Consider the following 72,089-nt stretch of genomic DNA (forward strand, 5'->3'; position numbering starts at 1 on the left):
TCTATTGCTCAACGGATCTAACTGATAAGATCCAACGACTACCCGAAGAAGGCTCAAGTGCATCCAACGAAGGAGATTCGAAGGTACACTCTATATAAACCTCACTACCATACAAGGTAAGGGGATGGAAAAAAGAATACTATCTGAGACTCAGGTTCAGATACATACTGATAGACCTAAACTATCAGCGATCTGCTATCTAGGTCACCCTTCCCAGTTCTTCATTCCTTAAGCTCTGCGCTTCTAGCAGAGCCGTTTGTGATTAAGTTCATCAACTGACTTAGCCTTCGGAGGTGGACTCCCGACCCCAGCGGTCGGGCCACATCTGACGCTTTCGTTTTGCAGGACATCACGAGGAGATCTAAGGGCTGAGCAGATTTTGGATGCATCATGCACGCATGGAGGTAGTTGAGTTTGAGTGGAGTTCTTAAAGCCTTGCACACATGGAGTGGTGGCGGCAGGGTTACCTATGGTTTTCCTGTTTTGCCCTCATATTGCAAAAAACTAGAATTTTATCTTAACAATAAACATTTCTATTTTATGTATGAAAATTTCTTCTCTCTGCCTTTAAGTTCTTTTTGCAAACAATCGAAAAGTATGAATGATGGGATTTTTTTAGCCTATCATTAATTTCTACCAAAAAAAGAATCCCAATCATTAATACTGTTTCGAATGGTTGCAACTTTGATTCTCTTTGGGCTATAGTTATGTCTGCAAAGTACCTTAATATTAATGGTAGATTTCTGTTAGAAGTGCACTCATATAAATTGTTTTTGGGGGATAGAGGAGTGTGTTGACTGGGACGGAAGTAATAAGCCAGGGACTTCTAAGACAAGTGGGAATGGGTTACGTACGAGATATGCAAAGATTCCTGGCTATCATCTATCCCATTCAGGTGTATAAATAGTCCTCTCCATCCCCATGGTCCTCAAGTTGGCGAATCAACTTATAGAATGGCAAAGCATGACTGTAACAAATCATTTTTATATTCTATATTTTCACCTATGGAAGCGGAGGCTATTTTAATTTTACCTATATCATGCCCTACAATGGTGACTCATGAGTTTGGTGTAAATCAAAGCATGGAAACTTCATAATAAGATCAACATATTATCTACGTTTATCCATGGTTAATACTTAAGGTAATATCTCGTCGTCTTCTACACATTCCTTTTGTCAGAGAAAAATTTAGAAAACCCCCTACATTGCCAAAGATAAAACAATTTTTGTGGAAAACATCATGTGAAGCTCTTGCAATATGTACATCTCTTTTTAATAGAAGAGGCACTTTTTTTCCTCCATTATGTAATATGTGGGTAGGGTATTGAAGATGTGGGGCAAGCATAATTTTTATTTGTTATTATTATTATTTTTGTGAAGATGCAAAAGAATGTTGGAGACTATCTCCACTTCGTATAGACACATCTATATTTAATGGAGAATCCTTACATGATTGGATGAGTTTTTTATCGACTAGATTCAAGGGTTATGATTATATGGACCATGTGGAACAAATACGAAGCACAATCATTTGGTGCATTTGAAAAACCAGGAATGCAACAATCTATAGAGGGCTTTCTCCTTCTATCACTTATACTCTTAACGCATTTGATGCTCTGTGTGCAGAAATATAGCAGTACCTTTTGGATGTTCCCATGGTTGAAGGAAATCAAGCACCTCTCATCTACATGGCCAAGGAAGAAAGAAATTTTTTTCATCGATATGTGGATGGCTTCTGAGACAAACAATCTCTTTCGAGTGGCCGTGGATGCATTTTGTGGGATTTAAATGAAAATTTTTGTAGCAACTCAAAGCATATGATGTGAAGGTTCATCGGTAGCTATAATGGAACTTGAGGCGATTTGGATGGGCTGGTGCTATAGCAGTCACTAGGAGTAGAAGAAGTACGAGTTAATTCAGACTCTTTGGTTGCAGCCCAATTGCAAGCTCTCCATGGTTTCAATACGTCCTTAGAGTGGATGAGTAGGAGTTTAGTTACTGAGATTTTTAAACTTGTTTCAGGTTTTAGTTGTGTTGTTTTTAGGTCAAACAACTCTTTTGCGGACTTTCTTGCTAGGGGTGGGGGGTGCTAGGTGTTTAAAGCTTGTTAGGTGCTGGTGGGGGTATTCCACCAGTGTTTATTATTAGTCCCTCCTCATTGTCAAACATGTCTGTAGATTTGGAATGCTTTATTTGAATGAATGAATGAATCCAATTGTTGATTCTTGACCCAAAAAAAATGACGGGATCTTGAGACTTGCTTTGAGCTACAAGCCTACACCACCATAATGCAGATAGAAAACCTAAAAACCTAAATGGATATTGATGTTGGCCTGTTGGGCCCCCTGTCAAGCTTAATTGGGCTTCAAAACCTCTTCAAAAGGAAACGCAACTTTGGTATTTGCTCATCTGAGCTTGGTTCATGGCCCGAGAGATTTTCAACAAAAGATTCATAAAATTTCAGCTACTTTCGTTTTTTACAACCTGAAACTGTTGTGGATGTGCTTTTGCCGCAATGCTGTTAGCCTCCATGTAGAGATACTGAGATAGAGAGCCCAAAAGGTCTTGTGTTCTTCACCTTCTTCTCCCCCCCCCCCCCTCTTTCTACCCTTCCCATCTTTTAGTTCTATAGACCCCGAGTCTTTTTAAATAGTTTGTTGATGACCAAAAAATAGACCCTGAAACTGTTCTTAACAACACCAATATTTTCGATTGGTTGCAAGGAAAATCAAAGAAAGGGAAGTGAAATTTTCAATTTAAATCGAGCAACTTTTGTAGCCATTACGTGACATGAAAGCTTTGGGTGGGTGAGATCCAGCTTTATTGAAGTTTGAAGCCAGGCATATTCTAGCTGTACTTTCACAATGGCAGCTTAAGCCTAAATTTCTTTGATCAGTAGTTCTTTGGATTGGGCTGATACCCAATATATCAGAATTGTGATTACGCTACCAATTGCAATTTTCGGTTTCCTTTCTTATTGTTTTCTTGATAAGAAAAGTGGTTTGAAGAATGACTTTTGGAGAATATGCAAGACATGTTCTATCAATGAACAAGAACTTGATAAAATGGTCTTGGTAGTAATAGTCTCTCAAGGCCACCTGTGAAATCCCCCATGATCCAAACCCGAAAACCCATATTGTAGGACTGAGAATCCAAAAAACGAGTAAAAGATAGATGTGGGCCATCCAAATAGAGATCATTGGATTGGAACCTGAACCAATGAAAGTGGGTGGTGAAGATGATAAATCTGGAGCTTTGTTGAAATTTAGAAAAACATCCAACTCGAGTGTTGACAAGCTGGGAAAGTGGATTAAGAGTTCTATGTCAGCACTTTTGGAAAGTTCCAAAGATTAGGTATATACAACCCCCATATTTCTAACCCGGGATCTGTATTGCAAATCTCAGTACCCAAAGGTCCAACTGGAATAAGTTGTGGACAATCTGAATTGAAGTCCATGATCCATACCTTGAGTCCATAAATTTGGATTTTGCTGATGAAGAACCTGCCATTTTGGGAACTCGAAGGAGATCTAGTGGAAACCTTGATGGATTGGGAAAGTGGATCACTAACCAGAGTCTGTGGAATTTGAAGATGTCTGGGACTAAGGTAACAATACCCCTACATGTTGGTTAGGGTTAGGTTTGTGTTGGGGATCAGCCGGTTGAGCAAAAAACCCAAGTATTGAAAAGTACTAGGGGGTTGTTGCTTAAGGCGGTTGATTGATCAACCAACCACCCCAAGTGACCAACCAAGTTTGCTTGTGGAAATTGAAACCCTATTTTGCTCCATTCCACTATATATAGGCAATCTCGACTTATTCTTTTATTATTATATTCGGGATTGCTGTTGTGGACGATTAGGAGGCAGTGAACACGTGTTGGAAGGTGAAGGACGCTTGATTTGCGAGGAAGATCCAATCCTTCGTCAATTTAGCGAATCAATCGGAGATAAGTTGATCTCACACTCTCTATACCTATTCCTCTTCTCTTAGAATAATGTGAATCCTTCTTCCATGGTTATGTAGTTAGTTTTTTGTGATGGTTCTATTCTTCCACGGATCATGTTTGAAAAATGGATCCTTAAGTCCGAATAAAGGATTGATCTGATTGAAGGAGATGATGTGGTTACTGAATTATTAAATTTCTAGGGTCTTGGTTTGTTCTTATATTGTTGGCTCTTTATAGATAAAATTCGGATTTAGATCATCCCAAAATCAGATTAAAATTGGGAGATCAAAAGTCAGAATTTTGGACTTGAGTTGCTGTCTATAATGGGGGTGGTCGCTCAGGGTGGTTTATTGGCCCAACCAACCACCATAAGCGACTGACTATGTCACAAAAGCCCAATCAGTCTACGCTCTGTTTTGACTCTCATTCATAATGTAACTTTGTAACCCTATGTTAGTTGATTTTTGAAGCTCTTTGGAATTGTTGTGGGTGAGGTCTAATTACACTTTAGTAATATTTTACACTTTTACAGGTAAGGATACATTCTTGTATATATGTTGTGACATGATCTATGACGAACTGCCTGTTATTTGTATGCATCGTTGTTCTTATAACTTGTTGTAATAGGATGTTTCAATGATTAATGGTTAGTATATGCTATGAATAATGATTTGAATGTACTTCAGTTACTGTATGATGATGAATGAATGACTGACTTTGTAATAACGAGTGATGATGTGTTGTAACTATGATGGAGGGTATCTTGATGGGTATCCATTGCTTGGGATATCAGGGGCTATGGTATGGGACATCGACATCGATTCCCCCAACACTATCATGGTTGTTGGATGACATACCTAGGAGGTCTAGAATGCATGGCTAGGTACCCATACATATTACTACCCTTTCGGTAGGGGAATTGAAGCCAAATGACCCATGATGGCAGTGACGTGACTTTGTTTCATCCTACAGTGGTAGCCAGTCCGTGCAGAGACTCAATGGTCCACTGTTGATCATGTATTGGTAGGGTTGCATATGTTAGGGTTGGGCTCATGGACATCCAAGGAGCGGCCGGGAGTCATGAGGGGACATGAGAACATCCGCCCCAACAATATGTGGATGACCATAGGGTTAGGGAATTGAGTCCAACAGAGGTAGCCAGTCCATGAGGATTCTCATTCCTAGGTAGGGAAGGGTACTGAACCGAGTTGGTTGGTGCCATAGGGGAAGTATCTGGACTACATGTAGTATGTCACTGTATGACCTTGCATTGGATTGGAAACTCTGACATGCGCTAGTACTCATTCTAATGGTCATGGTGAGAGAGTGTGGACCTAAACCCCAACCATGGTTGATTCATGATGATTGAACCCCTTGCCCGGGATTCCAAGAGAGGTAACCAGTCCGTGAGGGATTAGAGTGACTAGACCTTCCCAGCGGAGGGCTGGTGTTATATCTTAAAGCATGTCTACCATACTAGAGACTTGCATAGTTAGATTTTAGCTACATCCATACATTACATACCATACTTTATATATGTTGTCTATCATGATATTGTGTTGACTTGTATGTGAGATGTGTTTCCTTACTAAGTTCGTTAGAACTCAATCCTTTTGTGTATTGTATTATATTATACAAATGGGTATATTGGATCAAGAGAACTTCCGCAAGACTGGAATGACTCTTGTGAAGAAGCTTTGAAGGTGCCAGTGAGAGATAGCGCTGCACAACATGAGGCCACCTGCGGTTGCCTAGAGTGCACTTATTGCTCCTATTGACAACAGGAGAATTCAAGCGACCCATCATTTTGATAAGATAATGAAGGAAGGCTGGATGATTCCATTTATTGAGAAATTTGAGGAGAAATATATCATCTATGAAAGAGAACAAAAAAAAAAAGCTGAAACTTTGAATATCCATTTTTGCTTCCACTGAGATTCCTTTTGGACATGATTATTTTATTCTTTTTCATTGATTCCTTCTTTTTGGGTATTGGACTAATGTAATCCCTTTTATTTAATTATTTGGATTATTCTTGCTCTTGATTAGTACTTTGTTTATTTATTAAACTGTGGATCTTGTGACTGTGGATTGCACCCACAGGTTGTTGAGCGGGGTGTGTATGACAAGGTAAGACCCTTTATTGTGTGGGTTTAGTGTCGAAGTAGAGCCACGAGGCAATTGTGAAATCCCACCTAACGCTAACCTTGCTACTGTACCAGATGCTAAAAGGTTGGCAGGAACTCCTCATATCTGACTGATGGAGAGTTTTCTGAAACTGCAAATTCCAAGTTTTACTAGAGAGACAGAAGATACTTTCTTCCCTAATAAGTGGTTGAGGGAATTAGAGAAAGCTTTTAGAAACTTGCAGTGCTCTGAAGCGCAGAAGATCCTGTTCGCCGAGTAGAAGCTCCAACACGAAGCTGATGCATGGTGGAACTTGACCCGTCCTATACTTGAAGCCTTGCATGCTGATGGTATCTCTTGGGAAATATTTAAGGAAGCATTTTGTAAGAATTATTTCCCTGAGTCTGTGAAGGATGCGTAGGAGGAGGAGTTCATGGCTCTTACGCAAAGTCCCTTTTCTGTACTTGAGTATCAACAAAAATTTGAGGAATTGTTTTTCTTCGCTTTGGAATCCTTGAGGCAGATAGAGCTAAAGAGAAGAAGTTCTTCAAAGGACTGAGACCCTCAATCAAAGCATATCTCACCATTTTTCCGATTGAGAGCTATGCTCAGATAGTGCAGAATTCAAAGAAGGTTGAAGAAGCCGAAAGAGAGAAGTTTAGTCACCTGAGATCCCTGCCAAGTAGAAGTTCCAGTTATGTTGAGAGGACCGACAAGTAGTTCATTAGACTTGCACTGTATCCCACCTCATTTCAGCCCCGGATTGTGGGACAAGGTGTTGGAAATGCAAACCTTGGGCAAATCTATGCAAACCCGAGGCCAGTGAATCAAAGACCTTCAGCGCCAGTGCAACCTATAGGACAGAGAGAGCTTGTCTGTTATTTTTGCCAATAGATAGGACATCCCGCTCATCTTTGCCCTCCTAAATTAGGTTGTCAAGCTGCTTTAGTTGTGAAGCCAGTTCGAGCCCCTCCTGCCGGTGAAGTGTTTAGCATTGTTGGAAGCGAGATAGACCCGAATCAAAATGTCGTGACCAGAACGTTGCTCTTAGCTTTATTCACTGCTGTTAATCTCATCCTTACATGTGCATTGCATACATACTATATGCATTGTTTTGATTTATTCTCTGCCGTATGAGTTTGCCTTGTTTCGTTGGGAAGAAGTTGTGGGACAAAAGTTTACCCCCGAAGGAAATTTGTGGAGGAAGGAAGTCAAGATATAAGTGAAGTATTCCCATCTCTTTGGAAGCCAAGTACTCTCCCAATTTCGAGGATGAAATTCTTTTAAGGGGGGGGGGGGAAGAATGTGAAATCCAACCCAAACCCTAACCTAGACACCCTATCTGTTTTGGATGAAGAAGGGCTTGTTTGTTGTTTGACCTTGAAATAGGACCTTGAGTGCAGTGTTGATATCTTTGGAAGGTCCTAGGAAGTCAAGTCAGACCTCTCCCTTAGTGTAGATCTGAAGTCCTGAAGTGAAGGAAGAAGACTTTGTGGGCCATCTCAGTGGAAGGCATGGTGTTTGAATCGAAACCCATGGAGATTGATGATGAAGTTCCTTTTTTGGAAACCTTATTTGTTTTGGAGAAGAAACTGCACATTGATGAAGAAGAACTTGGTTGATGGACCTAAAGCCTAGTTGGACATGGGTTGAAGGCATCCCTCCATGCTAGGTGAGTTGTTTGATGAGTTGTGAGAAGCCCATTCAAAAATGATGAGGTTTGGACCTTGATTTCCCTGACCTGGGCTTGCTGTCAGCTTGGGTCTATTGATAGGTCTACTAGGCTAATCGACTAAGCAATCGACCCATAGTGACAGGGTCAGGGACAATTGTGTAAAACTCTGTTTTTAGGGTTTTTATTGTTCTATTTAAAGGGGGACTCCTTGTTTTTCACTCACAATCAATTCTAAAGCCTATGGAGAATGTGGGAAGAACCTTAGAACCTCCTCTTTGAAACCAAGGAAGATCCCCAAGCGTCCGTTGGAGTTTCTCCGTTGAATCTTCTTTTTTGCAAAGGTTAGTAATTGATCTGTTTCTTCTCCAATCTATTCTCTCTTCTATTTCTTCTGATTGTTTGATTATGAGGAAGGTATTACACTACTGTAATGGCCTATGACTTAAAGCGTGTTTGCCAAAAGAGACTAGCATACATATATAGAGTTAGAAGCATACTTGCATATATTGTTTCATATCATTGCATTTATGTTTGCCTTGAATTGTGTGTGAAGATGTTTATTGTGATTGGATTACTTGCTAAGTTCTTTTTGAGCTTACCCTTCGAGGGACTTGTTTTTACATGACCTTGCAGGTTTGGAAGAGAACCCGTGCTACGGTACGGAGGACCCTTCCTTATATGATGCAGCTCCGGAAGTCTCTGGAGAAGTTTATGACCAGTGGGGCAGCCAGCTCACAGGTTTGGACTACTTTGATGGCTCCTATTGATGGCAGCCGGCATCGTCTTGTTCACCGATGGGATCGTGAGTTAGATGCTGACCTGAAGCTACAAGAGCATGACCCGATGGTGAAGAAGATGAAGATTGAAGAAGAAGAAGAGCCGACAGAAGATGTTGATTTGATTTCTCTTGTTTCTTCTAGACCTTTACTTTTATTTGTATTAGCCTAGAACTTGCTTTAGATTTCGATCTACCTTCCACGTATTGTTGTGGGGTATAGTTCCGCTATACTCTACAGTTGTCTTTTATTTGGTATCGTTATTTCTGCTCTCTGATATTCTTTTGTGATCCTTCTGAATCCTTTCTTGACTTTTATTATTAGATTACTTGAATACAATGATTGTTTTTGCTTTTGATTATGTTATTGTGCTAAGTGGATATGATCGTTCCTAAACTTGATCTTCGGGGCTGTGGATCACACACTCGGGTATTCTAGATAGGCTATCGGCTGGGTGGATGTGATAGAATGGTATCAGACTGGACAAACCCTTCCCAATTCCTTTCTTGATTTTGAAATACTAATCTTTATTTCCTTAGAGTGAATCCTTATTCTCTCTAGCCTCTCCCTAGAATCCACAGACTGCTTTCTCTGAAAACCCTAGTTTGAATCAAATTAGGACTCTATCTTTTTTTACCATGTTTGATGCTTAGACCTTCCTATATAGTCTTAGTATGTTTTTGGGGAACTCCCCTTCGAATTTCAGTGTAATTGGACTTCAAACGAAGAAGTTATGACCGATTTAGGGTTTGCTGTCGCACACTATTCACTAGGTCGATTGGGCCAGTAGACCTAGCAATCAACCCATTGAGTCAGCAACTCCAATTTTGCTTTGTTTTGACTCCCATCTCTTGAATTTACTTCTTATGACCTATACATGTTTTCTCAAGCTTGTTTAGGTGATTTTGGAAGTGATCTCTGATCTCTTACTTGAAGATTATAATTTCGGAATATGAGGTAAGTAATCCAATCACAATAAACATCTTCACACACAATCCAAGGCAAACATAAATGCAATGATATGAAACAATATTTGCAAGTATGCTTCTAACTCTATATATGTATGCTGGTCTCTATTGGCAGACACACTTTAAGTCATAGCACCATACTCCTCTGGGTGGGTCTCAAATCACTCTCACTCAGCCTTCCCGGCATCTTGGGTTCTCCGTTTGGTAAATGAGTCCTGAAACCTTCCCAGACATACCTTGGCTGGGGTTTAGGTCAACACTCTATCACATCATTGTTTGGCCTGAGTATTGGCGCGTGTACAGGGTTAATCTTAGCCCAATGCAAGTCATTTACAGAGTCACGTCTACTTAGGGTTAGATACATCCATTCCTTGCTTCCCGCAATCATTTCTGGTACTTTTCCCACTAGAGTCACTGTTTCCTTCCCAACTACGTAGACTCTTAACCCTATTGGTCATCCACATATAGTAAATGGGAAGCTCTCGTGTCCTCTCATGCTTACCGCAATCTCGAGTGCCCATGAGCCAAAGTCTACTACATACAACCCTACCAATGAATGGCCCCCACAATGTGATTCATGTCCTCTCACGGGTTGGTTACCAGTCTTGAGCGCCCACAAATCCCCATTGCTGCCATGGGTCACTCAATCTCAATTCCCCTTTCGATGGGGTCAGATATGACAAGGGTTTCCTAGCCAAACACTTCTAGACCAATCCTAGGTATGTCAACTAGTAGTCAGGGAAAGCGCCAAAGGGCACCATAGGAAAGCGTCCCATACCACCTCCACTGGTGTCCAAAGATAGAAACGCCAAAAGGGCATTCGCATTCCACAACTACAACCTAGGCATTCACATCATATCATGATTCCATACATATCACATTCACATTCATATTCACAGAATCGTCCAAATCACATTCACATTACTCCATAATAAATTCTAATATGTAAATCTCAATATGAACATGCTAGTGTAGTTACAGAAGTAATATAATGTAAATAAAACAAGACAACAGTAGCTAGATCATATATTCATGTCCTATCACAACAAGGTATGTAAATATGCAAATTGTGAGTGGAATACTCACCTCGTATTTCGAAATTATAACCTTCAAGTAAGAGACTAGAGATCATTTCCAAAGTCACCTAAAAAAGCTTGAGAAAACATGTATAGGTTATAAGAAGTAAATCCAAGAGATAGGAGTCAAAATAGAGAAAAATTGGAGTTTCTGACTTAGTGGGTTGATTGCTGGGTCTACTGGCCCAGTTGACCCACCAGTTGACCCAGTGAACAATACACAATAGCAAACCCTAAATCGGTCATAACTTCTTTGTTTGAAGTTCGATTATTCCAAAATTTGAAGGGGGAGTTCCCCAAAAACATACTAAGACTATATAGGAAGGTATAAGCATCAAACATGGTCAAAAAGGTAGAGTCCTAATGTGATTCAAACTAGGGTTTTCAGAGAAAATAGTCTGTGGATTCTATGAAGAGGCTAGAGAGAATGAGGATTCACTCTAAGGAAATAAAGATTAGTATTTCAAAATCAAGAAAGGAATTTGGAAGGGTCTAAGAATAAGAGCAAACAATGTTTTCAATTGGATACCCTTTCTTGAAGGTTATCCTAAAATTTCCTTCAAAATAAACCCAGGGTAGATTCATAAAGAGCAAAGGAAAAAGCGATTCACCCACAAATTATGGGGATAGAAGGAAAGGTTATAACAATGGTGTGAGTCCTTTCCACAATCATAAAGATAGGTAGAAAATTGAGGAGAGGGTAACTCACGATCTCATGCCAGATCAAATACATGGAACATCACCATATGGCTTCAAGAAACATAGAGTGAATGGGGATACACTCTAAGACTAAGATGATCAGAGAATAGGTCATTACAGTAGTGTAATACCTTCCTCATAATCAAACAATCAGAAGAAATAGAAGAGAGAGTAGATTGGAGAAGAAACAGATCGATTACTAACCTTTGCAAAAGAAGATTCGATAGAGAAACTCAAACGAATGCTTGGGATCTTCCTTGGCTTCGAAGAGGAGGTTCTAAGGTTCTTCCCACATTCTCTAGAGGCTTTAGAATTGATAGTGAGCGAAAAACACAGAGTCCCCCTTTAAATAGAACAATAAAAACCCTAAAAATAGAGTTTTACACAATTGTCCCTGACCCTATCACTGTGGGTGTCACATCCACCTAGCTGGAACCCTATCTAGAATACCCGAGTGTGTGATCCATAGTCCTGAAGATCCAATATTCGAGGGAATCATCCTCCCACATTTACAATAATATAATCAAGAACAAAATTAAATCAAAGTTAACTATATTAATCAAAAGATCCAGATAAGGTTCAAGAATACAATCAGAGTGCGAAAAATGATACCAATAGAATAAATCGAAATGTAGAGTGTAAAACCCAGCCCTAACCTTGACCCGGAAACCTTGTTATTTGTAGGTCCAGTGACCCGAAGTAAAGTAAGAAGTCAGCTTTGGGCCATCCCAGTGGAGGACTTGGTGTCTGGCTTTGAATCCATGAGAGTTGATGATGAAGTTCTATTTATGGAAACTGAATCTTGATGAAGATCGGATTAGTTGATGGACTTGGAGTGCTCTCTATCATGGTTTGAAGGCATTTCTACCTATTAGGTAAGTCACTTGATATGTGTGCAAAACCCCTTTAGGATTGGATTTGATCTGGGTCTTCAATTCCCTGTTTTGGAATTCTGCTGCATTGGTCGACTGATTGGTCGACTGGACCAGTCGACCAATCCACTCAACCAATGGGTGCTGTCTTTGGCAATTAGGTCTTGCTTGCTCTATTTAAGTCCAATCTCGAGTCTACTTCGTATTTTCTGCCTCCAAACTCTTTGGAACGAACCAAAGACCTCTGCAAGTCATCTCCCTTGCATCCTTGGTGATTTTCTTGACGGATCTTCGTCAAAACTCTTCCTTTTGCATCAAAGGTATGTCTACACTCTCTTCTTCTCCTCCATCTCTGTTTTTCTTTCCTTTTTGAGTTGAGACAGTAGAGGAGATGCTGCATTCTCTGTTGCAAACATCTCTGGACTTGTCTCTCATGATCAAACCATGATCTAGTCTTTGTTTAACTTCTGATTTGAATTCTGATCTCCTTGGATCTTCTATATTGATCATGTTAGTAGTCAATTGCTGTGTTTTCTTTTCATGATCCATGATCTATCAATCTCTAGTTGTTTCTCTTCTACCATACCATGTTTTCTTCATGAATCATGATAGTTACATATATGGTAGGTTTTGTTTCCTTATTTAGATTTATGCTTTTAAGCCTATTTCCTTGAAGATCTAAGTATGCTTTTCATGATACCTTTACCCGAATCAATGATTCATTCTCCTATTGTTCTTGTCTTTGATTTCTATCTTGAATTCTTAAAGATCCATGGTTGATCTAATTATGGTAACTTTTTGTTTCCTAATTTGGATTTTGATGGCTTGATTCGATTAGTGTTTTGAGGTCCCCTATATGTTAGGATACTACTGATGTAGTTTACCCCTTGATTAGTACCCTTTTGAACCACCAAATTCGGATTTTATATCTTAAATCTCTGTTTTTTTTAGACTCTGTATCGCATTGGTTGACTGATTGGTCGCTGGACCAGTCGACCAATCCACTCGACCAATGAGTACAAGAACTCGAGCATTGGTCTGTGTTGGATGTTTTGGTAACTTTTCTGTTAGGGATCTTTCCTAATATGTTGTATACACTTGTTTAGGACCTTCTTCTCAAGTTTGCCAAGATCTTACTTGATTTCTTAGGATTCCTTTGCGAGTTATAAAAGGTAAGGATGGTTACTTCTTTAACAACATAGATAGCATGAATCTAGTTTCTATATTTGAATATCATTGATTTGTTTCCTTAATTAGATTCTTACAATGATATATTACTGTTGCATAATCTTGATAACAGTAGCATTACTTATTCATATTGAATTGACTCATGTATGATTTACTTACCAATTATATACAAAGTGATTGTAATTATTGATTTCATTCCATATATGAAGTTACCATATATGTGATGATATGAATTGATGCATGTGTATGCTTAAGTATGGTTTGGAAAGGAGAGGTGTCCTTTTGACACTTCTGTCCTTGGACTACTACGGGAATATTATGGGATGTTTCCGGCGATGCCCTCTGGACACCTTCCTAAACTGTTGGATGACATATCTAGGACTGTCTAGTAGTGTTTGGCTAGGATGTCCCGTTATGTCAGACCCTAATCGGATGGGTATTGGGACCGAACGACCCGTGGTAGCAATGGGGATTCATGGGCGCTCAAGACCGGTAACCAACCCGTGAGAGGACAGGAATCACATTGTGGGGGCCATTTATTGGTAGGGTTGCATATGGATAGACTTGGGCTCACGGGCGTTCAAGACCGGTAACCAACCCGTGAGAGGACGTGAGAGCTTCCCGTTTACCATATGTGGATGATCAATAGGGTTGATGAGTCCGTAGTCAGGGACTATGAGGACTCTAGTGGGGGGTGAAGGATACCGGGAAAGGATCGTCGGGGGGACGAGGAATGGACGATATCTGGATCTGACTTGATGTAACTAAGTAGAAGACTTGCATTTGGCTAGGCTTTACCCTGACATGCGCCGGTACTTAGACCAATGGTGATGTGAGAGAGTGGTGACTTAACCCCCAGCCATGGAATGTCCCGAGGGATGCCGGACCCATTACCAACTGATGATGAGTGATTGAGACCTTCCTAAAGAAGTACGGTGCTATGACTTAAAGCATGTCTGCCAATAGAGACCAACATATGTAGAGTTAGATTCATTCATTCATTGCTTGTCTCATACCATATTGCATTTATGTTTGTTCGAAATCCCGCCATTTATGTTATTATAGATTTAATCGCCTTACCGAGTTTCTTTGAAACTCATTCCTTTATTGTACAATGTTTGTTAGACTATTCTGCAGTACTCGAATATTATGACGGCCCCTATGAAGAAGCGCAAGGAGAAGAGGCATATCTCCGGGGAAGGTGATTGCGGTTACAACAATTACATGAAGATCCCACGAGTGGTTATGCTCCGTACGATGCTTAGTCCGACCATTGAGTGGAAGCGCCCTTGTGCTGTTTATGAGATTTATACTTATAGGGATGTTGTCTATAAAGTTGAGAACAATTTAGTTACCCATTGTACTTGCTACTGGGATTAGATTTTGTCTTGCTTATTCTCTTTTAGAACTACTTTTCCGCTGGTTGTAGAGTGGGATTTTGCCTCACTTTACTTATCTGTTTTAGACACTCTGATTATATCTAGTACTCTGATTTATATATGATTCATTCTTTCCTTATTTGGATCTATGGTTTATCTTCCGCACTTTTATTATTATTGTTCATGATTATGTTATTGTTTATGTGGGAGGTTGATTACTCGATACCTGATCTTCGGGCTGTGGATCACACTCTCGGGTATGCCAGATAGGGTACCGGCTGGGAGGATGTGACATAGAGTGAGGTGGAAAATCACTCCACAATAGCAACGAAAAAGTAGATCAAAAGCAAAAGAAAGATTACAACCGGTTCCTAAAATGAAAGGGGAACAACAACTAAGGTCTCAACAACTCTAATAAAGATAAAAAAAAGAAAGAGAAGAGATGATGTCCCATCATTGGCACACATGTGCTAGAGTCGAACTAATCCTGGTAAGCATCAGTCTCGTATTGGTAGTCTTCACCGATCTAGTCACCGTAGCCAGTACCTTGAGTACCATAAGAATCATCAACTTGCTCTTCATCGTATTGATCATCATAATCTTCAGTTCATGCAGATAAGTCTAACAAAAGATGTTGCAAAAAGGAGTGAGTTCAGAAGAACTTAGTAAGGTAGATCATTCCATAATAACATAATAACACATGATAGAAAATCATACAGAATGCAATATGATATGAAACAGACAATGCAAATATGCTTCTAACTCTATGTATGCTGGTCTCTATTGGCAGACATGCTTTAAGTCATACTACCCAAAATCACTTTCCCTCAACCAGCTCGGTATCTTGGGTTCTCCGGTTGGCAATGGGTCCTGAAACCTTCTCGAACAACCTTGGTTGGGGTTTAGGTCAACACCTCCCCTCTCACCCCTCCCACACCCCCCCTTGGGGCTCTGGCGCATGTTAGGGTTAAGCCTAACTAAATGCAAGTCTTATACTTAGTTATATCAACTTAGATCCAGATACTTCCATTCCTCCCCTCTCGGGATCCTTTCTAGTATCCTTCACCCTAGAGTCAGCGTATCCTATGGCTCCAACCAACTCGGACTACGGACTCATAAACCCTATTGGTCATCCACATCTAGTTAACAGGTAGTTCCCATGGATCCACACGGTTGGATACTGATTATGAGCTTCCATGGGCCCACGTTCCACTATTGCAATCATACCAATTGAATGGCCCTCACAATGTGACCTATGTCCTCTCACAGATATAACTCACTGGTCTTGAGCGCCCACAAATCCCCATTGCTACCACGGGTTGCTCGGTCTCAATTCCCTTCTGATTGGGTCTGACATAATAGGGACATCCTAGCCAAACACTTCTAGACATGCCCTAAGTATGTCAACCACTAAATAGGGAAAGTGCCAAGGGGCACCATAGGAAAATGTCCCATACCACCTCCACTGGTGTCCAAAGGCAGAAATGCTGAAAGGAAATTCCCCATTCCCTAATCACAACTTAGGCAATCACATTCCCAAATCAGTCATTCACAAGCACAACTGATAATACAAATCATAAGTAAGTAAGCATTCATAACTGAAATAATAATTGAATCACATAAACAAGTACTACTGTAGTTGAGAAACTACAGTAGCAATATAATTATAAGAAAGCTACTAAAATAGTTGTGAAATCCAGCCCAAACCTAGCTAGGGCACCCTATCTGTTTTGGGTAAAGAAGGGTTAGTTTAAATGTTACACCTTAAAGTTGGACCTTGATTTCAGTGTTACTACTCTTTGAAAGCCTTAGGAAGTCATACAGGACCTTTCCCTTAGGGTAGATCTGTAATGTCCAGCCTTATCCTAACCTTGACCCGGCCTGAAATCTATTATGTTTGTAGGTCCGAAGACCCAAAATGGGGGAATAAGATACTTTTAGATCCTTTTGGTTGATGATTTGGTGTCGGAACCCAAGCCCATGGACATTGTTGATGATGCCCCTCACTTGAGAGCATTGTCAGTGTTAGTTTTGAATCTGCGCACCGAAGAGGGGTGAATTAGTTGAAATAACTAATGAACTATTGTGCTCAATCCAAAGGTATTTCCCAAGACTAGACTTCTTGATGGACTTTTAGGAGAAAACCCCACTCAATTTGACCTCATATAGCCCTCCAAATCACTGTCCGAATTTGCTGAACTATGTCTGGCAAATCCTGCTTGCGCATCGAAGAAGGTGAGCTTATTTGGTGGATCTAATGAACTCCCATGCTTTATCTGAAAGTATTTCTGGAAACTATACTTCTTGATTGACTCATAGAAGAAAACCTCACTCAATTTGACCCTGTATAGCCCTCCGAATCCCTGTTTGAACCTTGCTGTCCTGATTGGTCGACTCATTGGTCGACTGGACCAGTAGACCAATCCAATCGACCAATGAGTTCTGTTTTTGATAATTAGGTCGTGGCTTCTCTATTTAAGTCCAAATCTAGGGATTACTTCGCCTCCTATGCCTCCTAAGCCTCTGGAATGAGTTAGAACCCTAATCTAATCAATTCCCTTGCATTCCTTGGTGATCTCTCACAAGACTTGAAGAAATCTTCATCCTCTTGCAGCAAAGGTATGTGTACACTCACTCTTTCTTCTATCTCTGATTTTCTTTCTTTAATTCTGTTCTTAGATGAGATCAGGAAGAAGATGATGCACTCTTGCAACCATCCATTCCATGATCTCATCTTGTTCTTTGAGATCTATGATCATCATCATGATCTTAACCCTAGCCAAATAAATTCCTTGAAACCTTAACCCTTGTATGATCTTTCTGGAAACCTTTGTAACCTCCCATGTGAGGGAAACCTCATGGGTCATATTTATGTTAATCTAAATTTGACCTTCTATGATTTTCTTGTTTTAATTGGCCAATCATTAATTCCCTTACATTCTGTGATCTCAACCTTTTCCTGCGAGCCAAAAAGGGTGAAACCCTAACTTCTTGGATATATGTTATTGACCCTGTTAATAGCCAATCAATGTGCTTTCTCTACTAAATTATAACCTATCATCATCTAAATTCCTTATCCTTGATCACCTATATTTTCTTGTTTTATTGGCTAGCAATTTACTTCCCTCTCTTTCCGTGATCATAACCATATTATGGGAACCATAAGGTTGAAACCCCAGTTTCTTGGGTTAAATCAAGAACCCATCTTTTTACCATGACTTGATGATTTTATCTTCCCATAATGTTTCTATTAACCTAAACAAGATTTTCTTATTATGTTCTTGATTGCAACCATTCCCTTTCTTCTTGTGATCATAACCTTTTCCTGAAAGCCATAAAGGTTGAAACCCTAGTTTCTTGGGTTAGATCAAGAACCCATCCTTTGACCATGACTTGATGATTTAATCTTCCCATAATGTTTCTATTAACCTAAACCAGAATTTCTATGATTTCTTGTTATTTTCTTGATAACAATCATTCCCTCTCTTTCCGTGATCATAACCTTTTCATGAGAGCCATAAAGGTTGAAACCCTAGTTTCTTGGGTCAAATCAAGAACCCATATTTTTACCATGACTTGATGATTTTATCTTCCCATATGATTCTAATACATCCTAGGGAGTTCCCCTTCGAATTTCGGATCAATCTGACTTCAAATGAAGAAGTTATGGGCAAAACAGTTTTCACTATTCCGTACTGACTCGATTGGTCGACTGGGCCAGTAGACCAAGGCACTTGACCAATGAAGTCAGTAGCTTCAATTTTCGCTCAGTTTGATTCGTTTGCTCTCTGATCTTTTAGGCATCTTTCCTAATGTTATATCTATGATTGTTAGGGGTTTATTTGCTAAGTTTGGAGCCTCTCTCTTTGATCTTTGGATTATCTTCGGCGATAATCAAGGTAAGGACAGTTATTTCCTTAACTGCATAGATTACTTGTTCTCTGGTTTCTACTTTGTGAAACTATGAGATTACCTACTATTGTTGTACTTTAATTTTGATCTCCTACTGTGAGAACAGTAGCACTTGTTTATATCATCTTTTTCATTATTCATGTTATATGAATTACTTATTACTGCTTAATCTGATTTTGCTTTTACATTCTCTTTTATATGATGAACTACTGGTTGTGTATGTCATGACTGATCTGAGATTGTGTTTGATTAAGTTTGGTTTGGGATTGGGAGGTGTCCTTTTGACACTTCTGTCCTTGGACATTATCGAAAATAGTATGGGATGTTTCTGGGGTTGCCCATCGACGCTTTCCCGAATCATTGGTTGTCATACCTAGGGATGTCTAGCAGTGTTTGGCTAGGTTATACCCCTGTTATATCAAACCCGATTCGGAAGGGTATTGAGACCGAATGACCCGTGGTAGCAATGGGGATTCACGGGCACTCAAGACCGGTGAGTTATATCCGTGAGAGGACGGGAATCACATTGTGGGGGCCATTTATTGGAGGGTTGCATATGGCTGGACTTGGGCTCATGGGCGCTCGAGACCGGTGAGTTATATCCGTGAGAGGACGTGAGAGCTTCCTGTTTACCATATGTGGATAACCAATAGGGTTGATGAGTCCGGTGAGTAATATCCGTGACTCTAGTGGAAAGGATACCGGAAAGGATCCCGAGAGGGGAGGAATGGAAGTATCTGGACTTGACTTGATGTAACTAACTAGATGACTTGCATTGGGCTAGGCTTTTCCCTGACATGTGCCGGTACTTATGGCAAATGGTTGTGAGAGAGTGTGTTGACTTAACCCCCTACCATGGTTTATCCGAGAGGGATGCTCGGACCCACTACCAACAGGAGCCGTATGCGTGACCTACCCAAAGAAGTACGGTGCTATGACTTAAAGCATGTCTGCCATAGAGACCAGCATACATAGAGTTTAGATGCATACATACATTACTTGTTTCATATTGCATTGCATCTTGTTATGTTCTGCCGCATGTTATTTATGTTGTTATGGATTCACTTGCCTTACTGAGTTTCTTTCGAAACTCATTCCTTTTTTGTACAATCTGTTGTTAGACTTCTCTACAGGTTCGGATTTCTTTGACGGTATGTATGAGGAAGCACAAGGTGAAGAAAATGAAGACTGAAGAGCAAGAAGAGTTGACTGAAGATGTGGATTAGATTTCTTTTGTTTCTTCTAGACTTATCTTTTACTTTACTTGTATTAGCTTAGAGCTTTATTTAGATTTCGATCTACCTTTCGCATGTGTTTGTAGGGTATATTTCCGCTATACTCTACAGCTGTCTTTTGATTTGGTATCTTGTTATTCCGCACTCTGATATTCTATAGTGATCCTTCTGAGATCCTTTCTTGACTTTTATTAAAAAAAAAAAACTTGAACATTATGAATTGTTCTTGCTTTTGATTATGTTATTGTGCGAAATGGATATGATCGTTCCTAAACTTGATCTTTAGGGCTGTGGATCACACTCTCGGGTATGCCAGTTAGGGGACCGGCTGGGAGGATGTGACAGAATGGTATCAGAGCCTAAGTTTTCGGACAATCATAACCATAGAACACAGTAATGAAAGCATCCTTGAGTCATAGATCCAGAAGTGACTCAAACTTTCTTAGAAGTGAATAATAGAAAACTTGGATTAGAAACTTGAACAAACAAAGCATAATATACCAAGTTTGAATAATGCACAATAATTAAAGTTTATGACTTGTACTTGGGTTGTAGTCATGGTTAGAGTTAAGTTGTCGGTTTTTAGTTATTGGGTATGTGCGTTGAGTTGTGAGTTGAGTCTTGCTTTGAAAGTTGTCGTGGTGAGTTGTTTTTGTGAGTAAGTTGTCATTGTGAGGTGTTGTCGTCATGAGTTGTCGTATGAGTCTGTGTCATGTTGTAGTCATGTGTTGTCATATGAGTCTGAGTCAGGAGTTGTCGTTGGGAGTAATGGTCGTGAGTAGTCGTTATGAGTTATAAGTCATAACTAAACATTAACAACTACTAATGCAACAAAAGAGACGCATAATGTAAAATAACACAAGTGATACAATTTAACTTCACTAATCACTTAGGTTTACAAGTATGAGAGAAATTACATCTAAGAAAGCATAAAAGGAAACTCCTAGTACTATCTATCTAGGTGATCGACTCTGGTGATCTGTCTGGTCCCTCCTAGATCTGAACTCCTTCTCCAGTCATGCAAATTTCTCTCCCAAGGTATACATATAGGACTCTATCCTCTCCTGTTGAGCCTTTATCCTTCTAAGTGTGGAAGAAATCAATGACTGATGAGAAGCCACACCTGGAACCCTAGAAGTCGTATGTGATGGACCTCCAATCTCATGGAAGCGTGGTATAGAAATCTCCTTGTGTCTCGGAATCTCACCCTGATCCTGATCCTCATCTCCTTGATCATCAATAACATCCTCATCCTGAACTGGAACCCCATCATCATCATCATCATCATCATCATCATCATCATCATCACCATCATCACCATTATCATTATCATCATCATCATCATCATCATCACTGTCGTCGGCATCCTCATCCTCTGTGTCATCGGCCTTGACAATGTCACCCTCATCCTCTGACCTAGTTACGTCATGAAGCCCCTATGATGTCCCTGATAGTGAAACTGATCGCTCTAAAATTGACAGAGATGAAACACCCAAATCATCTCCCTTGATTAGATCCATCCATTATTCTAATGCAGGGATTCATTTCGGACAAAATCCTTTCAAGAACATTTAAAAGGGAAAACAACCAATCATAATTAGGTCACCCCAACATGATGGAGATGGATCCAACACCAATCCACAGTTGAAAGAAGAGAAAGGAGTGAAAGGGTTTCACCTACCTCAACCAAATCAGCAAACAGACGAGGGGAATATATCCAGATCGCAAACCAAGCTTTTCTCACCTTCCAGCACGTGTTCACTACCTCCTAGATGTCCAAAACTACAATGCTGAATATAATAATGAGTTAAAAACACAGGGCTTGCTATTTATAGACAACAGGGGGCAAATTAGGGTAATTTCCCGCAAGCAGACCATGGCGGTTGCTTGGGGCAGTTGATCGGCCCAGTCAACTGCCTTAAGCAACCGCCCCCCTAGTACATTGTTGCACTTGGGTGCTTTGCTCAAGGGGTTGACTCCCAACCTCAACCTAACCCTAAACAATTTATGGGGGAGGTCTTACCTTCATTCCGGACATCTCCAAACATCTTTGGACTCTTACTTGGGATCCAACTTCCCAGCAAGGCAGGTTCTTCATCAAGAGAATCCAGATCCATGGGTTCAGGGTATGGATCATAGATTTCAATCTGGATACTCCACAACTTAATCCGACTTGATCTTCGGGTTATCTAACCTGCAATATGGATTCCGGGTTAGAAATACGGAGTTGTTACAAATTTGAAATTCAAAAAGGGATTGGGTCAGTTGACAAAGATTAATGCCTCATAGTATGAATTCAAATTTCCTTGATAGTTTCCACCCTCCTTATATAAAAAGCTTCAATTTATATATATATATATATATATATATATATATATATATATATATATATATATATATATATATATATATATATATATATATATATATATATAAAACACATTCACATCTTGATTTCCAAATGTGTCCAAATCTCATTCACCTAGATCATTCTTTATATTTGTAGTTAAGCCCCATGTTTTTTGTACAATCTTCAATTATTGGCAAGGAAGCATCATTTGAACTTCAAAAGGGATTGGCTCAGATGACAAAGATTTGTGGGGTCTGAAGTAGCTATAAAGTTTTGTTGGTGCAACCTAGGGGGGGTGATTAGGTTGCAACTAGTGGATTGTCCCAATTTTTTGGTTTATGCGGAAATACAATGTAAATTGAAAATTCAAACGAACTAGACAATTTCAAGCAACCACAACATGGGATTTATAGTGGTTCGACTATACAAGTCTACGTCCACTCCTCTCTTGGCCTTAAGAGAGTATTCCACTATTGATTCTCTTTCAATACAATGGGTAGAGATCAAACCCTTACAATAATCTTTGTCACAGGGCAAGAGAACCCTTTAAAATCTTTGTTTAGCAAATAGGGCAAGAGCACCTAAGAATCTTTGCTTACGGGCAAGAGCACCCAAAGACCAATTCTAATCTACCAACCTAGACTAGAATTGAAACAGTTACAAAGGAAGGATGTTACCTTACAAGAGGTGTGACACTGTACCTCTTGTGTGAATGATGCAATGTGAGTTGTATGCTCAAATGAAAATGTATGCACCACCGACGCCTTCAATCACCTCAAGCTTGGGCTTCCACAAGCTTAGAAACACCTTGGTATATTTCTTCAAGGTTGGGAGAGAATAAGAGGCAAAGCACAAAGCTTTCTTGCAATTTGAGAGCTTAGGATCACTTGGGGAGTGGGTGATCAAGTGTGAGTATTGTACCTCTCAAATGAGGTGAATTGGGTTTATATAGAGCACCTTTGAGTGCCAAAACCCAATCCTCAACGGATAGAAAACGGACACATTTTTGTCCTGTTTTTTAGCCTAGACGGACATCCGTCTGAAAAGAGCCGTTAAACTAGCCGTTATAGGCTATTTTTACACCAGACGGAAGATCATCCGTCTTAGAAAAGAGCCATTGCAAACTAGCCGTTATGACTCAGTCAGGGCCAGACGGACGTCCGTTTGCCCAGACGGGCGTCTGTTTGGCCTTCTGTGATTGAAACACATAAATGCTAAACCAGACGGGCATCCGTCTGCCCAGACGGTCATCCGTTTGAGCCCTATTTTGCTGAATTAAGTTGGGGCTGGGACATGGCTTGGGTTTTTGGACTTTTTGGTCAACCCTAAGCATTGTACACCTCACTAACATGTCCTAGGTCACTCTAGTAGTATGAATTACATATAATTGATGCATTTACATGAATGTGTATGCGAGAGTGTCCTAAGCCCTAATTCAGCCTAAGTCTTGATCTTCGACTTGATCTTCGACTTGATTTTGTGCAACGATCTTCATGTCCATCTTGGCATGATCTTGGCTTTGACTTGGAGTTGGTCCACTTGTCTCATCTTAAACTAAAACACCATAACTCAATATAGCCATTAGTAATTCATGCTTATTATCATCAAAACCAATATAAGCTGATGTGGCAAATGCTGACATGGCATTTCCCAACAAGTTTGAATCTCTTGGTACTTATTCCCCCTACTCATATAAAAAGCTACCCGTTTCGGAAAGCAAAAAAGAAAAAAATTTGAATCCGGACCATACTAAAGAAAAGAGAGAATATTTTATTTGGCAATATTTGTGAAAGACTTGTTATAGGAGACATGCACACCGCTAGACATGCAAGTGATCAGATCAGATCTTTACCCGAGACATACATCCGGTCAGATACTCGGTTATGTGATTGGGGTTCGTCCTGATCACACTGGACAAATACTGTATGCTTCAATCACGCAAAGACAAAGAAGTAAGGACGACGTAAGCGTCAAGTCTATCCCGAAGACAACTGGGCGTGCCTGTAATCAAGCCTATAGTTGGGATCCTGTTGGCTTTAAACAAGGTAACTTATGCACTATTTAACAAGAACTCGCCCCTTGGGTAAGAAATGAACATTTTCTAGTGAACCCCTGAGCATCACTTGCTTGGGACCTTAATTTGATCCCCGAATGACTTAGCTATCGGAGGCGGTTGCCCGGCATCCTAGCCGGCTCTCGTCTGACCTCTTTTGTAGGTTTCACCATCTTCTCGCTCAGGAGATTACTCGGGAGTCAATCGGAGTCAATCCAACTAGTTCCGGACTAGGATCAGATTTGAGATGCAAGAAGACTAATGATGTCAAGTAAGTTGGGTGTGTGAAACCCTCCCACGCTCATTACTTGGCACATACCCATGCTCCTCTCCAAGGGTTTATCGTGCGGCACATGTATGCACTATGATGGTGCATTAAGGCTCTTTGTGAGCCCTTCTTAGGGGGAAAAAAATTAGAAAAAAAAAATCCATTGTATTATTTCACTCATTTAGTTTATTGCAAGTGCAATTAGTACAACAATTTCACATTTATTCAAAAGGAAAAGGAAAATAGATATGTTCAGCCATGATCACAATCGTTCTCTTAGATACACACGCATCCATGGACATCAAGAAGCCAACGTGGTAAGAGGGCAACTATCAAATGAACAAGCTACAGAATCCGAATAGTTCCTTTGGATGGTGAAGGAGTCATAAACCAACCCATCCCTACTCTTCTTGTATTCATAGAGTAGGGTTGAATGGTTGAAAGCTGTAAGCTTAACAAATCCCCAATCATGGTCCTTGTATATACTCCAGGTGGTGTTGACTGGCGAAAATGGATCAAGTGACTGGCCTCCACCCCCTATAACTGCATGGATGGTCCCATTCATGGTGCCCTGGTAGAAATTTGTTCCTTTCATTGTACAAACACTCTCGTACACTGGACATGTCCTTTCGTATTGATGGATATGGCCATACACAGCCAAGTCTACCCTGTATTTCCGCCAAAGCTGTTCAAGGCTGTCCCTTCCCATTGGTTCGCAAGAGGTCCCTTCTAAAGCATATGGCATACCTGATGAGTAACCCAACACCCGATGTGCAACGAATATCAGCCATGGCTGCCTTTGCCTATCAGCAGATGCTAGGCAACTCTCTATGAACTGATATTGAAGGGTGCCTGGTCTCCAGTCATGTTCGGTATCAGCTACGCAGAAGTGGAACATACCATAATCAAAGGAGTACCTGATAGAGAAAAGACAACATTTCAATCTAACACTCCATTAAAACATCTTAAATTTGCATGGACTTAAAAGTAGGCTTAGATACCAGAAGTTATCCTTGTTGGTTGTAGGAACACTGAACATGGTCTCTGCTAACACACCACATTCTCCTCCTGAACTAGTAGTAGCATAGAAGGATCCTGAGTTGGGCCAGTCACGCTCATGATTTCCACTGTAAGAACAAATTATCGATTGTTATTCAATACAAAAATGAAAATCACGAATGCACAATTTGTTCAAGTAATGGTTCTGACCAGGATTACCGACCTTGAAATCATGTAAGGCTTGGTTGATGCTATAGGCTCAATTTGTGCAGTGAATTGATCCCACTGTGCTAGGTATCCATTCGCATATGTAATGTCTCCATTGTGAATGACTAAATCATAATTGTTTAGGTCATTAATTAGCTGCTGTGTGGTGTTAAGGGAACCAGGTTGGGGACCATTTTCATTGGAACCATCAGCCTCAGCCTAAAAGAACACGTAAATGTAGATTAGTCATTGCAAATCTTGCATGTGTGTCATTGTATCAAGCGTCTGTTAGCATTTATTAGGTTTCAAGCACAAGGTTGCTTAAAATATTACACCTTGAATATCTAATCGGAAATACCCAAATTGCTGCTTCCAGATAGTATTTATAGACAACACCAGGGTTTATGGTTAGTGGACCCTCCTACGAGGCCTACTACAGTTTTCAGATCTGACTAAGCCATTAGCTCTTACTAGAACATAAGTTAGGTATGGCTCAAAAACCTTAACAGCATGGCACCAAAATGTGGATGCTATACTAGGTTCATATTAGGAGGGATTGCCATTTACGACTGTTCAAGCTGAAACTACGAAAGATCATTAATCTAACCTTTCCCATGTCACCGAAAATAATTACACGCTGTAGAGAATCTTGTCCGGGAAAAGGAGCTGCCTTGAAGGTGTAAGTTGGACTCCAAACATATGAACCATTGAGCAATTTATGTCCAAGCCTATATGTATACCTGCATCATAAATTTTAACGTTTCAACGTTATGGCTCTCATATAGTTTGAATAAGTTTACTGATTCAAAAGTTTACGAGAGTTTCTAATGAACAAAATTTTTAAAAAAGAAGGTTGGGAAAAGCAGAATATGTTACAGTGCATTAGGCCACAACTCCTTCATGGAACTTGTATGTATGAAACCAGGATCACGCCATCCCACGGTAGTAGCAGGTGCACCTGAATATGGAAAACAAGAAAATTTTCTTAGTTAGACAAGGGTGTTCGATCTAAGGCCTTTATTTTCAGTCAAGTTTGTCAATGACAAAAGAACAAGTCAACGAGGAGAAGAAGAAGAAACATTTCACACACCGCACAAGCTTTCACGAGTGAAGGTCAAGGTTCCAGCTGGGGAGCTTAGCTGAGTTTCTCCTTGTCGACCCCATTCCACAAAAGGTTCTGATTCATTGAGTCCATATCCACTTGTCCAAGTTACAGTCATCTGAATATCATCAAATGAAAACTTAGATAACTGCAAGGCTATGATTTACCAGCAGATCATAACAGAATAATTTTTCCTTTTCTCCTTTATGTTATGATCTAGCATTTTGTTCCTATTCGCCGAAAACCCTATAATTAGTTGCAGAAAACAGTTTCCAGTTCCTTGAGACCCTACAAATTATCTTATGTCAGTTTAAAAATTAGAGAAGAACTAGCTTACTTCATTCCATGTTTGTCCTTGAGCTAAGCGTGGGTAAAGAGGTGCGTTTGGGTATGCAAAAGCCACTACATTTGACACTGCAATCAGCTTCGGCTGTTTAATCAAGAAGATGGTTAGTGTAACATATATTGTCTGCCCTGATAAACCACAGAAACTCTAAAACTGTTACTAGGTTAGAGCTGCAGCCAATGAAACAGAAAGCTGTTAAGAGTTGAGACATACACTAGAAATTCCACCGGAAAATAGTGCAAAAGCAAAATCTGCTCTCTGGTTGATAATTAGAAATGACAAAGTTCCATTGCCTGTTTTGCCATAGTTTGAAGTTGAGTAATTGGCATATTGGTACTGCACAGAGAAAAGAAAATGATTCAATCTTATATTTACTCAAAAATCATAAGCTCTTCCAGTTCAAAGCCCTAGCCACAAATAGATAGTTTTACATTGGAACCACTGGAAGTTTAAGTTGAGAAAACAACCAAAGGGTGAGGACAGAAACCTTAATGGGAGCAGAACAGAACTGAGGAGCAAGATTCCCATATGGTGGAGGACATGTAGAACCACTGGAGATTTCAGCACCAAAGAACTTTGTATGAGATCAAGAGCATTAAATATAAAATGAGAACCAGAAGTTCTACATTCAGTACTGAAGATGTATCATTATGTCTTACTTTAGAGCGCTTGCTGGAGAAAATACTCCAATCCAATCACTATTTGATGCATTTGGATTGCTAAATGTAATAGTCACCCACTGACTAGTTTCACCCTGAATCAATGGAAAAATCCCGCATTAGTTTCCAATATGATTTCAAGTACTTTTTTTTTATGTTCAGTGACGAAAATGGTTACTATTGGGATCTTGGGTTTAATTAAGACACTTTCAGTCTGAAGAGGACTCTAAAGCTTGATTCAAATTCTTACCCCAAAAAAAAAAAAAAGTTTGATTCAAATTTGTGAAATTTGACCAAGAGATCTTTTATCAGTGCGAAAAAAATTCGTTTAACATGCATCATAGAAAACCAACTGCCCCTGAGGTTCATCCGATTGGGTTATGTTTCCCATAAAAATAAAAAAATATATATATATAAAAAAAAAAGCCTTGGTGGCTTGGCCTTGTCAGAGGAATAAAGGAAAATATGAAGAGGAAAAAAAATATATAGAATCAAGGAATCATATATTTTAAGATTTAAAATATTTGTAAGAGAGAGATTAAATCATTGAACATAAATAGAAAAAAATCAAGGAGTTGAGGGCTTGTTCTATTTGTTTTGGCTTTAAAATGTTTTTAGAACACAATTAAACTCATCTAATATATGATGACATTGATTAAATCTTGACCAGAAACAAAAGACAGTGAAATAAGACACGATTTATAACCTAATCGTGTTATTTTTCATTTGACCTTGTTTTCAAAATTCTTGATCAGTTTTTTTATTTCAATTTTTACTTGATCCAATTAAAAAAATGATTTTTCAACCATGTTTGAAACATTAAAAGCATAACATTTAAACAAAAGAAATAAGGTAGAAGCAAAAACAGCAGTCAAAGTACCCCCGGTCCAAGGATAGTAGGCGAGGCTGTCACATAAGCAGATTTCTGAAGAGCAATTCTTGCATTATGAATTGCAATTTTCGCAAGAGCTTGATGGTTAACACTCTGCTTCGCTACTCCAAGGCTTGCTAAACAACATAGTGTCACCAGGTAAAGCAACCAACTGATCCTCACCATGTCCATTTTCTATCATCAATCAACAAAAACTAAAGATAAGAAGGAACTTCAAATGGAATTTAATTGCCAATTTCAAAATAAATCCTAAAATAGAAGCAAATAAATCAAAATTATATTCAATTTGAGTTCAACATGACTCAAAATCAATCTACAAAGGGAAAACTAGAAGACCATACGAATGAAGGAAAAAAGAAAAGAAAAACATGTCTACTCTAGAGAAAGTGATTCTTAACAATCAAATCTTGTAGCATGTTATGAATCAAATACTCTCTAAGAGGAAATTCATGAAACTAGTACCCGTCTCTATATATTTTTCTTGAAATGGTTAAAAAATTCATAATTAAAAAAAGAAAAAAGTCTTTTAGGTGAGACTTTATCCATATATTATGCTTGGCACTCTAAATAATAAATAACAGGAATAGGATTTTTGCCTTTCATGAGTATTGGGTAGTCACTTTGTTCTATCTTATTTCTTTCTTTCTTCTTTTCTCCTGGTGAGGAATTGTGGAATGGAAGGAAAAAGGTGTAGAGAGATGGAGATTTGTATCCAGGACCTTCTTGGTTTGTTTTACTGCCACTACATATATTCACCCCCTATGAACAAAACGAAATATTAAACATCAAATTTTTATTATATTGCATTTCATATGATTGAGTTCTAATTATCAATACTTGATATCTGGTCCACAACAGGGTACACAATCTAGGTTTTAAACATTGCATTTGAATCACTTGTGCTTCATTTGTTTTCCAAATATTGCTTTAAAATTATCTAAATTCAGGTTTCCTTTTTCAATATTTTTCACGATGGAATGGGTAGCCTATTGTTTAGGACTTAAAGCCATAGGCATTGTTTTAAATTTACTATCTTTAAACACAAATTCCATAGGTTCATTTGGTTGCACGAGAAATTTAAAAGAAGGAAAAAAAAACTTTTATATTTAAAATAAAAACTTTCATAATGATTTATATTTATTATATTGTGGGATTACATGTCTAACTCCAAATCATTCCGTATTTAGTCATAACTTTCACTTTACTTTGCATTGTTTTTAAATTAACATTACATATAAAATATATCAGCACTTTGTATGAAATTTATGTTAGGGTTAGGGTTTAAGCACAATGTTGCTTAAAGCATTACATCCTGAGTATCTAAATTGGAATACCCAAACCGTTGCTTCTAGTAGTATTTATAGACCAATACTAGGTTCTACGGTTAGTTGGACTCTCCTTAAAAGATCCCATTACACCGTTAGATCGTAACTGATCTGATGGCCTGTATTAGAACATACGTTGGGTATAACTCAAATACCTCAACCTTATTTGAGTATGACTCAGATACCTCAACAATTTATGCAGTCACACAAGATCATGGTTGCAGTACAAGTTTCTTGTTCTTTTATTGGTTTAAAAAAAAAATCTCACTTTAATTCCTTTACTTTTCCTTACCACCAAATTAAGCCTATTAAAATCAAAGAATTTAGGAATTGACTTCAATTTTGGGCTGCAACATTGTTGTTGAAATCAAAATAAAAAAAACAGGTTGGAGAAACAGAAAAGATGATAAAGATATGAAAGCTAACTTTTAACTATTCAAAAGAGATGATAAAGATACAAAGCTAACCTTGAACACAATCCAATCCAAGATTGGAGAAACAGCAACCTGAAGTGCAGCAACCCTTATCGTTGGTTTTTCTTATTAATGGATGAATTCTCTTGTTTGGGAATTACTCTCATATATATATGGTTCGATGATTACGGAGATTAAACTCTAACTAATATTTTTTTAAAGAAAATTTCTGACTTCATAAATGTGAAAACAATATTTGAAACATAGGAAAAAGAATATTCAAACAGTAGAAGGAAGAAAATTGATTACTGTACAAAAGTATTATCTTGTAATGGAATTATAAATAGGACATTCTTAAGAATATTCATTTGACTTAAAGTGGAGGGAGAGAAAGTACGGTTATTTACATTTTTTTTTTGTTCTTTGTTAAAAAAAATTGAATTTTTGATCATTTTGGAGAAGGTAGGTTTTAGGTAGAAGTTTTTTTGATCTAAGGTTTATTTGGGCCCATTTACATGCACTCGACTATATCTTCATGCCTTTTATATATAATTTAAATATATAGTGGTACTTCTATATTGTTCACATTGTGATGCCTATGATGAATGATCACCATGCGTGCGCGGTCTTGACATAATTCTTCAATATATAACCATTTAAATGATTTAACAATTAAATAGATAAAAAAATAGTTGACCAAATTGTTAGTCCATGTAGCAATGAAGGAGATGTTTTATCATGAAATCCAATTTGTCAACCTTTGAGGGTAAGTATAATGCTGTCCTCAGGTTCCATCACCATACATTTAGAGTTTGGCGACCCTTCTGAAAATATAGTGGAAGGGTGTAGAATAGCATTATACTCTACCCTTGATGCTTTATTTATTATGAAAGTTTGACCTATATACACATCGTTTTGTGCTGCCCCATGTAATGTGATGTCATTTATATCATAACAAAGCAAAAATCTTTGTCACATTTATGTAAACAAAAGAAAATAGAAAAAAATATTGATTTTTCTAACATAATAGAAAATAAAATTTACCAGCAATCAACCTCAGCCAGCCAATTCCCAACATAGATAGAATATGCTCGTCCTTATGCGGCGTGTGCAACTTACCTTGAAATCAATGGATGAAAAAAATAAATAAATAAATAAAAAGGCCACCTGGTTGGCTAAGTGGCAAAAAACTGTTGTCTCATGGTATGAGGTCAATAATTTGAATTTTTTTGGAGTCAGGGATGAAGTTGTTATAAAAACTACCCTAAGGATGTAGTTTAGGTCTTTAGCTAGCTCGGATAAATCTCATATGCCAAAAAGAATATTAAAAGGCAATGCCTGATCTCCAACGACTAAGGCAAGGTTTTACCCTATACATGTGGTTCAGTTCAGAGCTCATCACGGCAAATTGGCATGCTTTTAAGAAGAGGAACATCATTTATTACCATTGCTGTAATATCTCCTAGGATCTAACCCAAAACCTTACTTGTGGGCCTGAGGACCCGTTGATCAAGTAAAAGGAAGTTATGGGCCATCCAACTAAAGACCATTAGGTTAGTATCTAAAATCCATGGACTTAGATGGTGGAGATCAAGGTTCTACCGGTTTGTTGGAATTTGGAAGAAGATCCACTTGGACCCGGACGGATTAGCAAGGTGGATGACTAGCTCTTGAGTGTTGGAGTTGGGTGGTGCCCAAGTCCATGTATGAGTCCTAGGCTTTTCCACAAGCTTGAACTTATGTCTAATACAACCCCAGACTGATTGACAACCTTGTTGGGGTCAAGTGACAGATGTCACATCCACCCAGCTAGTACCCTACCAGGCATACCTGGATATGTGATCCATAGTCCCAAGGATAAAGTATCGAGCAACCATGCCTCCCACATACGCGATAACACAATCATGAACCATAATAATCAAGGTAAAAGCATATAATAGAAGACATCAAGAATAAGATAAGAACAATATAATCAGAGTGCGGAATAAAAAGGTACTAAAGTATACATATAATCCAAAAAGAGAGAGAGTGAGTGGAAATTACTCCCTCAGTGGCAGCGGAATGTAAATCAGTGAAAGTTATAATTACAGATCCATGTTCCAAAAATAACAGTATAAAGGCCTAAGCTAAGATATCCTCGGTCTTATACAATATATTCTCATAGGTATACACATAGGAGACTAAACATGGCTTTTCCCACACCAAGGTCAGGCTAATCTTGGTATGGAGGGTAACCACCCTCGGTATCTTCATCGTAACCTTCATAGTGGCTAGGACCTTCAGAATAGTATGAGGAATCTGGGTCCGTCTCGAGAAAGGAGCCATCAGCTTCTTCGATACCTGCAGAGAAATCTAACAAAACAATTGCACAAAAAGAAATGAGTTCAAGAGAACTCAGCAAGGCAATTATTCCATAATACATAAGCCATATGATACAAATCATAACATGCTGCAAGATGATATGAAACAGACGATGCAAGTATGATTCTAACTCTATATGCTAGTCTCTATGTAAAACATGCTTTAAGTCATAGCACCATACTTCTTTAGGTAAGTCTCAATCATTCAGCACCAGTGGGAATTAGGTCCTGCATCCCTCTTGAACAATCCATGGCTGGGTTCGGTCACCGCTCTCTCACATCACCATTTGGTCTAAGTAGTGGCGCATGTCAAGGTAAAGCCTAGCCCAATGCAAGTCATCTACTTAGTCATATCATGTCAGATCCAGATACGTCCATTCCCCCCATCCCGGAATCCTTTCCGGTATCCTTCACACTAGAGTCAACGGATATTACTCACTGAACTCACCAACCCTATTGGTCATCTACAAATAGTAGACGAGAAGCTCTCACGACCTCTCACAGATATAACCGACTGGTCTTTAGCGCCCGTGAGCCCAAGTCTAGCTATTTGCAACCCTACCAATGAATGGCCCATTTCGGGTATCCGTATTGTGATTTATGTCCTCTCACGGGTTGGTTACCAGTCTTGAGCGCCCATCAAACCACATTACTACCACGGGTCGTTCGGTCTCAATGCCCTTCCGATTCGGTTTTGATACAACAGGGATGTCCTAGCCAACACATCTAGACAAGTCCTAAGTATGTCATCCAATAATCCGGGAAAGCGTCGATGGGCATCTTCGGAGAACATCCCATACTATTCCCTCCGATGTCCAAGGACAGAAATGTCAAAAGGACATTCCCCAATCTCAAATCATACCTATCCAATCACATTCTCAGTCTCATCATATCATACATCCATGATACATCATCATATTGAAAGATAAGTCATAACATCACATGATCAAATGTATAAGTAAATAACAAGAATGAATAGACATGATAAACAAAAGTAAATAAACATGATGCTACTGTCACAAGGTACCTACAGTAGTCATATGATGTCTAAATACAACTAATAAGCTAAGCCTACTAAGTTGTCAACATCAGTGTAATAATCACATAGTCTATGTCATATGTGTATAACCATCCTAACCTTAAGTCGCAATGATGATAATCCGAAGGTCACAAAAGAATGATCCAAAGATGGTATTAAGACCCTAGACAAACATAAATGAAATATTAGAAAAGAAATCGGGAAAATCGGAGGTCGAACGGATCAAATCGGCAAAGCACACAATTCAGCAACTGATTGGTTGACTGACTTGGTCGACTGACCCAATCGACCAAGTGAACAGTGTCGGGGTTGAATAGTGATTTTTGGCCCAAAACCGATCTTCCGGGGCTTAGATCGATCCGAAACTTGGAGGGATTCATTGCAACAGTATAAGAACACTATACAACAAGTAATTAGCATAATATAATGGTCTAATTAGGAATCCCCAAATTGAAACCCTAAGTTCTAAATGCAAGAATCATAGCATCAATTGAAATAAAATGAAACTGCAATGGAATTGAAGGAATTAGCTAGGGGAACTGATAAGAAATGGATTAGGATCATATGCTAGCATAGAACATAGACTTAGCACACTTCATACTTCAGTTTAGGACAAAAATGCAAGAAGTTAAGAAGAGAATCATAGCAATGCATATGCAAGAACCAAAATGAGGGCATAACATAGGTGTGAATGGAATGAGATCATGGATTAAGCAAGAGTGAACACTTGGAGTGATGGTTGCAAGGTTGCAGCATCAACTCCAAGGTTACAACAGCAAGAAAAGAAAAGAAAAGAGTAGAATAGAGAGTGAGAATGAGAAATCATACCTTGAAGGTGCAAATGGAGACAAGGAGCAATGATTGGCAATGATTTGAATGGAATAATCTTCACCACTACCAAGGAGGTGCTTTGGGAAGTTCTCCCCACGTTCTCAGCAAGCTTAAAATGTAAAATAGGGTTCAAGACTCGAGAAACACTTAAGTAGAGAAGAGAATATCGAAAAGCATCTTTTTCTCGGATTTGGGCATCCTTTGATCAATTGGCTTAGTCGACTGGCACAGTCAACCAAGCATGGATAGCATGCTTGATCCAGGGAAATGAAAGGCTAAATTGATCCGAATTGAGTTGGGTTTTCTCCTACAAGTCTAACAAGTCTAGAGTAGAGAAATACCTTTGAAACAAGACCGGAAGCGCATCAAGTACTTCAACTAAGCTTCCCCTCTTCTAGGTGCAGTTTCTCACTGAACACTGACAGTGTATCCAAGTAAGGGGCATCACTATCAATGTCCATGGGCTCTGAATCATACACCAAGTCTTCAACTATGAGGGCCCACAAGTCTCTTCTTCCACTACTTTGGGTCTTCGGACCTACAAAGATTAAAGGTTCTGGGTCAGGGTCAGGATTAGGATAGGGCTGGGTTTCACAAGAGGGGTGATTGGTGTAAGAACCCCCATATTTCTAACCCGGGATCCGTATTGCAGGTCCGAGAACCTGAAGGTCTAGTTGGGTAAATTTGTGGAGTGTCCAGATAGAAGTCCATGATCCATACCCTGAACCCATGGATCTGGATTCTCTTGATGAAGAGCCTGCCTTGCTTGGTAGTTGGACTTCTGGAAGGCAAGTGATGTCTAGAGATGTCCGGAATGAAGGTAAGACCTCCCCCATGTGTTCATTAGGGTTAGGTTGTACTTGGACATCAACCCCCTGAGCAAAGCACCCTTGGATAGCAATATACTAGGGGGCGGTTGCTAGTGGCGGTTGATTAGACCAAGCGACCACCTGGTCCTGGTTGCGGGCTTTTGCCCTATTTTGCCCCCAGAGTTCTATAAATAGCAACCCTCGTCTATTTTAAGAATATGATATTCGGGATTGCTTTTTTTGGAGGTTAGATGGCTGTGGAGACGTGTGCTGGAAGGAGATCTGAAGTGCTGTTAGTGTTCCAGAAGGTTCTACTGTCCTTTATAGCTAATCTGGTTGAGGTAAGTGATTCCCTGTTCACTCAAACTCCACCATTTGCTAAGATTAAAGTAGATTAGTGTTCCTTGGTTGTTCATGATCTTTCTATTATAGTACTAATGATCTTGGTGAGCTCAGATCCGAAAACGAAACCCTGCTTTCATAAAAGATCTAATCAAGGGAAGGTTTCTAGATAACCAATTTGGTGTCATTTGTTAGGTTTAGTATCACCCTTGGTTATGGGAGTGATAGATTTGAAATTCGGACTATGATCATTCAAAATTCGGATTGAAATCGGATGATCAGAAGCCTGAGTTTCGGATTGAAACTCACTGTTTTTGGGGCGATCACTAGTGGCGGTCGCTCAGCCTAAGCGACCGGCTGGTTTCCAGTGACCAAGTGACTTTTGAATTTGATCCGATTTGATTCATTCGACTTACATATTATTGTAACCCTGTTTATAGGTGTCCTCTGTTTCCAATAAAAGTCTTATAATTGTTTCTGGTTTGCAAGTTAGGGAAATTCTACTTATTTACAGGTAAGGACATACAATCCTATCTTGATGTAATGACTTGAACATGCTAGTCCAGTGTCTTTCATTACTGTTCTTTCATTATATATATTGTTGTAATAATGTTTAGCATGCTAATCTTATCATATGCTTGCTGTTTATATTGTCTTTACATATACTTTGTCAATTATGAATGTGATATGATGATGGATGATGGTTTGTGGTTCTGATAGAAGGGGTATTCCATTGGGATATCTTAGCTTGGGATATCAGAGGGCTATGGTATGGGATACATGCTCACTAATGTCTCTAGCACTGTCATAACTATTGGATGACATACCTAGGTAGAGTCTAGAGTTGCATGGCTAGGTACCCCACATGCTACTACCCTTTCGGTAGGGGAATTGAAGTCGGATGACTTGTGACGGTAGTGATGTGACTATGGTCTACTGTTGGTCATATAAATGGTAGGGTTGCATATGTTAGCGTTGGGCTCATGGATGTCCAAGGAACGGACCGGGTGTCGTGAGGAGTCATGAGAGCATTCCGCCCCAACAATATGTGGATGACCATAGGGTTATGGAATGGAGTCCAATAGTGGTAGCCAGTTCATGAGGGTTCATTCCTAGGTTGTGAAGGATACTGAACCGAGTTGGTTGGTGCCATACGGGATGTATCTGGACTTCATGTAGTATGTTACCATTATGACTTGCATTAAATTAGAAACCCCGACATGCGCCAGTACTCATGCCAATGGTCATGGTGAGAGAGTGTTGACTTAACCCCAGCCATGGTTTGAGAGTCAAGTGTGGACTTTCCATTTTACCCAGGATCCATACAGAGGTAACTAGTCTTTGCTGGATCAAAGTGACTAGACCTACCCAGAGGAGGGCTGGTGTTATATCTTAAAGCAATGTCAACTATTAAAGACTTGCACAGTTAGATCTTAGCGGTATTCATACTTTGCACTCATACATATCATGTATGCATTTCTGATTGGTTTGACATATAGATGGGAATTATTGTTGTTCTTATTGAGTTCTCTAGAACTCATTCCTTTAGTTATCTCTGTTGTATTAGCATATATAGATGGAGGAAATGCACCGGAGGATGGATTGGTTTCCTATGAAGGAACCTTCTCGTATGAAGAAGATGTGGCACTGACAATGGGAAATGTAGATAGCCTGTGTGGGAGCTCTTGCGAGTGCATGGAATGCGCTTATAGCACCCATTGATGGGCGGAGGAGACAGGTTGCCAAGCAATTTGCTCACCGTATGGAGAAGAATTGGAGAAGCCCTTTTCTAGAAATACATGAGAAACATTATCTAGCTTTAGAGAAAGAAATTGGAAAGAAAATCATTTAATTATTTTTGATTGCTTCCGTTGAACTCGTATTCTTTTTGATTATTTATTCTTTCCTTGATTATTTTATTGGAGTATTTGGACTCCTGTAATCCTTTTATTTAATTATTGAACTTATTCTTGCTCATGATTGTCTTTACTTGCATTTATTATTATTGATAGACTAAAACCGTGGATCCTATGATAGATCACTCCCACGGGTTGTCGGGCGGGTAACCGAGACCGGTAGGTGGGGTGTGATAGTTGGTCAGGGCAGTATCAGTAATTCAAGGTTTTTACGATCTAAAACCCTTTATTTATTGGTTCTAAACTCTGAATTCAGGATTATTTTATTGTTAGACAACCAAGGGATCTAGAACAACCTAGACAGTGTGTTTTGGAGAGAGAAGAAACAGAGTTTGTGGCAAAAAGCTTGGATCTTCGTGCAATCTTCAATCATGAAGGTAAAACATCTATTTTCTATTCTTTCTTTCTTTTCTTTTCTTTTTTTTTTTTATTTTTTTTTATTTTTTATTATCTTTGTTAACTTTGTTAACTTTAAGAGATGGATGTGATGGTACTAGGTTGGGGAATTATATTTGATTGGGAAACCATTATTTTCCATCGATCCTAATTAGATTTGGCATGAAGGATGAAACAAAGACAAAATAGGATCTTCAACTTTAGATTGCTAGATATTTAAATCTTGTTTATGGGTGTTGTTTTTTATCATTCAGAAGTGTTTGGACATGCATCAAAGACAAAATCCATTCCTAGGTCAGCCTAGAACTCTTTGTGGATTGGGATTGAAAGCGTGAATTACAAACTTGGTTGTTGTTTGTGCAATTGGGCGGTCGTTCGGGGGCAGTTGACCGGCCTCTATGGGTAGACCAATTGCCCTATCTGCTATTTGGGTGTTGAGTGCTTTTTTTGGCCATAATGATCCCAAACACTTACAAATATGTTTTTAGGAGCTCCATGACTTGCTACTGTAGTGAGAAGTTTGGATTTGTTTCAAAGGTTTGACAGTCATTCATGTGAGGGAAATGATACACATATGTTCAGATTGAATCTCAGGGGTTGTGGTTTAGACCATCACTCTTGGTACCTCTTTAATATAATGCAGATTAGTGTGTATGCATATCATGATTGGATAGACGTATGGCTAATAACCCGTTTACACACTGCTACGCTTTCGACATGGGCATTAAAGCTAAGTGACTCATGATCGTGGTAGACGTGACTGGTGGGCATTCAATAGATGGTTGAGAGCCATTAGGAGACACAGCCCAATTGGCATATCATTCATGATAGGGTTGCATATGGTATAGGTTGGGCTGATGGGGTACCTAACTAATGATTAAGAGCCTTGGGGGGACACGAAGTGCCATCGCTATATTATCTATGGATTACCATAGGGTTACAGCATGTTCATCCAATGGACGGTTAGTAGTCATGAGAATTAGCATTCCTAGATTGGAAAGGATATTGGACCAACATGGCATGTGGCATGAGGAAAGGTATCTAGACCATAAGTAGCATGACAAGTAGATGACCTCCAGATTTGGCTGGGTATTTCACTAACATGCGCTTGTCTTAGGTGAACAATTAAGTTATCGATATGATGGATCTATTAATCTTTTACCCTAATCATGGTGAGAGAATGGTGACCTATCCCTTGGACCTTCGGTTGTGATGCACAATAGAAGGTTAGGAGCTGTGAGGGGTCAATGACGCTCAACAGATGGTTAAGAGTTGTGAGTGTCACATCCCCCTAGCCGATACCCAATTACCTGAATACTCGGAGGTGTGATCCACAGCCCCAAAGATCCAATCTCAGACAATCATCCAGTCATTCCACACAATAGTCTAATCATGAGCAAGAATAAATCAATGTATAATATAATTAAAGAATTAAATAAAAAAATAAGGATCTCAAAACAAATATCAGAGTGCGGAAGTGATGTCAAATAATCGGAGAAATAGAGTGTGGAAGTAAAAATAAACCTAACGTATACAACTGAAAAGAATAAAAGAAGCGATCAAAACTATTCTAAGTCTTCTAGTGTTTCGCTTTCTTCTAGTTTTGCTTCTTCTCTGATGGCTTGTACTCTTGCAACTTAGGATCGATGTCTCCATCTCCTAGTCCCATCGGCGTATGAGGCATCTTCTATTGTTGTTAATCGGAGTCGTAATAGTGCCCATACCAATACACGGATTGTACCACGAGCTACCATCAACTCCCATTGCTTCCTTAGCTATATGTTATATGGGAAGGATCTCTGAACCAAATCTCAGGATCTCTTCTTCACCTATAAAGTCATCTAAAGCAAACATTGTCCCCGAAGGGTGAACTCAAAAGAACTCAGTAAGTTGTTCACAAATAAATAACAAATTAGAATCCAAATCAAGACATTATATGATGCAATATGATATGAAACAAAATGCAAGAATGCAACTATACTCTAATAGATGCTAGTCTCTAATGGCAGACACGCATTAAGGTGGAACACTAGCCTCCTCTAGGAAGGTATCTTCACTCTGATCTCTCACGGGTTGGTTACCGGTCTTGAGATCTCGGGTAAGGGGTCAAGGCATCCCTCTCGAGCTATCACCATGGCTAGGGTTTAGGTCACCGCTCTCTCACCAACATTGGTATGAGTACTGGCACATGTCAGAGTTATACCTAGTTCAGTGCAAGTCAACTGCTTAGTCACATCAACCTAGGTTTAGATACTTCCCCTCATCCATCTCACAATCTTGGTTTAGTATCCTACCCTACTAGAGTCAATGTATCCTATGGAACCAACCAGCTTGAACTATGCTGACTTTTAACCCTATTGGTCATCCACATATAATGGACGGGAAGCTCTCATGTCCTCTCACGGGTTGGCTACCAGTCTTGAGGGTCCATGAGCCCAAGTCTATTATAATGCGACCCTACCAATGAATGGCCCCCACAATGTGGTTGTGTCCTCTTATGGGTTGGCTACCGGTTTCAAGCGCCCACACCTCACACTACTGCCACGGGTCACTTCGTATCAATACCCACGCCGATAGGGTATGATATGATGGGGTTTCTAACCAAACACAACTAGACTTCCTAGTTATGACATCCAGTGATCATGAAAAGCGCCAAAGGGCATTATAGATTGTGTCCCATACCACCTCCACTGATGTCCCAAGACAGAAACACCCGAATGGTATTCCCCAGTTCACAATCATAACCTACATTTGCATTACAATATGATTCCAATCACATTATCAAGTCACAAGTCATTCCAAGTCCAAATACTCACATATTTAACATATAGGCATACATCATTGATCAACTATATTCTGAAATTATAGAGTCATAGTAATCATTCCTAATCCCTAAACAACAATATGTAATCATACATTCAAGTTCCATAACAACCAAGAATGTAACTATGATTATGTGTAAGTGAACGTCCTCACCTTGCTATTGATTCGCAACCTTTGTAAGTTAGTTCAAAGAATGAATTCAAGCTTGTCAAAAAGTCCTAACAACATGATGGTTCAAAGTTAGAAACAATACTAGAGGTTTAGAGTTGAAAAGAGAACAAACAACCCACTTGGCAGTGGGTGGGTTGCCTGGGCAACCAGGACAATCAACCCAGCCACCAATTTGCCAAAAGCAGGCTTGGTGTCACATCCCGCCCAAATAGACCCAGCCTATACCCTATCTGGGTTACCTGGGGGAGTGATCCACAGCCCAAAAGATCAAGTTTAGGAATGATCATATCCATTTAGCACAATAACATAATCAAAAGCTAGAACAAATCATTGTATTCTAATAAGTTAATAATAAAAGTCAAGAAAGGATCATAGAAGGATCACTAAATGTCACATCCACCCAGCCGGTACCCTATCTGGCATACCCGGGATGTGATCCACAGCCCCGAAGATCAATAGTTCAGGGACCACATCATCCACATCGACGAAAACACAATCATGAACAATCAATATTAAACTAACAATTGATAATCATAGAATTCAGAAATGAAATACCAAGGATAATCAGAGTACGGAAGTAAATATCATATCAGATAAATTAAGAAGGGAGTGGGCGGAATCCACTCCTTCAAATAAGCGGAAGTGAGGTCAAAATTAAATAAGTACAAGTCTCAAGTTATGAAATTTAATTTAAGGTTATTACAATTCCTCTGAGTTTAACTGTCACAAAAAAGTGGGGTGGGTAGCTACACATAAGCCTCCTCCACAATAAATATGTTCTCTTCGATAGTGAAGACCTCAGAGACCCAATATGGCTGCTCCCATACTATCCCAAGGCTAACCCTAATACGCCGGAGGATCTGCTTTGGTACCGTCACCGAAGTCTTCATTGTAGCTAGCCTCCGGATAGTAGTATGAGGCATCCGGGTCCCCCTCAGGGAACATACCATCAGAGTAGCCTAGCAAAATATTGCAACAGAAAAGGAATGAGTTCAAAAGAACTCAGCAAGGAAGTTATTCCACAATACATGAGCCACAAGATAATCATAAAATAATGCAGATGATATGAGACATATAATGCAATATGATTCTACTCTAAGTATGCTAGTCATCTATGGTAGACATGCTTTAAGTCATAGCACCATACTTCTTTAGGTAGTCTCAGTCACTCATCACCGGGAGGAATTGGGTCCTACATCCCTCTCGAACAAATCAATGGTTGGGGGTTTCGGTCACCACTCTCTCACATCACCATTTGGTACAAGTATTGGCGCATGTCAAGGTAAAACCTAGCCCAATACAAGTCATCTACTTAATCATATCATGTCAGTTCCAGATACGTCCATTCCTCCCCTCTCAGGATCCTTTCCGGTATCCTTCACACTAGAGTCACGGATATTACTCACCGGACTCATCAACCCTATTGGTCATCCACAAATGGTAGACGGGAAGCTCTCACATCCCCCTCACGGATCATTTCACCGGTCTTGAGTGCCCGTGAGCCCAAGTCTAGCCATTTGCAACCCTACCAATAAATGGCCCCTTTCGGGTAACCGCAATGCAATTTATGTCCTCTCACGGGGTGGTTACCGGTCTTGAGCGCCCACAAATCCACACTACTACCACGGGTCGTTCGGTCTCAATGCCCTTCCGAATCGGGTCTGATATGATAGGGACATCCTAGCCATACATCTAGACAAGTCCTATGTATGTCATCCAATAACCCGGGAAAGCGTCGATGGACACCTTCGGAGAACATCCCATACTATTCCCTCCGATGTCCAAGGACAGAAGCACCAGTAGGGTACTCCTCAATCCCAAGTTATACTTAAGCAATCACATGCCCAAGTTCATCATATCAATTCACAAAATACAACATCATAATAAACATTCGATTCATGACATTGACATAAGTCATCATATATTGAAATTGATAAACATGATAAGACATTGAAATAAAATAATGCAAACACAAAGCTACTGTTGAAAGACATATGTAGCAAGTCTAACATGATTGGAATATGAAATAGAAACTATGCTCACTAGGTTAGGAACACCAAGTCAAAATTCCATTTCCTATGTAATTTTATCGATAACTATCCTTACCTTGAATTGGAGAAGAGAATGGTCCAAGATCACAAGCAAGTGGCCCAAATAGTCTTAAAACCCTAAACAAGCATATATGAAAGGTTAGAGAAGAAATTAGAACAATCGGAGATCGAACGAATCAAAACTAGGCAAAAGTTGCTGACAGCAACTCGTTGGTCGATACATTTGGTCGATAGTATCGACCAACAAGCATCGACCAAGAAGATTTCGGACAGCAAGCTGGCTTTTTGGGTTTTGGCCCAGATTTGGTCTTCCGAGTCTCGGATCAATAGGAAACTTGGGAGATAGTCTAAGCACAACATAGGGACACTAATTATCAAGAATTTAACATAATCCAATGGTCCATTTAGAAATCCCCAAATTGATTCATCAAGGTCAAGAGTTGTTAAACATGGCATTAGCTATATCTTAATGCAAATTGGGGGAAAACATAGGGGATTAGATAGGGTCACTTAGAAGCAACATTGAACTCATAGGCTTAGATTAGGTTAATCATAGGCTTCATCTCAATTTTGGTAAACAAAGCAAGTTGGTGAGCAATAAATCATGGAAATGTGTAGTTAATGATCATGAGGTGAAAAAATCATAGTCATATCGGTGAAAACATCAATATATGAGGTATAGAAGGCTCATGGCAAGGTGTTTGCAAGGTTGCAGCACCTTGGCCATGGTCCCAACAGTAAAATAGAGAAAAGAGGAGTGAGAAAGTGATTAGGAGAGAGAGTCATACCTTGAGAGTGGAACAAGAAAGTGGAAATGAGTGGTTGGCAATGATTAATGGAGTAGATGCTTCACCATTGCCAAGAAGAAGTTCTTGAGAGGCTCTCCCACGTTCTCAGATGTTGAAAACGCTAGAATAGGGCTCCAGTCTCGAGGAATAAATAAATAGAAAAGAATATTCCAGAGAATCTTTAAACCTGGGTTCAGCAAACCTGTTGGTCGATACATTTGGTCGATAGTATCGACCAATAGTATCGACCAAAACATGTTTCTGCAGAATTTAACAGAAAAGTTCAGCAACTTTAGGTGTGGACTTGGAAGGCTATACAAGGTCAAATTGCATGGGGTTTTCTCCTACAGTTCACTCAAGAGGTCTAGTTTTAGGGAGTCCATTTGATATCTCAACTGTCTCACTCTTCATCAATGCGCAGACTCTAACTTAACACTGACAATGTGCTCAAGGAAGGAGCAGCATCATCAATGTCCATATACTGGAGTTCCGACACCACGTCATCAACCAGCAGGGCCCATAAGTCCCTTCTACCACTACTTTGGGTCTTCAGACCTACAAACACAACAATGACTAGGTCAGGTCAAGGTTAGGTAAAAGCTGGATTTTACACTAAAGAATATCAGAGTGCGGAATAACAAGATACCAAATCAAAAGACAACTGTAGAGCATAGCGAAAATATACCCCACAACATATGCAGAAGGTAGATCGAAATCTAAGCAAGCTCTAAGCTAATAAAAGTAAGATAAAAGTCTAGAAGAAACAAGAGAATCTAATCCACATCTTCAGTCGGCTCTTCTTCTTCTTCAGTCTTCATCTTCTTCACTCTAGGGTCATGCTCTTGAAGCTTCAGATCAGCATCTAGCGCACGATCCCATCGACGAATAAGACGATGTCGGCTGCCATCAATAGGAATCGTCAGTGCAGCCCAAATCCAAGTGTTGGCTGCCTCGCTGTTCATTACCTTGTCCAAGGACATCTAGAGCTGTACCATGTACGGAAAGGTCCTCCGTACTGGGGCATGGGTTCTCTTTCGTACCTGCAATGTTATCTAAAAACAAGTCTCCTGAAGGGTAAGCTCAAAAGAACTTAGCAAGTAATCCAAACACAATAAGCATCTTCACATGCATTCACAAACAAACATATATGCAATGATATAAAACAATAAGTACAATATGCTTCTAACTCTATATATGTATGCTGGTCTCTATTGGCAGACATGCTTTAAGTCATAGCACCATACTTCTTTGGGTAGGTCTCAATTCACTCATCCTCGGTTGGAAAAGGGTCCTTCGTCCATCTTGGACAATCCATGGCTGGGGATTAAGTCACTGCTCTCTCACATCACCATTGGTCTAAATACTGGCGCATGTCAGGGTTAAGCCTAGCCCAATGAAAGTCATTTACTTAGTTATATCAACTCAGATCCAGATACGTCCATTCCTCCCCTCTCGGGATCCTTTCCGGTATCCTTCACTCTAGAGTCAGCGTATCTGACTCTCTCAAATACGGACTCATCAACCCTATAGGTCATCCACATATAGTAAACGGGAAGCTCTCATGTCCTCTCACGGGTTGGTTACCGGTCTTGAGCGCCCATGAGCCCAAGTGTATCCATATGCAACCCTACCCATAAATGGCCCCCACAATGTGATTCATGTCCCCTGACGGGTTGGTTACCGGTCTTGAGCACCCATGAATCCCCATTGCTGCCACGGGTCGCTCAGTCTCAATACCCTTCCGAATCGGGTTTGATATAACAGGGGTATTCCTAGCCAAACACTGCTAGACCAATCCTAGGTATGTCAACCAGTAGTTAGGGAAAGAGTCAAGGGGCACCATAGGAAAGCGTCCCATACCACTTCCACTGATGTCCAAAGACAGAAACGCCAATAGGGCATTCTCCATTCCACAACTACGACCTAAGCATCCACATCACATCTTGATTCCAAACATATCATATTCACACTCATATTCACATCATAGTCCATATCACATTCTCATAATCAACAATCAATTATAATATGAAATTAACAATGTGGACAAGCTACTGTAGTTGCAGAAGTATCATGATATAAATGAAACCAAACAACAGTAGTTAAATCATGCATTCATGTCATAATACATAAAAACATGTAAATAGGCATATTGTGAGTTGGAATACTCACCTCGTAATCCGAACTTATAGTCTTCAAATAAGAGATCAGAGAACAGATCCAAAATCACCTAAACAAGCTTGACAAAACATGTATAGGTCATAAGAAGTGATTCCAAAAGATTGGAGTCGAAACGGATAAAAAACAGAGTTACTGTCACTGCAGGTTGATTGATTCAGTCAACCCAGGCAACCTGCCCAGAGAGTAATTCGAGTCCAAAAACAGAATTTTGATCTGAAACCTATTCTATACAATCCGGAATGCTACGAAACTTGGAGGGAATGTCTAACACAGTAGTCTAAGACTAAAAAGCATATTTTAGACATCAAACAACGATCAAAACCATTACTTTCTAATTTGGAATCATACTTTCTATTTTGGTAAAAATCATAGTTTTCATAGAAAACATGCTAAGAATGAAAGAGATGAACTAGAGATGATGAGATCTCATTCGAGTACCTGAACACAGTAAATCAAGAGTAAGAAATCATAGAGATGCATCTAATATGCTAGAAGAAATCAAAATAAGAACATGATCATAGTTTAAGAAGAAATCATGAAAATCATGTAGAGAATGAATATGAAATCATAGCATATAGAATGAGAAGAGATTGTAGAAGATATGATTACAGAGATGCAATATCTTCCTCCTAATCTCATATCAGAGAAGAGAATGATCCTAGTAAGGATGAATCAATAGCATAATAGATCGAATACTAACCTTTGATTGAAGAACAAGAGAGAGAAAGCTTGAGAGTTGAATGTAGATCTTCTTCCACACCAATGGAGGCTTGGAGATGAGTTCCCTTCGTTCTCTAGGTGTTTTGGAGGCTAGGGATACTAAAAACACGAAGTCTTATGGTATATATAGCAATAATGACCTAAATAGAAGATTTTGCTCGAATTCTGTTTACTTGGGTCGAGTGGGTTGGGTTGATTGGCCCAGTCGACCCAGGCTGACAGCATAGCCTAAAACAGGGATTTGAGGGCCTTTCTCTTATCGGATTCAAACGAAACTTTCTACACAACAACTATAACTTACCTAGCATAGGAAAATGGCTTTAAATCATATCTAATCAAACTCTAAGGTCATCAACCAATCTTCTCTTCATCAAGGTGCAGTCTCTTTTCTAAATCAACCAAGCTCTTCAAGTATGGAATTCCATCATCAATTTTCTATGGGTTTTCGAATCTACACTAAGGGAGAGGTCTGACTTGACTTCCTAGGACCTTCTAAACATATCAACACCATACTCAAGGTCCAACTTCAAGGTCAAACATCAAACAAGTTCTTCTTCATCCAAAACAAATAGGGTGTCTAATTTAGGTTTTGGGCTGGATTTCACACTTGGTCTCCTGAGTGGGTCATCTGGGGCGACTAGAGAAGGCGACCAAGGCTCTGTGTATGGATAGAAAGTGTTCAGATTGACATGAAACTTCTCGTTTGGGTTCCAAACTATTCTGAAATTAATTAAAAAATTCTGAAATCATGATAAGACATTATCTAGCATAAATTGGAGATCAATCATGACACAAAGAATGAAAACCTAACGAATCCTATATTAGGTTTTCTCAGAAATCATACCGCAAGATTCATGGAAGAGCTAGAGTAAATGGGGATTCACTCTAGAGTAGAGAGGATGGAAGATATAGGTCTGAAATCATAATAGATCATGTCACATCCCCCTAGCTAGTACCTTAACTACAATACCTAGAGGTGTGATCCAAAGCCTTGAAGATCAATTCTCTACAATCATCTGCCACATATCACAACAGTATAATCAAGAGCAAAGAATAATCATTGTATAAATATTGTCACATCCCTCCAGCCGGTACCCTATCTGGAATACCCAGAGGTGTGATCCACAACCTCAAAGATCAAGTTTAGGGCGATCATATCCCACATAACACAATAATATAATCAAGAGCAAGAACAAGTCGTTGTATTAAAGTAAATTAACAAACAATCAAGTACTTGGATCTCGAAGGATCTCAAAAGAATACCAAAGTGCGAAATAAAAGATACCAATCAAAGAGATGATTGTAGAGTATAGCGGAAAATAACTCTACAGACCAACGCGGAAGCTAGACTAAATCTAAGATAATACAATTGAAATAAACTGCGGAAAGTAAAGAAACAAAGAAGTTTAAGAGTCAAATCAAGTCTTCCATCGGTTCTTCTTCTTCTTCTTCAATCTTCGTCTTCTTCACCTTGGGCTTATGCACTTGCATCCCTGGATCTTCATCTAACTCTCGATCCCAACGGCGAGCAAGACAGTGTCTACTACTATCAATAGGAGCCATCAAAGTTGTCCATACCGGTGTATGGGTCATACCACTGATCACTAGCTTCTCCCACTGTGTCCGCAATTGTATTATATAAGGAAGGGTCCTCCATACTGGTGCACGGGATCTCTTCCAAACCTGCAAAGTCATCTAAAAACATATCCTCTGAAGGGTGAGCTTAAAAGAACTCATCAAGCAGTTCAAATACAATTGACAATTATAAACAATCACAATCTTAAGATCAAGAACAAGAATAAGGCATGAATGCAAATGATATGAAACAGTATGCAAGTGTGCTTCTAAATCTATATATGCTGGTCTCTAGTGGCAGACATGCTTTAAGATAAACACCATACTCCTCTAGGTAGGTCACAAATCACTCTCCCTCAACCATCTCGGTATCTTGGGTTCTCCGGTGGTAATTGGGTCTTGCATCCCTCTCGGACATTCCATGGCTAAGGTTTAGGTCAACACTATTGCTCACCACCATTGGTCTGAGTATTGGCGCGTGTCAGGGTTAATCTTAGCCCAATGCAAGTCATTTACTTAGTTATATCAACTTAAGGTTCGATACTTCGATTCCTTGCCTCTCGTGATCCTTTCCGATATCCTTCCCACTAGAGTCATCGTATCCTATGGCTCCAACCACCATTGGTATGAGTATTGATGCATGTCATGGTTATACCTAGCCCAATGCAAGTCATCTATTGAGTCATATCAATTTCTGTCACATCTCCCCAGCCGGTACAGGGAAATCTAGCCCTATCCTAACCCTGACCTTGACCCGGAAACCCGGTTGTTTGTAGGTCCAAAGACCCGGAGTAAAGGAAGTAGCCAACTATGGGCCATCTCAGTGGAAGACATGGTGTTTGACCCAGAACCCATGGAAGTTGATGATGGTGTTCCATACTTGGAAGTTTGTGCTGATATGGAAAGAAAGCTGCAGTTTGTTGAAGATGAGTCTAGTTGATGGACTTGAAGTATAGGGAGACATGATTCGAAGGCATTTCTCTATACTAGGTAAGTCATATGTTGTGTTGGGAGAAGCCCATGAGGTTTGGACTTGAGTTGGGCCTCCAATTCCCTGATTGGGCCTTACTAGCCAGCTTGGTCAAATAGTTGGTTGATTGGGCCAATCGACCAACAAGTCCAGCAATTCGAAAAAATCCTCTGTTTAGGGTTTTTCACTTTCTATTTAAGTAAACTTTGTGTTTCTTAGTATCCTCTGCCTCCAAAACTCTCAGAGAACATGGGAAGACTCTTTCAAAGCTCTCTTTGGTGATTTCAAAGGATCTTTGCTAGATCTGAAGCTTCTCATCTTCGATCTGTCAATCTAAGGTTAGTGATCTCTTCTGTGTTGTGATTTATTCTTCTACAATCTTGTTCTTGATTGAGACTATGAAGAAGATGCTGCATCCTTGCAACCATCTCTTCCATAATCTCCTTCCATTCTTAAGGGTTTATGATCATCATAATGACCTTAACCCTAACCCTGGTAAACTCTTCTTGAAACCCTAATTTTCTTTTGATTCACTTTCTTAACATGATTGAATCTAATTTTCATGATGGACTTGTGTATGATTTCTGATTTTCTTCTACTAGGATGATATCTAATCATCTCTAGTCTTTCCCCTGTATTCATAGTATATTTTTCATTGAAAACTAGGGTTTTTCACCAAATTGGGGAATCATGATTTCAAATTGGAAGGTAGTGTTTTTAATAATAGTTAATGCCTAATCTATACTCCTTTAGTGTTAGAATACTATTCTAAAGGTTTCCTCCAAGTTTCGTACAGTTTCGAATCTTGTAGATTGAGTTTTGGATCAAAATCCATGTTTTTGATTCTTACTGACTCACTTGGTCGACTGGGTTAGTAGACCAACCAGTCGACCAAGAAAGCCAGTAGCTCTGTTTTTCGCTCAGTTTGATTCGTTTGCTCTCCAATCTTTTAGGCTTCTTTCCTAATGTTGTATCTATGATTGTTAGGGGTTTATTTGCTAGGTTTGGAACCTCTCTCTTTGATCTTTGGATAATCATCAACGCTAATTAAGGTTAGGACAGTTATCTCCATAATGACATAGATTGCATGTATGTTAGTTTCTGATTTCAGAAACTCTTAGATTCACTACTGATATTGTACTTTCTAATTATGATGTACTGCTGTAAGTACAGTAGCACCTTACTTATGTTTTCTCTTTCATTATTCGAGCATATATGCATGCTTACTCATGTATGTTGTTTAATGAATGGATCATGCTTTTACATATTCTTTTATATGTTGAGATGTCGGTTATGTATGATGTGACTAATCTGAGAATGTGATTAATTAGGTATGATTTGGGATTGGAAAGTGTCCTTTTGACATTTCTGTCATTGGACATCAGTGGGAATAGTATGGGATATTTCCAATGGTGACCCTTGACACTTTCCCGGATTATTGGTTGTCATACCTAGGGCTGTCTAGCAGTGTTTGGCTAGGATGTCCCCATTATATCAAACCCGATTCTGAAGGGTATTGAGACCGAATGACCTGTGGCAGCAATGGGGATTCATGGGCGCCCAAGACCGATAACCAACCTGTGAGAGGACATGAATCACATTGTGGGGGCCATTTATTGGTAGGGTTGCAAATAGTAGACTTGGGCTCATGAGCACTCAAGACCGGTAACCAACCCGTGAGGGGACTTGAGAGCTTCCCGTCTATTATTTGTGGATGACCAGTAGGGTTGATGAGTCCGTAGTCAGGGACTATGCTAACTCTAGTGTGAAGGATACCAGAAAGGATCGCTAGGGGCGAGGAATGGACATATCTGGAATTGAGTTGATATGACTAAGTAGATGACATGCATTGGGCTAGGCTTAACCTTGACATGCGCCAATACTTAGACCAATGGTGATGTGAGAGAGCGGTGACCTAAACCCCAGCCATGGATTGTCCTAAGGGATGCCGGACCCACTACCAAACGGCGTTGTAAAGCATGTAAAGCATGTCTGCCAATAGAGACCAGCATACATAGAGTTAGATGCATACATACATTTTCTGTTTCATATCATACTGCATCATGTTATGTTTTGAAATCATGTTATTTATGTTGTTGTGAGTTAACTTGCCTTGCTGAGTTCATTCGAACTCACTCCTTTTTGTGCAACCTCTTTTGTTAGATTACTCTACAGGTACTGAATACTATGAAGGCCAATATGAAGAAGCACCAGTTGAAGAAGCGTACTACACGCAAGGTGTTGGCAACAATGAAGATCACATTGATGATCCCACGAGTGATCACGTTGCGTACTACGATTAGACTTAATGTGGAGTGGGAACGTCTGAGTTGGATTGATGAAGTCCATTATTATGAAGACGTTATCTACAAAATAGAAGACTCTTAGTTTAGTTTGACATTCTTTTCTTTACCTTCCTTTAAGAACAGTTGTATTTCTTTTTAGATTTACATGCTACATTCCGCTGTAATTGTGGAGTGAGATTCCGCCTCACTCTACTCCTTTTTGATGTTTACATCTGGTATCATTTTCTGCACTATGATTATACTGTAATTAGTTTCCTTATTTGGATCTCTCATTTATATCATTATACTTTGATTATATTCGTTCATGATTATGTTATTGCTTATGTGGGAGGATGATTTCCTCGATACTTGATCTCGGGGCTGTGGATCACACACTCGGGTATGCCAGATAGGGTACCAGCTAGGTGGATGTGACAGGTACCCCATCTGGAATACTCGGAGTTGTGATCCATAGCCCCAAAGATCAGTTCAGGGCGATCATATACCCGCATAGCACAGTAATATAATCAAGAGCAAGAGTAAATCATTGTATTAAAACAATTTAAGATACAATTAAAAAATGAACCTCAAAAGGATCACAAAAGAATATCAGAGTGCAGAATAAATGATACCAAAACAAAATCAGAGTATAGAGTATGGTGGAAATAAACTCTATAGTCGGAGCAGAAGGGTAGATCAAATCTAATGTACTGCAACCGAAAAATAAAGAAGTAAGGAAATCTATAACTATTCTACGTCTTCCATCGGTTCTTCCTCTTCTTCTATGACCTTCGCCTTTTTCACCTTGGGCTTATACAATTGCATCCTAGGATCTGCATCCAACCCACATTCCCAATGACGAACAAGACGATGTCTTCTACCATCAATAGGTGCCATCATAGTAGTCTAGACTGATGTTCGGGTCTTGCCATTGGTCACCAACTTCTCTCAATGCATCCGCAGCTGCATCATATAAGGAAGGTTCTTTGCACAAGTGCTCGAGATCTCTTCCATCCCTGCAATGTCACCCAACAAACTTTGTCCCAGAAGGGTGAGCTCAGAAGAACTCAACAAGTAGTTCAATCATAAGCAACAATTACAAACAGTTCAGAACAAATATGATGCAATATGATATGAGATAGTAATGCAAGTATGCTTCTAACTCTATGTATGCTAGTCTCTAGTGGTAGACACACATTCAGATAAAACACCATACTCCTCTAGGTAATTGGGTCACTCTCCCTATTGGCTCTTAAGCACGTCTTTTGGGTTCTCATCAGTAATTGGGTCCTGGCATTCTTCTCGGACTTTCCATGGCCTGGGGTTTAGGTCACTACTCATCTCACTCCACCATTGGTGTGAGTATTGATGTGTGTTAGGGTTATACCTAGCCCAATGCACATCATCTACTGAGTCACATCTACTTTAATGTAGGATACTTCCATTCCTCGCCTCTCACGATCCTTTCCGATATCTTTACCCCTAGAGTCACCATCTCCTTCTTGGCTATGTAGACTCTTAACCCTATTGGTCATCCACATATAATAAACGGGAAGCTCTAGTGTCCCCTCATGCTTCTCGCACTCTTGGGCACCCAAGAGCCCAAGTGTGAAATCCCTCAAAACCCAAATCCGGAAATCCTTAGTGAAGATCCCATTTTTGGAAACCTTTTCTTACTTTGGAAGAAGAGGTAACTTAATTGATGTTGGATTGGAAAGGTGGACCATGAAAACAGTGATGACACCCTTGGAAGGTCTTATAAAACCAGGTAAGAGCCCTTTCTTAAGTTGGAGAAGGACCCAAGAAGAACTTGTGGCTTTCGGAGACCAAAGGATCAATTTGACCAAGGGGGCATTGCTTGGTCGATTGCCCTGGTTGTCCCAAGCGACCAAGGCTTCCTCTAAGGCAGAATTGTCACTTTTGGAAAAATTAGGTTTCCGGAGCTCTATATATTCTAACTTTGATCTAATTCGTACCACTTCACCTCTAAACTGTTGGAGAACGTGAGAAGAACCCTAGAGCTCTCTCTTCAAAGCCAAGGAAGATCCCCAAGCATCCGTAGGAGTTTCTCCGTCGAATCCTCTTCTACATGGTTAGTATTTGCATCTATTCTCTCTACTGTTTCAACCCATTGTTGTGATTGTGAGGAAGGTCTTATACTACTGTAATGACCTAATCTCTAATCCTCAAACTCTTAGAGTGAATCCCCATTCACTCTATTCCTTCCGTGGACAACACAGTGTTATTTCGGTATCAAACCTAGTGTAATCTTCTCGATCTTAATTCTACTTGTGTTGTTTGACCTCTAACCTATGCTAAATCTATTCTTTAGTAAATTTTTGACCATGATCTACTGTTTTCTTATCTCTAGAATGAATCCCCATTCATTTTAGTCTATCTATGAAATCTATGGATCGACTTTGGATTAAGTCTATTATGTGATACGATAGATTTATACTCCAATGACCATGTTAGATGCTTAGAACATGCTAGATAGTCTTAATATACTATTTCAGAATATTCCTATTAATTTTGGAGTGTTCTGAACTCGAACGATGAATTTTCGACCAAATTGGAGTTTGCTATCCATACACAGCAGGCTTGGTCGCCTGCCTTGGTCCCCCAAGCAACCAAGCCCAAGCGACCAAAGAGGTCTGTGACAGCAACTTTGCTCTGTTTTGCCTCCGTTTCATTTCCAATAATTAGGGTTTGATCCTTATGTTCTATACTTGTTTGTTTAGGGTTATTTTGGTGATTTTAGACTTACCCTTTGACCTCTTTCTTTAAAGATTATGAATCAAATATAAGGTGAGTAGGTAGAATTAAACAGGTTTGGTGCATCGACTCGGCCTGACCCAGCATGGGTTCCTGACAAAGCATAATGGTTTGTTTGAGGTTTAGAATATGTACAACTGGTCTTGTAGCTAATGTAGGTAAAAAATCGTATATTGACCTATATACCATATCTTTCACCAAAAGAATATATCATATCTTCAAAACAAGTAAGGAAAATATGTTTACCCCTTTAGACTCATTGATTATTGATCAATAACCTTTTATATACCATATCGTTTACCATTCAAGCTCCCATTGATTTTTTTTTTCGGGTCCAAGGTGAGAATATTATATTAATAAAATATTAAGCTAATACAAAGCTAATAACGGAAGAACCGTCTACTCTTTATTTCATCACAAACCATTTTATATATATATATATATACGAATAGTGGTTGGTGGAACTAATGGGATGGAAAGAATTGGTAATGTATGAAGAGATCCATGATGTACAGCCTGTTCTTCTATACTTTCAAAGAAGGGGAAAACTGAAATAAGATTGTGCTTCCACAAGTTTGAATATTGACAACTTATATTAACTTTTTCATTTGAAAAAAAAAAAGAAAAAGAAATAACTAAATAAAATAAAAAAAAAGATTTACCAATGCTGGATTTTTCACTCTAAATGCATAAGAATATGAGGCTGAACATTGTTACTCCTCAGTAACGATTTGCTCTTCATTTCCTCCTTTCTTATCAACAACTGAAGCTGCCCAAATGGACCAATGTCTTTCGCAGCCCGTCTCCACCCAACGTTTTCAATATGCGAATGGTAGTCTTGAGTCAACTACCCAAGAAAAAAAGATAGTTAGAAAACCACCTTCAGTATTTCAAGATGGATAGAAAATATCTGATGCGTCCAAAATCTGCTCAGCCCTTAGATCTCCTTGCGATGACCTGCAAAACGAAAGCGTTAGATGTGGCCCGACCGCGGGGGTCGGGAGTCCACCTCCGAAGGCTAAGTCAGTTGATGAACTTAATCACAAACGGCTCTACTAGAAGCACAGAGCTAAGGAATGAAGAACTGGGAAAGGTGATCTAGATCGTAAGCCCCTGATAGTTTACGTCTACCAGTCTGTATATGAATCTCTGTCCCTCACCTCGTATGGCAGTGGGGTTTATATAGAGTGTACCTTCGAATCTCCTTCATTGGATGCACTTGAGCCTTCTTCGGGTAGTCGTTGGATCTTAACAGTTAGATCCATTGAGCGATAGACTTCTACTAGTTTGGACTAGTAGAGGACTCCTGAGATAACCTCCAGGTTATGCGATGATTATCCCTTCGATAATGATTAGTAGCAGCCGTCAATTTGAGTCTGCCTTCATTAGGGTAATTAACCTAATCCATAAGTTGGATTAGGGCATGCTTGTCGCTGAACAAGTTTTCTTCCTCAGCAAGCCATCTTACGGATCCGGTTCGCTAGGGAGCGAGTCGATTCCTTCCGTCTGAACCGGAGTCGAGGATCAAACCAAGTATGAACCCGGTTCATCATATTTTCTCCATATCACTAAACATTAACAATTACTAATACAAAAAGAAATGCATAATGTACAATAACATAAGTGAAACAACTGAATTTCATTAATCACATAAGAGATATTTTTACAAGCCTGAAAGAAAATACATATGTGATAGCATAAAAGGAAACTCCTAGCTCTACTTATCTAGGTGATCGACTTCGGCGATCTGTCTGATCTCTCCTAGCTATGAACTCCTCCTCCAATCGTGTAAATCACTCACCCAAGGTGCACATGTAGGACTCTATCCTCCTCTGCCCATCCTTTATAGTCACCTGACGAGCCTCTATCCTCTCCAGTATAGAATGGAGCGATGACTGATGAGAAGCCACACCTGGAGCCTCAGAAGTCGTATGTAATGGACCTCCAATCTCGAAGAACTGCGGTGTAGGAATCTCCTCGTGTCTAGGAATCTCATCCTGACCTCGATCCTCATCTCTATGATCCTCATCTCCCTGATCCTTAATGTCATCCTCACCCTGAGTTGGAACCCCGTAATGGTCATCATCATTATCATCTCTGTGCCCATCCCCATCATCATGATCATCATCATCACCACCATCATCCTCTGTGTCATCTGCACCCTCAGCGATGTCACCCTCATCCTCTGACCTAGCTGCGTCGCGAAGCCCCTATGATATCCCTGGTAGTGAAACTGATCGCTCTTCCTCCAACCATAGAATCGATGACAATCCTAGTGCTATACATTTAGGAAATTGTTCCTGAGAATCGAGCTGATCTCTCATAGCCCGACAGTTTTCCTCCAGCCATGTCAATCAATCTTCTATATTGTATATGTGTGCCTCCATCTTCAAAACTATTGAGCTGAAATAGTTTCCTCCTCATCCTACTGAATCTCCTGATCCTCCGCATCATCATCTTCATCCTAATCTTGAACCTCATTTGCCTCCTTATTCATGTATTATCTCTGCTTGAGGCATAGGAATAGTAATTTGATCTTCACCTCTACCTCTCCTAAACCCTAGGTGTTTTCTTTGTGTTGGTTTGAAGGGAATTTGAAGAGTCATGTTGAGTTTTGCTTTGCATGAGTAAAGGAAGTTAAGTAATGCAATATTTGGTGAAGAGGGGCATTTTGGTAAATTCTTGGAAAAGTTTGTTTTCGATGGAAATTGTGATTTGGACATGTTAGCATGTGTATAGGAATTGGTTTAACATGCTAAGAAGGTTTGTTTGGATAAGATCCATTAAAACCCCTGGAGTTTGGAAAAAAATTTTGCAAGAAGGGCATTTTCGTAATTTTTCGGAAAATAATTCGATTTTGTCAAACTTTCAATTCGAACATTCTAGTGTGTTCATAAGACTTGGATAAACATGCTGGGATGGTTTGTTTGGTGAAAATCAGTCAATTTTGATGTGTAAAAGTAAAAAATTCAGCAACTTTGGAAGAAGAAATCCTCTTGTGGGTAAGGTTTTGTGATTTTTGGAAAGTTGGAATTTGACCGAACGAAGTGCGTGAGCAGTTTCCTCATATTGAAACAGTCATGTAGGAAGTGGTTTGAGGTCAAAATTCTATTTGGTCTGAAAGTGGGACAAGTGTTTGCAATGTTGGATTTTGTTGAACTAAATAGTGAAATTGGTGCAAAGTGTGGGAAATCATTTGGTTGAAGCTTGGTTTGTGAAAAATGGTTGGAACATATTTCTTAACACCCCTAAATATGTTTTTAACCAAGAACAATTAGCATTTCTCAGTTTTGAAGAAAACCAAGAAGTTGGTAAATGGCATTTGCAAGAAAAGAAGTAAGAATGAAGACTATCTTGTGTTGTTGATCAAAGAAGGTTGTAAGTTGTTGTTGAAGCCTCTTGAGAGTCTTGGAACCTTAGGAGCCCTAGATAACCTTTTCCCCTGAGCCAAACTTGAAGTTGGAAGTGTTTGAAATGGATTGAAATAGAGAAAGTGGTCCCTTTAAGGTTGTTTTTCAAGCAGGGTAGATTTTGCTGTTTTGGACAATATTGATTTTGATGCCTTGTTTGGATTTTAATGGCATGTGCAGTTGAGTTAAGTATGTTTGACATGTTGGAAGTCTGATTTTGAATTTGGACATTTTCTCGTAGATTTTTGACTTTCGATTGGTTTGTCAGAATGACCGGAAGAAGGAACAGTGGTGCTTCCTTAAGTCGGAATGGAAAAAGAGTTGTTCCTGGAGCTGGAGTGTCCTCTGGCAATGTTGAAGCCCAGAACCCTCCGAAAGGTCAAGCGACCGGTAACCTATCCGGTGCTCCTCCAGTGGTCAACTACCAAGAAATCATTAATCTTATGGGGAAAATGTTGCAACAGCAGAGCGCACAGTTCAACCGAATCTTGACTGGGATAATGGCCATGCACAATGAGACCCGTGCTGCTGCCCAGGCAAACCCTAACCTTGCTACTGTGCCAGATGTTGGAAAAGTGAAGTTAGGTCACCAGAAGTCCCTGCCCAGTAGAAGTCCTAGCTATGCTAAAAAGACCGACAGAAAGTTCACTAGGCCTACACCGTATTCCACCTTGACTTATCAGCCCCGGACTGTGGGACAAAGTGTTGGGAATGCAAACCTTGATCAAATTGCTGCAGACCCAAGGCCAATGAATCAAAGATCTTTAGAGCTAGTGCGACCTGTAGGACAAAGAGAACTTGTTTGTTTTTACTGCCATCAAAAAGGACACCCTGCCTGTCTCTGCCCTCATAAACCAAGTCATCGAGCTATTTTAGCTACGAGGTTAGTTCAAGCCCCTCCTGCCGGTGAAGTGACTAGCATCGTTGAAAGCGAGTTAGAACCAAAACAAGATCTCGAAACTAGTACGTTGCTCTTAGCCTTTAACTTCTACTATTGATCTATTCTTTACTTATGCATTGTATAAATACCATATGCACTGCCTTGATTTATTCTTTAATTGTTTATTGCATATATACCATATGCATTTCGTTGATCTAGTTTTTGCTTGTGCATTGTATAAATACCATATGCACTGTTTTGATTTATCTTTGCTTGTGCATTGTATGAATACCACATGCATTGCCCTGATTTATTCTTTGCTTATACATTACATACATATCATATATCTTGCCCGATTTAATCCTTACTGATGCATTGCATATAGGCTATATGCATTGTTTTGATTTATTCTTGCCATATGAGTTTGCCTAGTCTTGATTGAAGTGCCTGTGAGTATTGTTTTGAGTTCCTCTTAGTTGTTTAAGAAGTCAACCAAGATTCCAGTGTTCTCTACCTATTAGATCTATTTTTCATTGTACCTTCCATCCCCTGATAAAGTTTCGGTGGAAGAATCACACCCCTGAAGAAGTTTCTTCCTCTTAGTGGAAGCCCAAGTATGCTTTCAATTTCTAGGACGAAATTTTTTTAAGGGGGGGAGATTGTGAAAACCCACATAATCCTAACCTTGCTGTTGTACCGAATGTATACATACCATATGCATTGTTCGATTTATTCTCTGTCATATGAGTTGCCTAGTTTTGTTCAGTAGAAGTTTACCCCAAAGCTAATCTATTTCCTCTACGATTTCTCCTTGTGCCTCCCATTCCCTTTGATAGGAGGGTGATCTTAAATCATTCCCATGACTGATCCTTCTATCCTTGCTGTTCTAGAGTGGATCTCCATACACTCTATAAACTTGTGAATTCTCCACATGATGATTTCGAAGAGAAATCAAATGTGATCTCCATGAATTGTTATTCCTTCTAATTGTTTCAAGACTACAAACTTTTCATCTCCTATTCTTCAGTCAAAGATTAGTAATCTCTCTTGTGTTGTATTGATCTACTCTTGCTATGATTTATTCTTTGTGATTGAGATTACGAAGAAGATGTTGCATCCTTGCAACCATCTCTTCTACAATCTCCTTTCATTCTTAAGGTTTTATTATCTTCATATTGATCTTTGCCATGATCCTTGTGAAATCTTCATGAAGCCATGATCATACTTTCGATTTGATTTCAAAGCATGTTAGATTTACTCCCCTGTTTTCTTACAAAAGTCTTATCGTTATTTGTTTTCCCATAGATTTTAAGAGAAGGAAATCCAATTAGAAGCGAAGTACCACCATTTCTTTAGAAGCCTAATACTCTCCCAATTTTCGAGGAGGAAATTATTTTAAGGGGGGGAGAATGTGAAATCCAGCCCAAAACCTAAATTAGACACCCTATTTGTTTTGGATGAAGAAGAACTTGTTTGATGTTTGACCTTAAAGTTGGACCTTGAGTATTCATGAGCACATTTATGTGTGAAATCTTAGGGCATAAAGCATGCATTTTATACACTTAGAGTGGAGTTACCTTGGGTTTAATGTTGTTTTTGCAGATTTTAGGACTTTTCAAGATTTAAGCAAATATTTGGAGTTTTGGGCTTGAATCATGCTATTTTACACGTCAAGAAGTCCATTCAAATTCTCAAATGCTAAAATGGGCCTGATCTGGAGCATGCTGGGCTAGAGATGTGTGACTATGGGCCAACTCCGAAATATTGAAGAGATAAAGAAGGTAAACTTGATCTACGGCTGAGATTTTAAATCAAATCTACAGAGATATTATTGAGAGAGTCCAAATGGAAAAGAGTCCTTGCATACCTCAATATCTTATCTCATATCTTGGATTTAATTAAAGAAAGAAAAAGAGGAAAAATAATTATATTCAGAAAGAAAGAGAGGAAAAATCCCGTTTTTGAATGCCTCTGTCCAGTTTTGATCAAACCCTTCATCGAATAGTCATCCGATGTCCGATCGTGCTGATTTTTGGAGGAGAGCTTCAAAACTACTTAAACCTCAAATCCAACGGTGGAATTATGCATCTGATCTCTCTAAGTTGGCGCGATTACTACGTCAAAACCCTAATTGGTTGAGTCAGATAGAAACCCTGAGTTTTATTCAAATTCAGCCGTACTTCATATCTCATGTAAACTCTATAAAAGGAGAGCATACTCCATCAAAGGAGAACATGTTCTAGAGCTTAGTAGTAGCATTCTTTCTTCTCTCTTCAGTTTATTTAGGCTTTCTCTAGTTTTCTTTGCTTGCATTAGTGAGATTTAAATTTCTAGATTCAATGTTTAGGTTTAATCTTTTTATGTAATGCAATTCAAGTTCAAGCTTCAAGTTCAAGTTTCAAATTTTTTTAGATTCGTTTTTCTCTGGATCTAGCAATTGCAGATTTAGATCATTCTAGATCTAGATCTGGTTGTTAGGGTTGGTTGAAATTCGAATCGTTTGTTCAATTCGCAAGTAAGTAACCTTCTTTATTAATCTTCTCTCCTCCCTCCATTCCCGCTTCTATCTACCCCTCCATATTCTTAATTTAGGATTTACTTTCAGCATTATTTATTGTTCTCCCTTCCCCTGGATCCTTGATCAGAGATGCCTACAGTCGTGCCTCTCTTTGGTTAAGGCTTCCTTCTCCTTTAATTGCTTTGTTTATTACTTTGTTATTTACTTTCTGCCTATTCATTCATTATCTCGGACCACATAACCGGAGCAAGCCTACAGTCGTGCCTCTACTTCTGGTGACGGGTGGTGTTGCATCTGCATTTTAGCTATTTCCTTTTCCTTTTATTGCTTTGTTTATTTCTTTGTTTATTGCTTTGTTTATTGCTTTGTTATTGTTCGCATTTTTTTCCTGTCTTTTATTTATGCATTGATTGTGTTTAATTTATTTTTCGTTTCAATTCGATTGCATTAGACATATAGAGTAGGATCGTTTAGTTTAGTTAATTATTAACAAAAAAATTGAATCATTCCACTCTCGCATTACTATTAAGAAGTTCAATTCTAAGTGGCATATCTCCCTGAGATCGATCCGTTAGCTACACGATACCGTGCACTTGCGGTTACTTTTAAAATTCACAAACAAGTTTTTGGCGCCGTTGCCATGGAGGTATTGGTCCACTTTATTTTTCTAATTCTTAGGTAAATCGAAGTGTTTTAAAAAAAAAAAAAATCAAAGATATTACTCTTAAGTTGAGTAGAAACAAAAACGTATAGTAGTTCCCACTCTACTGCAGAATCCCCAGGATTCGATTGTAGGTGGCTTCGAAGACTATACGGATTCCCTTGCTGTCAAACCTATACAGCGCTCAGCTATACGACAACCTTACAGCTTTGGAATCATTGTTTCAATCTTTGTGGTGGGAAATTCACTACTTTCCTTTTGTTTTTGTTATTTTCTTTTCTTTTATTCTTTAGTTAATTTATTTTTATAAAAAAAATAAAAAAATTTCATTCTCTCATAAGAGCCATTAATTGCATTAGGGAGTTAGTGCATGTGTGTCTGGACTCGTGATTCTACAAATAGAATTGTCCAAGTGTCTAACTTGACCATGGAAGGTCTACCTCCACCACCTCCACCTAAGAGTCTTAGGGATAGATTTTATCCTACCCGATCTGCACAACCTTCCTGTATACGTTTACCTGAAGTGAGGGGTAATAATTTTGAGCTCAAATCTCATTATCTATCTATGTTACCCCAATTTCATGGGCTACCTGATCAAGATGCATATTTGTTCCTTAGGGAGTTTGAGGAGGTTTGTGTTCTTATGAAGGTACAACAACTTACTGATGATGCCGTAAGACTACGGTTTATTACCTTGGCATTAAAAGACCAAGCAAAAAAGTGGCTTTATAGCTTACCTAGGGATAGCATTATCACATGGGAACAATTTACTGTCCTATTCTTGAAGAAATTCTTTCCTTTCTCTAAGACGAACAAAATAAGAAATGATACTCTTCAATTTCGTCAGAAACCCAATGAGTCCTTTGCTAAGGTAATGCCCTCACCATGGTATAGAATTATGGCATTTATGCCAAATAATTTATGAGGGTATCGATTACCAAACAAAGCAACTTTTGGAATCAATGCGCCCCACAGGATTTACATCATTCACTGATGATTCCGAAGCTTGGAATTTTCTTTTAGACCTAGCAGACAGAACTAGAGAATGGGAGTCAACCCAAGAGTCTAAAAGGACTAGTAGGGGATATTTTGTTGATAGCCAAGTTCATAAGGAAGTACAAATAGATAACATTTTGAAAAAGTTAGAGACTTTGGTAGTTAAAGCTGCACCACCAAGTCAAGCACATTTTATTGACAAATCTATTGCTATGTGTGCATGGTGTCAGTCTCCTACACATGTAATTGAGGAATGCCCTAGCTATTCTGGAGGCCAACATGAAAATGTCAGTGCGATGTTTCCAAACCCGTATAGTAACACGTACAATTCCGGGTGGAAGAATCATCTTAACTTTTCATGGTCTCAAGGGCAAAACCAAAATGGATTAAGCAATTATTCCACACAAAATCAATTTGGTGCCCCTCAAAAACAAAATGCCCAATTTTCTTATAATCCAAATGTCCAGTTCCCTCAATCCTCTAATTTTTCAGAATTCCAATTTAGCTAGGCCTGCCAATCCACCTATTGTGCCTCGTATGCCTCATATTGCACAAAATCAATCACCACCTGGTTTCAATAGAGGTAATAATCCAGAGTTTTCTCGTCTTTCTACCTTAGAGAAAAATATGGAAGTACTTTCCAGCACCTTCATGACTTCTATGCATAATATGGAAAAACAAATTTCCACTCTTGCAAGTGCTTTGTCTGAGCGAGAAAAAGGTAAAATGCCTAGCCAGCCTGAGTTAAATCCTAGGACTCAGATTCAACAAAAGCCACCAAATCAAGTCAACCAAGTTGAAACCACTTCTTCTTCTTTAGAGCCAATTACTTCTGTGTATGCATTGAGAAGTGGAAAAGGGTATTTAACAGGTGAATCTCCTATTACTGACTAGATGCAAAACCTTCTAGAGAACCTCAACGTATGATGAGAATATTTTTTAACATTGTGAATGTTTTTCTTGAGATCTTTAGAGATGATTTTTCGATTCACGGTTTTTCTTATTTGGAGTGCCTTCCCCATGATACATTGATATTGAAGATAAGACTAAAGCTTCCCATGATAAGCACATCTTGACTGAAAGGTATACCCCTCATTTGTCTTCTTTGTTTAGCATACATGCATTGAGGACATTGCATTACTTAAGTGTGGGGGGGGGGTATAGCTGCATTGTAGATTTTAACTTTGACTTTTGGTTATTATACATATTCTTTCAATTGCTATGATGTGTGAAATGAGAGTGATTTTGGTACCCATCATGAACACATAAAAACCCTGTTGAGAGGAAGGTAACTTGTATATATGTTGAGATGAGACTTTCCTTAGAAAAATAAAAGGCCCTTAAGTTAAGGCGTCGAACCATCTATGAGTTTTGTGGGTCCTTGTTTCTTTGGTTAGAAGTTGAGATCAATTTTGTGTAGGGCATGACAAAAGAAGAAAAAAGAAGGAAAAAAAAAAAAAAAAAAAAGAAAAAAAAAAAGAGTAGAAAGTAAAAGTTGAATTCCTTGGAACTAGACAGGGCACTCCGACTCAGGAATCGAGGTGACTTGATCGAAACTCTTAGGAAGGAGATTATTGAAAAGAACTCTCGCATCACTGTCTATGTGGGCATATGCAAAGCAAAGCTACAAACTAACTTGGGTTTCTGGTGTCTGCTCCACCATGTCATTCAAGCCAACCGTAGTGGAGTAATGTAGAGTTCACTAATCAAAAGAAAAAAGAAAAAAAAGAGAAATAAATACAAGTGTCATCAATGCCTTGGTAAAATTGTTTGGTCAAAAATACTTCAAAACCTTAGTCCTTGGTCCCCTTACTTTATGAGTGGTTTTGCTTAAAGGAGAGGTGTACTTGAAAGATATAAGGTGAGTCCTTGATTGAGATATATGCTAAGTCTCAAGAATCAATATGTGGTAATAAAGTTCAAGTTTGGGGGATCTTAAATCAATGGTGAGAAAAATTGTCATAGCTATTGATCCTGTATGAGTACTTACCAATTGTTAGAGTTGGAATTTGTAATGTTTTATTTTGAGCTAAAATTGGAATTTTGGATGTACATTCACTGCAAACATCCACGAGACAAAACTCGTCCTCTAGGGGTAACTTAGTGGTTTAAAGGCTTGTTGCACATGCTAAGTGTAACCGTGATTCCTACGAAAGTGAGTTATGATTTATTTTGTTGCACTAGTTTCTTACCTGCATTTGTATTTTTCTTTAATTTTTGCTTGAGGACAAGCTTAGTCTAAGTGTGGGGGAATCTGATGAACACATTTATGTGTGAAATTTTAGGGCATAAAGCATGCATTTTATACACTTAGAGTGGAGTTACCTTGGGTTTTATGTTGTTTTTGCAGATTTGAGGACTTTTCAAGATTTAAGCAAATATTTGGATTTTGGGCTTGAATCATGTTATTTTACACGTCAAGAAGTCCATTCAAATTCTCAAATGCGAAAATGGGCCTGATCTGGAGCATGCTGGGCTAGAGATGTGTGACTATGGGCCAACTCCGAAATATTGAAGAGATAAAAAAGGCAAATTTGATCTACGGCTGAGATTTTAAATCAAATCTACAGAGATATTATTGAGAGAGTCCAAATGGAAAAGAGTCCTTGCATACCTCAATATCTTATCTCATATCTTGGATTTAATTAAAGAAAGAAAAAGAGGAAAAAGAATTATATTCAGAAAGAAATAGAGGGAAAATTCCGTTTTTGAATGCCTCTGTCCAGTTTTGATCAAACCCTTCATCGAACGGTCATCTGATGTCCGATCGTGCTGATTTTTGGAGGAGAGCTTCAAGACTACTTAAACCTCAAATCCAACGGTGGAATTATGCATCTGATCTCTCTAAGTTGGCACGATTACTACGTCAAAACACTAATTGGTTGAGTCGATAGAAAACCCTGAGTTTTATTCAAATTCAGCCGTACTTCATATCTCATGTAAACTCTATTAAAGGAGAGCATACTCCATCAAAGGAGAACATGTTCTAGAGCTTAGTAGTAGCATTCTTTCTTCTCTCTTCAGTTTATTTAGGCTTTCTCTAGTTTTCTTTGCTTGCATTAGTGAGATTTAAATTTCTAGATTTAATGTTTAGGTTAATCTTTTTATGTAATGCAATTCAAGTTCAAGTTTCAATTTTTTTTAGATTCGTTTTTCTCTGGATCTAGCAATTGCAGATTTAGGTTATTCTAGATCTAGATCTAGTTGTTAGGGTTGGTTGAGATTCGAATCGTTTGTTCAATTCGCAAGTAAGTAACCTTCTTTATTAATCTTCTCTCCTCCCTCCATTCCCGCTTCTATCTACCCCTCCATATTCTTAATTTAGGATTTACTTTCAGCATTATTTATTGTTCTCCCTTCCCCTGGATCCTTGATCAGAGATGCCTACAGTCGTGCCTCTCTTTGGTTAAGGCTTCCTTCTCCTTTAATTGCTTTGTTTATTACTTTGTTATTTACTTTCTGCCTATTCATTCATTATCTCGGACCACATAACCGGAGCAAGCCTACAGTCGTGCCTCTGCTTCTGGTGACGGGTGGTGTTGCATCTGCATTTTAGCTATTTCCTTTTCCTTTTATTGCTTTGTTTATTTCTTTGTTTATTGCTTTGTTTATTGCTTTGTTATTGTTCGCATTTTTTTTCCTGTCTTTTATTTATGCATTGATTGTGTTTAATTTATTTTTCGTTTCAATTCGATTGCATTAGACATATAGAGTAGGATCGTTTAGTTTAGTTAATTAGTTAACAAAAAAATTGAATCATTCCACTCTCGCATTACTATTAAGAAGTTCAATTCTAAGTGGCATATCTCCCTGAGATCGACCCGTTAGCTACACGATACCGTGCGCTTGAGGTTACTTTTAAAATTCACAAACAAGTATGGTGTTGATATGTTTAGAAGGTCCTAGGAAGTCAAGTCAGACCTCTCCCTTAGTGTGGATTCTGATGCGTCCAAAATCTGCTCAGCCCTTAGATCTTCTCGTGATGACCTGCAAAACGAAAGCGTCAGACGTGGCCCGACTGCAGGGGTCGGGAGTCCACCTCCGAATGTCTTGAAAATTAACTTTTAGTTGTATTGTATCCTCTTTACATTGGTACTTGGGTTTGCATACTGAGAGACATTTTTACTTCGCTTAGTACTAACTTTAGTTGAGACGCATCCTTCTTAGTACCAAATTTGGAGCCTTAACTAGCTATTCCATTGAAGCAAAATGATCCAAGCAATGAAAACTTAAGTAAACATTTAGAATTTGGAAGATGACAATACATAAGAAACAATAATGTAGTGAAGATTTTAAAGAGAAGAAGTGAACCTCTATAGTGATATCTACAAGAAAGAGAACTTTCTTGCTAATGCCTTGCTCTAGGCAAAACTACTTCTTTAACAACATTCATCTTTGGTACCCATTAGAGAAACTCTTATCACCAAAAAGTCCTCCACCTTGTTATTATCGAATCTGAGAACGTGGTAGAATTGAAAGTCAGGCTCATGTGGTGGTGAACAGATGGGGAATGAAAGATATGTGTTATTGAGCACCCACTTGAATAAACCCATGATCATAAGTTTTTCAGAATATTTTAAATAATTAATAAAATGCTCTAAATTTCCAACCAAACATTAACCTACTAGAAAATTAAGTGAAGATGAAATATCATGCTAAACTAACAAGAATAAAACTATTCAAATTATACAGACGGATCAAAATAAAAAAATAAAAATTGGTAAAACTCAAGAAAAGGTGTCCTAAAATGTGATATGATCAACTTCCAACGATATAGAATGGTAAAGCAATGCCTTTATAATCAAAATATGTGACTAACGGTTTCAAACATGAATTAAATAAATAAACAACTCCAAATCTTACAAATTATAACATGGACAAATAATGCCTAAATGACAACATTCGCTTATTGTTCGACATTAATAAAGATATCCTCTATTGACATTGATCTAAAGTTAAAAATTAAGATATTAAATAAATCAGAGAAGATACGATCGCTTTCAGTGAAGAGCTGCAAGGATTTAAAACTCTAAAAAGGAAATGTGACTTACTAATAAGTAGTTGACCCATTCTTTAAAACATCCAATAATTTAATTGGAAAACCCAAAATGAAATTGTTGGATGGAAAGAACTTCATTTCCTTACAGTCTTCATAGGTACTATAGTTCTTTCGATTGTCGTTCTTTGTCTTCTTGGTAATATACTCAAGGCTTCCTCTTTGGGTTTGTAGCGCGTGTAGAACACAACATTTTTCCTTGAATGCACATGATGAACAATAGGCACGATAAATTTCTATGAAATGGATGAACGACAAGTAAAATATAAGCAACTATACATAAGAAATAAAGATTCAGTGAAGACTGAAGAAGAATAAGTAAATCTGTGCACTGAAATCTTCAAGAATCTCATCATTGTTGTACTCTAAATAGAGCTGCATTTCTGGCAATCCATTAGAGAAACCCTCATCCCTGGTGGTATACGGGTAGGGAACGAGAGAGTTTTTTATTTTTTAAAGTAAAAGCAAATGAAAGAGATAATATCTTAATAAAAATCATACCCCAAAAATAATTTCTTAATAATAAAAAAAAATCATATTTTACCTTTTTTTACTAAAATTGAATTGTCTTTTCAAAAAGTGTCCCATATTACAATATTACAACTTTCTTTTCTAATTTATGATTTATAAAACCAAAATTCTATTTTTTTTTTTATAAAAACAGATTATCACAAAAAAATAAATTTAATAATAATAATAAAATAAAATAAAGTTTGGAATGATTTTCTTCATCTTCCTTTTCTAAATTATGCACGATTCATAATTTTTTGATATTCGCCAGAATATTTTCTTTTTCTGATTCTATTTTTTTTTTTAAATGAAGAAGTTCAGAATGATTTTATTTAACTTCTTTTCCTAAGTTGTGATTTATAATTTCTATAAAATCCGTTGATTTTCTTTTCAGATTGGATTTTACAAATTTTATAAAATCAAAATATTATTTATGACTTTTACAAAGAGGAAATTTTAGACCGGCTTTCTTTTTTTGTTTTTCTAATTCATAGTTTGTGATTTGTGGTTATTTGAAATTCATTGCAAAATTTCTCTTTTCTAGAAATTTTTTTTTCCGAAAAACCTTTTACAATGGGAAAGTTCGGAATGATTTTATTCAATTTCTTTTCCTATAGTTGTGATTTATAATTTCTATAAATTTGTTGGTTTACTTTTCAAATTGGATTTTACAAATTTTTTAAAATCAAAATATCATTTATGACGTTTACAAAGAGGACAACTTATATAGGCTTTCTTTTTTTGCTTTCCTAATTCTTAACTTGTGATTTGTAGTTTATTCAAATTCATTAGAAAAGATATCTTTTCTAAAAAAAAAAATACTAAGGATATCAACAATTTGTGAGACAGAGAAGAAAATGATAAAAAGAGTAATAAAAAAATAGGTCATTTAAATTTAAAAAAAAAAGAATAATTACTATTGCCCCCTTGTACTTTGGTTTTATTACTACTCAAACCTCTTTCTTTATAAAATCATTGTTGCCCACCTCAGTTCTAACGGTGTCAAGTGATTGTTAACATCAAATATGTAATGCCTATTTTGCCCTTTATTAAAATTAAGAAGTTAAAATTTTGACATTACCTTCATTTATTGAAACTATATTGAATGTCAATTATATTTTTAAAATTCTTTGTTTTAAAATCAATTTTGGCTTTGATAGGACTGCACACTTATGGTTGTTGAAACTCTTATGTTCTACTTAATTTTTTCACAATCACAATGATGGAAATTTTACAAATAAATTAGCATATAAGATGCATATATTAGGTGATTTTAAATTTCCAACTTTGAATTACATTTGATATTTTCTAATACTTTAATTTTTATTTTAAGTTTTATTTAATTACATATTTCCTTTATTTGGCGATTTCTTTTTAGAGAAGAAAAATCAAAATTTGGTTTCTTTTTAGAAAAGAAAAATTAATTTAAAGTTAATTCTTTTTCTCATAATTAATTAAGGATATTATTATAACTTGACAAAAGAGTAAATAAGTAAAGAGATAATTGCAGGGTTATTTTTGGGATTTTGAAAAAAATATATGGATGCCACATCATCAATAAACTAACGGAGCTTAACGGTAAGGGGCATTAGTAATTTTAGACAAAGTTAAAAGTTGGATTAGAAATTCTAAAAAATACAAGGGATAAAGTAGTAATAAAATCAAGGGTAATTTTCATCTAGACCCCCTAAGGTTTGGTCCATGTCACTTTTAGTCCAAAAAAAGTTTTCTTTTGCATATGGCTCCCCTGAGATTTCTAGAAATGACTTATTAAGGACAAATCATATTTTTGTTGACCAAAATACCCTTATGGTGCAATGGTCAAGATTGTACCATAAATACCTTTTCGATCTAACGGTGTACGTTAAAAAGACAACTTATAATTACAATTTTAAACTTTTCATTTTATATTCTAGGGTCTTAAGATTTTAAATTTACAAACTTATACCCTTGATTGAAACTCAATAAAATCCTATTCCCATTCTGTAGAAAACCACACTTCCAAGAATATTGGGATCTACAAAATACCTAGGTTATTTCTTGAAGGTTCACTGCTTACTTCGACAACGTATGAATCTGAAGATAGAAACCGAATAGACAACTAATACATTTCACTGAAAACACTAACCCTATAATATTCCTTGAAGATTAAGGAAGACGATTTCCCAAAATCTGAACCAGTTCGATCAATTTTAGCTTCCACAATGGATTCCTTTCCCAATTCAGCTTCGAATACTCCAATTTACTTCTCTTTAAATAACCCTTATTCAATTTAACGTTCCCTGACCGAAAGATTACAATTTAGAGTATGTATGAGAAGGTATGAAATGACTCGAGGGTTACCATCTTTCCAACTTCAAAAATATTCTCCTGGGAAAATGGGAAGTAGGCGATCTGGAAGGTAAGAAAGAATCTCACCTCTTCTGATTCCGATCTTCTTCGACAAATCTTCCCTTTCACTTGCGTTCAATCGTGCCATGGTTAGGGGACAAGAAGACTAGAGGAGCAGTAGCCTTCATCTTGCCGTGATGCTTGAAGCGTGTTGAAGAGAGGTGTATTCTGTCGCTTGGCCATGTCTCTTTTTCATCAGAACCTGTCTGCAAAGAGAAGAGAGTTCATCGAAGTCGTCTCTGTAGTTTAATCCCTCAGATATTCTAGGGTTTTTTTCAGTGAAATGTATTCGTAATGAGTTGTCTATTTGGTTTCCGTCTTCAGATTCGTACGATCGAAATAAGCGGTGAACCTTCAAGAAATAGCTTAGGGCCTGTTTGGTTACATGAGTCTAGAGATTTCAAATATCTAGAGATTTCAAATCTATAGATTTCAAATCTATGGAGTTATAATTTATAAAATTAGATGTTTGGTTGTGGAATGAAATATGTGGATTCATCCTAAAAAACTATTTGATCGACGTGATTTTTGTGAATGTGCAAATGTATAGTTTTTTTGAAATCTCTGGATTTCACCCCTTACCCTTAAATCTACAGATTCACGTTTTTAGTGTAAAAATGTGAATCTCTAGATTTCATGAATCTAGAGATTTTTACAACCAAACGGGTATAATTCTCAGATTCATGAATCCAGAGATTTGAAATCTCTAGATTCATGTAACCAAACAGCCCTTAAGTAGTCTTGTAGATCTCAATATTCTTGGAAGTGTGGTTTTATTTTCTTTCAGAATGGGAATGGGATTTTATTGGGTTTCATTAAGGATATAAATTTGTAAATTTGAAATCTTAAGACTCTTGAATATAAAATAAAAGGTTAAAATTGTAATTATAATTTGCCCTTTTAACGTACACCGTTAGATTAAAATGGCATCTATGATACAATCTTGACCATTGCACCATAAGGGTATTTTGGTCATCAAAATTATAATTTGTACTTAATTAGTCATTTCTAGAAACCTCAGGGGAGCCATATGCAAAGGAAAATATTTTTTGGACTAAAAGTGACATGGACCAAACCTTAGGGGGTCCAGATGAAATTACGCTAAAATCAAAGTACAAGAGGTAACAGTAATTACCCCTAAAAAAAATGATACAATAGTAAAAAAAAAA

General features: G+C 38.5%; 1 protein-coding gene across 1 annotated transcript; it reads right to left on the bottom strand.

Annotated features, from left to right (window-relative positions):
* Positions 1–24,827: 24,827 nt before the first annotated feature.
* LOC148999151 (putative inactive purple acid phosphatase 1) lies at positions 24,828–28,902 on the bottom strand. Its single transcript, XM_089141428.1, has 11 exons — positions 28,720–28,902; positions 27,840–27,934; positions 27,668–27,731; positions 27,394–27,516; positions 27,172–27,264; positions 26,823–26,952; positions 26,609–26,690; positions 26,340–26,472; positions 25,749–25,951; positions 25,528–25,653; positions 24,828–25,443 (listed from the first exon to the last, which is right to left on the bottom strand). Exons 1-11 carry the CDS (start codon positions 28,900–28,902, stop codon positions 24,828–24,830), a joined length of 1,848 nt encoding a protein of 615 aa, XP_088997554.1.
* Between the last annotated feature and the right edge of the window lie 43,187 nt (positions 28,903–72,089).

The sequence above is a fragment of the Hakea prostrata genome, unplaced genomic scaffold (genome assembly GCF_041222555.1).
Source record: "Hakea prostrata isolate BN-2017 unplaced genomic scaffold, UWA_Hpros_2 contig_33, whole genome shotgun sequence".
Classification (NCBI taxonomy): Eukaryota; Viridiplantae; Streptophyta; class Magnoliopsida; order Proteales; family Proteaceae; genus Hakea; species Hakea prostrata.

Coding starts and splice junctions, on each gene's coding strand:
- LOC148999151 (XM_089141428.1), bottom strand. CDS start 28,902: ATGGACATGGTGAGGATCAGTTGGTTGCTTTACCTGGTGACACTATGT. Junction 25,952..26,339: donor TTTTCGGTGACATGGGAAAG/GTTAGATTAATG, acceptor GTGTTCTTTTAG/GCTGAGGCTGATGGTTCCAA. Junction 25,444..25,527: donor ACCAACAAGGATAACTTCTG/GTATCTAAGCCT, acceptor TTTCTCTATCAG/GTACTCCTTTGATTATGGTA.